The sequence below is a fragment of the Engraulis encrasicolus genome, chromosome 7 (genome assembly GCF_034702125.1).
Source record: "Engraulis encrasicolus isolate BLACKSEA-1 chromosome 7, IST_EnEncr_1.0, whole genome shotgun sequence".
Taxonomy (NCBI): Eukaryota; Metazoa; Chordata; class Actinopteri; order Clupeiformes; family Engraulidae; genus Engraulis; species Engraulis encrasicolus.
The window spans coordinates 16363293-16431993 of NC_085863.1; the positions used below are offsets into that span (position 1 = coordinate 16363293).

The window sequence follows — 68701 nt, forward strand, 5'->3', positions numbered from 1 at the left end:
CTATACTCACATGTAGGCCTACTTGGAGGAAACTTCCCAGTCCAGTCGTCATAATAAAAATGAAGATGCTGTGGTGGGATATCTACACTCAATTTATGACTGATGACGGGGGGCTCAAAAAGCCACTCTCCGCTGCTTGATAAATGGGTAAATCTTTTTTATTAACACTGAGGTACAAGTGTTTGGGTACAAGTGTTTGGGTACAAAGATGTGAGGAAGTAGGATGATTTGCACCCAAGGATTTCTCAATATAATACTACACGTTTACATGGAGGTGTGATTCAACAAAAAAGGACATGATATACTGTAGGCCTACCTCTTTAGATTTACAATCATTTCAGTTTAAAGAACTGTTTGAGTACTAATAATAGTGGTATTTAAATTGTGCCATGTGGCAGAACAGCTTTTTATACGTATGAAACATACGTGCACAAGTACACATACTCACCCATGCACGCACACACACACACACGCACACACACACACACGCACACACACACACACACACACACACACACACACACACACACACACACACACACACAGTTTACTTCTTTATTTGGATTGACAGATATACAATTATCATGGCACAATCCAAATTTGGTTTAAAAGGAGTCCAATACAGCACTAGAATCTTCTATTCATAATGTCCTAAGGATAAAGGTGGCACCTGCGTTTCCATATGAAGAGGCTCCCAATGATGCAAGATATTGAGCAAAATTTTGTGAATTGCTTGGCCCTTCTTTTTGTCAGTCCACAGATCTGAAGACCACGCAAACATAGTTTATGCACATGGCCCAGACTACCAAAAATGAGCACAATTACTTTACATGAGTAATTGCAATTATTTAAAGCAGTACACAGTGGTTGGTATTTCAGAAGCTTCGTTGAGTAGCATATATCCATATATGAATCAAATGAACATCCAATTTCTACAATTATTACTTGTCTATTACTTGTCTTGTCACACACACACATACACATACAAACAAAATATAATAAGAAGAAATGCATTTTCTTGTCTTCCAAAGTCTTTGTGCTATTGATTTCTACATCGCTGAACTACTACATCTGAGTTTATGGCACTGAACAGCCTAAATAAAGATGCAAGCATGCACACAGACACAGACACAGACACACACACACACACACACACACACACACACACACACACACACACACACACAGAGAGAGAGAGAGAGAGAGAGAGAGAGAGAGAGAGAGAGAGAGAGAGAATATAATAAGAAGAAATGAATTTTTTGTCTTCCAAAGTCTTTGTGCTATTGATTCCTACATCGCTGAACTACTACATCTGAGTTTATGGCACTGAACAGCCTAAATAAAGTTGCCCATGCAGCAAAAAACTGTAGCCTGTTGATAATAGCATGTGAGACAGGCCATTAGCCTATCATTATCTGGGTATTTTGTACTGCTTTTATTTTCATCTTCCTTGTCACTTGTAAGTGTATTAAATTCTTCTTTTGCACATGTGATATCGTTTGTGTTAGTTTAAACTGTCCTGCTGCAGGGAAAAGTTTACATTTACATCCATAAATTACCCCATATTTATTACCAGGAAAGCAGACAAACTATTCTGCTCTCCGGAAAAGAACATAGGCGATGTATTAGGACATGAAGTTTAGTAGGATATATTGAGATGACTGACTTGACTTGTGCCTGAAGTCAATAAACCCAGGCACGTCACATCAGCTGTCACCCAGCTCACCAATGCTACGTAATAATACAACAGTGTGCGTCATCGATTGCACAGAGGTCGTATTCCAGTTGAAGGAACAGCCATTCTTTCTTGGATGCTGAAGGCATGGGTGACTCTGGCCTCGGAGATGGGGAGCGGGTCTCGCGAAACCGCCACAAAGCACCAGGTAAAAAGCGCAGAATGTGCCCGCAGCAGAGAGCCCGATACATGGCCTATCAGGAACCTCCCAAAGAGGTGCAGAATGAGGTAGCTGCGGCGAGACAGCGGGTGTATGCTCGATTAGCCACGCTAAAAAAGCGCGAAGGCGCTGGTAGAAACGCACGTGAGGTGGTGGGGTACGAGCAGGACGCCATCACCGCTCAACTGAGAGCAGCGGAGGCTCAGATCAGAATGCGGTTGTTGAGACACCGACAGCAACAAGCAATGGTAGTGGGCGACTTTACACTTCCAATGTGGTCACAATTCATCCAAGTTCAGTCTAATCACTATCAACAATGCATTCTTCATTTGTGACGACGACTATAGGCACAAGACCTCGATCAGCTGGTCTGTTATCAGCCAACGGCATGGAAAGCCAGACGCTTACAGAGTCTCCTACCGCTCACAAGGACCAACACAAGCTCCAAATCGACTCTCAGCAAACCTCAGGTCTAGCCTCTTAAGGGCCAAAACATACCAAGGTGGAACGGAACGGTCGCAGGACGGACGCGGTCTTTCTGCTTAGTTTTGGCCGGCGTGCTTTTCTCTGCCTTGCACACTGACAGCGTCGGCGTGCGCGGCCAGTCCTATTCAAAACCCTAGCCACAGCCAAAGCTAGCATGCTACTTTGCCATTCATTTGAATGAGACACCGCCGGTCGCCGGCGTGAAAAATACGCTCGAGTTCTATTTTCCAAATCCAGCGCGGCGCGGAGCCGGCTCCCGCGCCGCTGACGCCCGACTACCGCCGGTTGGTGTGTAAGGACAGATAGGTTTCAATGTATTTTCACTGACGCCGGTAAAAACCGCGGCCGTTCCGCGCCGCTTTACCGCCTTGGTGTGTCAGACCCCTAATGATGTGCCATTCATGTGGCGCTTGTTGTCAACAATTATGAAACGATAGCCTATCGCTGATACAGAATTTTCTTCTAAAACTTCTCTTATTTCTTACTCTTATTCTTACATTTCAGATGCATAGGGTGGAAGAGCTTTTAGACGACGCCAAGTGGGAGTCATTGCTAAGGCACTAGTGGAAGTCGTAAAAGCCATTCTTTCCGAATAAACAAACAACAAAAACGTTGAGGTAATTCCGTGGGAAATCTATTACGCGATTAAACAAACCATCGCACTAGCACCATGGACAGAGGCAGCTGTCAACCAGGGCCCAGATGTTTTGCTCGTTAAAACGGCTACAGATATCGAATGTTATCAAAGAAATACAGTGTAGTTTGTTTTCGATCAGTTCACATTAACAACCACATGGTGGAAACAGTAGGCCTAGGCATACGCATAACACATAACACTGTTTTTTCCCCCTCATTACTGTAAAGCTAATTGGGAAGCCAAGCTCTGCAGAATACTTTTGTGAATCTAAAGTTTGTCTGAATTTCTGAATCACATAGCCTACCATGTTCAGTTTTGGTTCATGAAAAGGGCCCAACTAGCTCCATTCAAATGAAAAGCAAAAATATCTTCTTATAGCTGTGTAGGCCTATCCTAGGATATAGTGCTGATGTGAATCCAATCCGGACGGTGATAAATCACTCAGCACATGTTTTTGCAGTTTCCTAATTGTTAATTACGTGTAGGCTAATTCAAACAATCCTTCTTCAGTGACCATTTTATATTGGGTTGCCAATGTCCCATTACAGGCGTGCAAACTTAGGGGAAAGCAGAGAGAGAGAGAGAGAGAGAGAGAGAGAGAGAGAGAGAGAGAGAGAGAGAGAGAAAAAAAAGTGTTTAATTCCATTATGGATTTTCTGAAGGTGCTGTTAGTATAATGATATGTAAGGGCTGCAACATATCACACATCTTATTATATTTCATTATTTTTAGAGATGCACCGGATCCGGTTCCGGTTCCGGATCCGGCAGGATAATAGTTTTTTTCACAGGATCCGGGTCCGGCAGGATCTTAAGCAGTGGATCCGGTATCCGGCATGTTACCTAAAATTCAGGGTCTGGTGCATCTCTAGCCTAGGCTTTTCAGTCAGTCTTTCACAACCCCAATCACTGCATGGAGTGAAAGCCCTTTGGAAGCGGCCGTTGCCAGTGTGGCAATAAGCCAATGAGTCTAAAAAATAGTTTGAGCCAATGTAGTAAAAAGGGCCCACGTGTGCGAGTAGACTATATGTTTCAACCCTTTTGTAGGATCCGGTATCCGGTTCCGGATCCGGCAGGATCTTAAGCAGTGGATCCGCTAAAAATCAGGATCCGGTGCATCTCTAATTATTTTATATTTTAATTTTACACTTTTTTTGGCCTGGGCCCATGTGGGGCAACCGTCACCTAATGGTTAGGGAGTTGGTCTTAAATATTTGCAGGTTCGAAACCCGCCCTGGCCAATATAATAGGACAAATGTGTATCCCTACACCTCCTTCCATGGCTGAAGTGCTATTGAGCAAAAGCACGTAACCAACCCCACAATGCTCCAGGTGCTCAAATTCATCCTGTGTCATAACTGTTTCTGGCTTTAAACAAAAGCACCGGCCAAGTGTAGTGTAATGGGTGCAATCATAGGCCTACTTCTTATAATGCTGCTCAAAACTTCGCCGAGTTGTGTGTGGCAATGCCATTGCTAGCTTTTATGAGTCAGTCGATTCCAATATGCTGACTTCCGTCCTCCCTTGCTCACTTGCCTGCTTGTGACCTCACGATGATGTCACTGACGACAGAAAATTAATTTAATATCTTTTGTAATTAATTAATATTCAATTCTAATGTCATTTCCTCATTTGCAATCGGGATGGTGAATGAAGTACAGTAGGAAAACTTTGTTGTTTTCCCCACGGAGGCGGGGCGTCAGCAAAACGAGAGGCCACAAGCACAAGTGAAGGGCAGGAGTCTCTCTCTTAGCTGCAGTGATGCTACATTGCCACATGAGGGCGCCCCATACTCGCCACTTACAGGCCATTTAGCCTACATAGCAGACACTTGTAAGCCCACACTCACAGCCGGTTTACATACAGCCTCCCTACTCCCTATTTTACCAATGCCTGCAGTTCCCCTAGGGCCGCTGTCAAGAGAGTGCAGCTCATTCATTCTGAATGGAATCTGCACTCCTCTGTTGGTGCCACTAGAGTGCAGTGGAGTCTCTCCTAATACCCTTACAACCTCTGTGCCTACACTCACAAGTCGGGACTCACTCACGCAATACTTGTACTGTACATCTACAGGTGGACTCAACAGAAATTTACAAGTACTCAACATTTCCCTCAATTCCAGTAACGCATCGTTGAAGAAAACCCAACATGGCCGAAAACGTGGCCAATAGCTGATAGAGAAATGAAGGGGGAAGAAAAGAGAATTATTTGGTAAATATGGCCAACACCAGTCTACATTAGAGAACAAATTGCAAAAAAACAAACAAACAAAACAAAAAACCCTCAAAATAGTAGCAGTAGTGTATTTCAGCTGTGTTCAGGGTTGCCAGATGAGAGTGATGATAACCAGCCCAAAAAACTGCATAAAACCCGTCTGGAAGCACTAAATCCCGCCCAATATGCACTAAAGTCTATTGATTTCTATGGCCATACTACATTTGCAGGAAAAACCTGCCATTTTTACCTGCAGACGGCCGTCCCAAACAGCCCAATTGGGCGGGGAAACAGCCCAATCTGGCAACACTGGCTGTGTTTCCAATCCATTCTGTCAAGCAAACTACTACACTTTGCACCAAACTTTTGACTTTTACTACTGCGTGTGTGAAACTTCCAATTCAACCCCTTAGACCCCTCCATTAACATGCCACAGCAAAAGTCATGTTAGGAAGCCATGTTTCCCTTAGTAATTATCTCTGACCACACTTTGTAAATGTGTGGCCAACATTTGGTCTGTCCTATAATGAGTAGCAAGTGCAAACGGGACAGCTGCATCCTAAACTACTTAGCCTTCTCCAAACAGTGACATTTAGAAGCTGTGTACACGTATAGGGCTATGGATATTTTTCAAAACGCGTTAGTTTTGACCTCGCATTTTCAGGTACGGTAAAGTGTTAGAAAGTGCACTTCATAAAATCTGGGTTTGCTTATCCCATTTAGGGGGCTAAAACTCACATTTACACATTAACTGAAAAAATATCTGCATTTAAAAATATACGGATACGTGTAACGAGCACCTCAAACTCTCCAGAAGAACCTTCATTGTGCCACAATGGAACTTAAACCCCTAAACATTCTCTGCGGAACCAAAATGTTCTCAGTGGAACCTTTTGTACATAACTGTATAACGATGCAAATATACAACTAATACCTGTACTTACCATAGAATAACCCTGCTGCAATGCTACAGCATATTAAAATAATGCCTTTGCAAGCAACAGCAAAGCATCCCATGGGCAGAATCGTGCACTAAGACATTACGGCATACAACATATTTTGTTGTTGCTGTGTCAGTACAAACATCCCATAAAGACAATTGAAGGAGGCACAGAAAGTTTAATGATAGCGAGAGTATCTGAAATACATACAATACACACAGTGGACATCATGTTGGAAGAGGAGGTGGTGCACTGTTCCCACAACGTTGGGAGAATGGAATTGTCCAAAAATGCTCCCAACATTATGGTAACGGTTTGGAGCGTGCCTCTTCCTCTTCCAACATGACTGTGCACCAGTGCACAAAGCAAGGTCCAGAACCTTGCCCAATCCTAACCTGAACCCAATGGAACACGTTTGGGATGATTTAACCATTGATGCCTAAAGCACATGCAAAAAACGCCTGCTGAATGCCTAAGCCCTTGTTTGGAAAGTTGCCCTCAGCCTACAAAAACCTAAATATCTTAGCCTCTGATGCACATAAAAACAAGAAATAAGTTGCATTTAAACTAGAGATGCACCGGATCCAAGATCCGGTTGCAGATCCAGCCGGATAGTTGGGTTTTCACAGGGTCCGGGTCCGGCAGGACCCAGTGCTCCGAACCGGACCGGATCCTACATTTGTGAGCGTAAAGTGAACGTGCTTTGCACTGATCATCCACGATGGCAGTGAGTCAAAGCTGTGTTGAGTGGCAGTTGCCTACTTACACCACATGTTTTCCCTCTTCACCTGTTCTGTTGAGTTTTTACGCAGCCTAGGCTTTTCAGTCAGTCTTTCACAACCCCAATCGCCGCGTGGAGTTTAAGTCCTTTGGAAGCGGCCGGTGCAGGCGGTGTGGCAGTAAGCCAATGATTCTAAAAAATAGTTTGAGCCAAAGTAATAAAAAGGGCCCACGTGTGGTGGGGCAGCCGTGGCCTAGTGGTTAGAGAGTTGGTCTTTCAATCTAGGGGTTGTCGGTTTGAATCCCCACTGACAACTCCCTACATCTCCATCCATGGCTGAAATGCCCTTGAGCAAGGCACCTAACCCCACATTGCTCCAGGGACTGCAACCAATACCCTGAAAAATAATAGTTGTAAGTCGCTTTGAATAAATGAAAGCGTCAGCTAAGAGCAATATAATAATGTAATGTAATGTGTGCGAGTAGGCTATGAGTTTCAACCCTTTCGTAGGATCCGGTATCCGGTTCCGGATCCGGCAGGATCTTAAGCAGTGGATCCGGTATCCGGCAGGATCCTAAAAATCAGGATCCGTTGCATCTCTAATTTAAACCCTAAGACCCTAAGATGAATGAATGAATGAATTCTTATGTACCACTATGTGTATGTGTATGTAATGAGAAAAATGACATTTAATGCACGGAAATGCACAACTGAACGAATGACATTTGCTACCTTCAATTGGACATACAGTAGTTAACATAGGCCTACAGGTTGGCTGGCTGACAGATAAACAAACTGTACAGCAATATAGGATCGCAAAACATATAGTATTTTCCACGCGACTTGTGAAAAGTGTGTAATCTGTGTAATAGAAAACAATGAGCGGAAGGAGGAAGCCGCTCTGAGTCTGCACAGGTTATAATTGTAACAAAAAATATTTCCCCTCCCCTTCTTCCCCTTCGCCTTTGAAGTCCGAAAAACTCTAATCTGCTCCTGTCCAACGGGGCTCTCCAGAGCCTGATTTATGGACGGCTTACAAAGACACCCAAATTATACCCTGCGAGGCGCTGAGTGTCAGCTCATGGATTCCCATACTGAGAAGGCAAGGCAGAGGTGCGTTTCTCCAAAGTGTAGTTGTCAGCCAGTTAGCAACTTCGATAGCTGTCAATGGGGAATTGCATCGCAAACAACAAAGTAGCTAATGTAGTTAGCGACTATGGTTTTGAGAAATGCACCACAGCCTTGTTGTATCTGTGTGTGAACAAATAGGAGTAATGAAGGGGGTTTCAACACTACCACCAGCACCACCATTTGCGGAGCGAGAGAGAGGAAATGTAGTAAAACACTGGTTGTCTGATAGAATGAGTAATTTGTCTTGAGCAGCCCGAGACAAATAAGCGTGCTGCTTACTTTCAACGGCGTAATGATTAATGTGCGAGAGGATTCTCATCATTCAGGTCATGGTTGTCAAATAGCAGAGCGAAGTTGTTGTAGGCCCAAGCAACCAGAATTGTTAACAGTATATTATATTACATTACACTTTTATCCAAAGCAGTTTTCAGTTATGTACAGGTTATTGGTTATAGTTCATGCACAGGGCCGGATTAACGCACAGGCTAGATAGGGCTGCAGCCTAGGGGCCCCACCTGCCAGGGGGCACCTGATTGCCCAAAAGTGAAGAATTGAGATTTTTTTGTGACAAGACGCAATATTGAAAAAAACATCCACCATGTTCAGTACAGTGTTATCCTGAATTTCTTGCTCATAATTATGACACTGTGTACGTACATTTTCACGAAATTTGCCATCTGCGGGGCCCCACAGCAACCTGTAGCCTAGGGGCCCCAGGCCATCTTAATCCGGCCCTGTCCATGGAGCAGTATGGGGGTTAGGTACCTTGCTCAAGGGCACCTCAGCCATGGAATGTGGTAGTGAGAGGAAGGGAGAGATTCGAACCTGCAACTCTCTGATTTAAAGCCCACGTCCTTAACCATTAGGCCACATCAAGCCCAGGACTTCTTTCTTCTTGAGCTTCAAGCAAACTCCAGAGAAGGCACGATTCAATTCACAACGACATAGTTCTGAAGTTCAGGAAAAAGAAGCGCAGTTGCTTAGTAACACTTAGTTCTGGTGGCCGTAATGATTGCTTACTCCTAAAGGCTGCTCTGCCGGCAGCACATCTGAAAGTAAAATGACATCAGGCAGAGGATAATTTGGAAGGCTGTCAAGTCTAATTTACATAATTTCCTGAAGGGCTCGACGATTGCCGAGCTTTGCACAGTGTTGAGGTTAAAGAAATTTCTGTTGTTTGTGTGGTTGGAAGCTATCAACACGCTTGTGTGTCAGAGGTGTACAAAGTAGAAGAAGCAAGTACAGCACGATATATTACATGGTTCTTACATCAGTTGTTTCGCGATACCTAATGAGTACCTAATGAAGGCATTTACTTTTCTTTTGCTTTTACTTCTACTTTAATTTTAAATTCCGCTGTTATCTTCTTCTTGTGAATGTCGTCAGCCGTGCTACTGCGTGACTACTACTCCTGTGTAGTTACAGGTAAGAGTGGGTGTGTCTGGGTAGGCTAGCAGCACATGCGTTTGGCCCCAGGCCTCCCATAAACATAGTGGAGCGCCTCTTCCCCCATATGTCATTTTGTCATGTGACCGACCGAGGAGGAACTGCTTTAAAAATGCCTTCACTGCCTCTTGTCTGTAGCAGTTGAGAAAGGTAAGCCACTCAACAGGCAGCGTTCACACTGTGGACAGCATTTCACTGGGGGCGAAAACATTTTGTTTCGCAAACTAAACTTAAGTATCAGTGTCCAAGAGATGCAAGACAACTGAACACTGATCTCTGAAGTTTGGCCGAGTTGAATTGAACAACTACACAACTCAACAAGCAAAAAGAGAAGAGACGAGACGAGACCAGACAAGTGATGGATCACCTACTACTGAGCGGAGACGAGAGCAGCAGCGAAGGCGGCAGCGTTAACGGCCACCCCTACGCCTCCGGCAGCGACAGCCCTAGCCCCAGCCCCAGCTCCAGCTCCAACGCAGGCAGCCCCAGCAACGTAGACGCAGACGCCGACGGCAAGCAGCAGAAGCGAGGTCGGCCCGTGCGCTCCAAGGCCCGACGGGCGGCGGCCAACGTGCGCGAGCGCAAACGCATCCTGGACTACAACCAGGCCTTCAACGCGCTGCGCCTGGCCCTCAACCACGACCTGGGCGGCAAACGCCTGTCCAAGATAGCCACCCTGCAGAGGGCCATCAACCACATCTCCGCACTCTCCGTCTTCCTGAATGCAGCCAACAACAACAACAACATCTCCAACGCCGCCAGCATACTCTCACGGACGGCTACTCTCTCAGAGCGCTACCAGCCTCCTGTTACGACTACACGTCATGGGCATGCAGGAGGGGGTCGTCTGAACCCTGTGGAAGTCGCACAGGAGTTGCTGGATATCTGCTCATCAGATTCAACGGCGACCACCACCAGCAGCAGAAACATGTCTTGGCATCAACCGCTGACGCGCGCTCCAATCCAGCCACGGCCACAACCACAGCCGCAGACCCAGACTCAGACTCAGAACTCGTTACACAGACTGGCCACCGAGAACCAGAACCAGAACCTGTACATGGACTACCTAAGGGTCCCGGCCCCAGACGCCTGCTCAATCTCCCCGCCTTTCCCCTGCTACAACACACAGCAGGAGTCCCTGCTCTGCAGCAACCGAGGAGGAGGAGGAGGTGGAGGAGGAGGAGGAGGAGGGCTTGGAGATGACTATGACAGCATGCTCGGACAGTCGGCTGGCCCTCTCAGGTATTCTGGTTTGAGTGACAGCTGTCAGTCAACTGCGTGGTCTCTGAGTGGGCAAAGCTACACAGACCCCTACACAGAACCCTACCCATTCTCTGAACTACCTACGTCTTGGCAAAGGAGCCTCCTCACCGAGCAGACACTGCCACACTATGTACCCATGCTATGAATAATGTTACGTGTGTGTGTGTGTGTGTGTGTGTGTGTGTGTGTGTGTGTGTGTGTGTGTGTGTGTGTGTGTGTGTGTGTGTGTGTGCGCATGCGTGTGTCTGTGTGTGTGTGTGTGTGTGTGTGTGTGTGTGTGTGTGTGTGTGTGTGTGTGTGTGTGTGTGTGTGTGTGTGTGTCCATCAAAGACAGAATGTTGTTGTAGTCCTGTATTGTGATAACAGTATCAGACAGTGAAATCTCATCATATCACATTGTATGTGTGGCTTACAGACTCAGGACAATTCAAACCTTTCATGTGAGGTTAAAACACAATACTGTAGAAACATGTGGAAAATGTGATTATAAATTATTTTATGAAAAAAATAAATATATTATCTTTGCAACACACATGATTAATTTGACTGGCATCTTTCTCTTGTGAACAGGCTTTTAGGCATACTAGGCCTGTATGAAAGAAAACAAATATCTCACTGTTGTGTACTGAAATCCCATTATAACAGACATAGACACTGTTTATATTTGCAATCTCTGAATGTCATAAATGGCATTAGAGTAGTGGGATTACACATGCTGGTTGTGTTGTTATTATAAATGGATTCACATGCGTCATTTATTTAAAATGATGGCCATGAAAAGGGTGACCATGAAAACGTATTCATTTATGTGAATTGCTTGTGAATGGAAAATATGAAACTCAAACCAGATGAAAGTGTTATTTGTGAAGTCTTTCATTAATGTAATAATAGCTGTATATCAATGAGGCCTTTGTCATACTTTTGCATTTACTACTCTGGATATAACTAGACCTTTCTGTCCACAACAACAACAACACAAAAAACAAGTTGTGAGTATTGTATGTCCTGTATGCTATGTAGCTATGAAACAATGAAAAAGGTAAATGAAAAGCTTTGTTGCAAAAGGACGTTGTATATCCATTTCGGAACATTTTGGGAAATTTACATTTTTGTATTGGGGATTCCATTGCATTGCATTGCATTGCAAAATGCATTTTATAGGTTTGTTCTCAAAATATTTGAATGGCAAGAATTCACACATCGATGATAGGACTTCTCAACAGTCATTTTCAATAGTAATATGCAAACGCCAAAAATGGCGGATGCGTCTTTTTGCAATGAAACTCTTCAGTGTTGTGAAGTTGTTGTTATTCTCTGGCGGTAATGACAGTTCTCTTTTATCACCTCCCTCTGGATGTGGGCTGCCTGTTCAAGCTTGACCTCCATGATCAGAAACACAAATCTGTTTCCATGCCATCGCACACGCTTGACAAACCATAAAAACGTCCTTGGAGAAGTTGCTGCTCGCTCATTCCTGTGTTCAATCCAACGCCAATAAATATTCAGAGCAAAAGGAAAGGAAGGCAACAGCACATGATGAATGTGTGTAAGTTTTAAAGGCTGCTGCTGCTGCGAAGTAGATTCCTTGAAAGAGATCCTTCACAGCACAACTAATCACAGAAGTGTAAACAACAAAGGCCAACAAGGGCAAAAATTGTAATAGTTCAAAAGCAAAGTACCGACAGTAGGGTGATGCAAAAGGAAATAAAATGTGATATCATAAGAGATCATATGGGCATATTAAATTTGATGTAATTCCATGTAGGTTAATATACAGTACATAGAAGTAATATTATCTACATTACTTTCTTCATAATAATCTCTCTCTGTAGGACACGTGGGGGGGTTTGTTTATCAGAGGTGAGTCTCTTGAACAGTGGTCATGGCCGTAACTACCACTGAGGACCCAGAGATCATGTCCTTTGTATTTATTTTTTTCAGTAATGTGAAATGTATCTATGATGAAAATCGATAGGCCTATATGATCAACAATGATAAATTCAGTCTGTATACACCACCCCATTTATCTTTCAGGCAGTGGTTAATGAAAACAAACGTATGAGTTTGAAGCATTCTAAATGTACAGTATCGCAGTACAGCACGCAGTATTTCACCCCGATATTTGAAAATGTCTGGTTACGGCCCTGCCAGTGGTGATCATCACAGGTAGAGATCACAGGCCAGGACTGCACCTGCTGCTGACACATTTCCTGTAAACATTGGTAGTGGTTGTGGTTTGAGGTTTGGGGCGTGTGTGTGTGTGTGTGTGTGTGTGTGTGTGTGTGTGTGTGTGTGCGTGTGTGCGTGCGTGCGTGCGTGTGCATTTGTGTGTGTGTGTGTGTGTGTGTGTGTGTGTGTGTGTGTGTGTGTGTGTGTGTTTGTAGTATGAAGGGGGGTGCAGGGGGGCTGTGGCATGGTAAACCCCCACCCCCCTCTATCAATTACACCCCACTCCTGCCTCTTCCTATTCCCTCCCAAACCCAAACCCCCACGATAACCCCACTCCATCCACTACACTCCTCTCCCACCTGGCTAAACCCCCACTCCATCCTCACTACACACCTCATATCCAACGCCCCCCTATACCTCCCACTCCATCCCCATGCTCCCGTCCCTTCCAGCCTCTTCCCTCTTGTATAAACCCCATCACCCCCACTACACTCCTCCCCCGCCGGTCGATATCCCCACTCCATCCCCAATACACCTTTCATACCCCAACAGCCCCCCACACACACACACACACACACACACACACACACACTATAACCCCACTACACCCACCCCCTCCACCGCCTCTTCTCTCTTGTGTAAACCCTATCACCCCCACCTCCATACGCCTCTCCCTCACTGCACTGACATGATTCATGGAAATCCCTGACTCACGCAGGAGCGCGTTGAAAGACAAATGAAAGTGACGGCACGTCTCCACTCATGTGTCTGCCCTGGCAAGAAGCGAGGAGCTACAAAACAACAACTGGCAAAAGTGGCGGTTGTTAGTCCTGTTCCGTGTCCTGTCATGATTCAAATCCTGTAACCGCAGACAGGGAAGCCGACAAGGGGGTGGGGGTGGGGGACAAAGGGGTCAGTTGTCCTGGGCCCAGGGAGTTGGGGTGTGTGTGTTTGTGTGTGGGGGGGGGGGGCATAATTGGGTCCTCATTACATTGAATGTATTGGGTAGGGGGCCCTTTCAGATGACTTTGTCCTGGGACAAAGGGGTCAGCTGTCCTGGGCCCAGGGAGTTGGGGGGGGGGGGGGGGCATAATTGGGTCCTCATTACATTGAATGTAGGTAGGTAGGGGGCCCTTTCAGATGACTTTGTCCTGGGACAAAAGGGTCAGCTGTCATGGGCCAAGGGAGTTGGGGGCGGGGGGGGGGGGGGGGGGGGGGGGGGAGGGGGGGCATAATTGGGTCCTCATTACATTGAATGTAGGTAGGTAGGGGGCCCTTTCAGATGACTTTGTCCTGGGACAAAAGGGTAAGCTGTGTGGGGGGCCCATAATTGGGTCCTCATGACATTGAATGTATTATGTAGGGGGCCCTTTCAGATGACTTGGTCCTGGGCCCAGCCAAAAGGAGAAAGAGAGTGATGAAAGTTTTCAGCGTGCTACTCTGGTGTCGGAAAACAAATGACATGTCGTGTAACAAATGACTAATCCGCTGCAATTGTCAGTGTTGTAATTTATCGCTATTGCTCAAGCATAATGTGGTGTCATAAACAAATAACATCCTCAACTGGAATTGTTCGCATTGAGATTTATGATTTATTATCATTAGTGGATACAAGCAGCCCATAATCCACTTGAGGGAAGCTGATGACGCACTATGTGAAAGGCGTTAAGTCTGAATAAAACTGAAAATAAAATTAGAAACGTCTTCCTTTTACTACAATAGGTGGGCTAAATGTTCAACACGAGGCCAATATGAGCTGTACATGTAAGCCTATATAGATTTGAATCTCTAAGTTCCTCATTATCTTCCTGTTTTGTTTAGTTTATTGTATACAACGCTCCACAACAAAGGTTTTGAACTTTGTCTGAAAAACATAATTCTCTACATCCATCTTTAACCAGTGAGTAGGGGGACCGCACGCTATTCCGACATACCACTATTCCGACATACCGCTATTCAGACATCCGATATGCTGCTATTTGTTTCGGGTTAGGGTAGGGTTAGGGTTACTCTCTCTAAACGGATAAAAAAAATGAGCAACGTAGCACAAACCACAGACATGGCATATCTAAGGTGAGAAACGTGCCGGTATTCAGACAATAGACATTAATGTCAGAATTAGTGCTATGTAACCGAGTAGAGGTGTGAAGAAAGAAGAGACATGCCTTTGAAGACTCTCATGCACCCATAATCTTGGCCAAATGAGTTTTGTTGAATGCAACTGGGCTTCTTTTTTGAAAACTGTTCAGTCTCTTCAGTCCAGTCGCTTACAACCAAACTTTTGAGAAAGTATAGACTGTCCATCAGGGGGAAAAAAAATATACTAAATAAAACTATAATATGGTATGGACCATTCAGAGATGTATAGTAACGAAGTAAAAGTAACGAAGTACTGTACTTAAGTACTAAACTGCAGTATCTGTACTTTTTTGAGTAATATTTTTTTCCTCATACTTGTACTTTTACTGCACTACATTTTTCTGATGAAATTAATACTTTTACTCCGATATATTTTTCATGTGCTGCTTTCGTTACTCGTTACTTGTTTCTATGCCCGAGCGCTAGATGGCTCTGTCATCACCAGATATGATGGAACGTGTTCACGGTCAGTGGGCGATGCAATGGTAGGGAAATAAAAGCAGATCGCATTCTCGCGCATGTCTTTTGGCGCAAAGCCCGGAAAAGGTTTTTTTAATAAAAAAATTTATTTGATGTTTTTATTTGATATTTTAATTTATTTGATTATTTTTTTATGTGCACTTCTGACTTTTTTTTTTTTTAATAATACTTGAAGCACAACGAGCTGGTTGGAAGCACTGTTTTAAGCAGTAAAACTACTGCCCTACGTTTTCTTAAAAACTGAACTTGTGTTACAAAGCTGTTTTAATAACAAACCATAATGGTATTTGCACTTCATAAGAGACTTATTGTACAGAGCTCTAATAAACCAAATGGTATTCAAACTTTTGACTGACTTTTTTTTTCCCCATTTTTTTTTAATGCAGTACTTTTACTTCTACTTCTACTTTTTACTCAAGTAGCAAAACTTGCAATACTTCTACTTGCTTTAATTAAGTACAACACATTTTGAATACTTTTGTCCTTCTACTTGAGTAAGGTAAGGAAATGTTACTTTTGACTTTTACTCAAGTCATTTGAGAAGATGATACTGGTACTTCTACTCTTCTACTTTTCTCCAGTACTTTATACATCTCTGGGAGCATACGACACACGCTATAAAAGTGGCCCATTCTTACAAATTAGGCTGACAATACTCATTATTTACAATAGACCCAGATCCATGTTTATGTTTGTTAAATGATGACGGCACCGTCTTGCATTTTAAAATAATTTACAGGAGGATCCTTTTTTGTGTATTTACAGCAGCTAAAAACAATGTGAGTTACTGGCATGATAAGAGCTTGAATTTAGTCAGCAACTGGATGATAAATGTCAGATAAATGGCTAACTTAGAACTCGGCAGCTCCAGCCCATCGGCAAAGCCAGAAACTGTGGCTGCATGGGGACATTTTGTGTGTGAACTATCTGAACTGCTTAGAGCAGGGGTCCCCAAACTTTTTCTCTGGTGGCCACATTATCGTTCCTGACAGTGATCAGGGGCTGGGATTAATCATGTGGGATGTATACGTACTAGGCCACTGCCTGTTATAGCCATAATTTCCAGCACAAAATAGTTCAGCATTACAAGTGATTTGCAAAAGAAGTGAGTACTTCACATATTTTTCAATTTGAAATACCACAGGTGTTCATTTTAATTTCTAATAACCATGTAAAAATAGCAAGGACAGGTTAGAAAAATATGGTGATTGACAGTTTATAAGTGATACAATAGAAATGGTAGGCCTATTTATATTACAGTGAGATGAGAAACTTTCAAGACAAGATAGGATTGCTTCTTTGGGCCAGTTCAAATGGTTAGGTGCAGAGAGGTGGAGGGCTGGGCCTTAGTTTGGGGACCCCTGGCTTCGAGACCCTTGAGTTATGTCTGCACCCCTCCTTGAACAATTTTAAATTTTCTTGGGTTACTGCCCCACTAGATAAACCCCTCCTGTGCACTATTCCCTGACTTCATGTTATGAAGATGAGGGTTTTCTTTGTTTGTTTTTTGTTTTGTTTTTGTGCTTACTAAAAACCTAATCAAAAGTTAATCACAAAAATGTTTTTTTTTTTTAATTAGGCAGACGCACTATACCAGTTCTGTATACCGCAATGCATAAACATGGAATGTGTATGTTTAACCAAGGTCATCTATAGGCTACAGTATGCCACTTGGGGCTCAAACTCGTAACCTACAGTCAACGCTGTACGACAGGGGTGTCAAACTCAAATTCACAGAAAATCCCAGCAGATGTAGTTCAAATGTGCCTGCTGCACAGTCTGTTGTAAATGAGTGGAAGACATCACTGATGCACTTGTATGAGCCACGTGACTCCCATAATGTCATGTTCAAGTCATATTAAAATGCGTTAATGTGTAGGGGGGTAACTGTAATGCACACTTACGGGATCTCGCGGGCCTAATAAAATTAATCCGCGGGTCAAATGTGGCCCCCGGGCCTGAGTTTGACATCCCTGCTCTGCGTAGTTCGGCATGGGAGGCACAGCACAATACTGCTGGGCTAAAGGTCCAGACCACTAGCTCAGCCTTGCCAATACTATGATGTTTTGGGAGGGAGGTTTACTAACGTTCTAATGCCAAACTCTAGTTGGCAAAGGTTGCATATGAGTGCTTACTTATATGGCACACACTATGTAACATTGTAAGCAAGATTTTATAAAACATGTAATATTGGCATGTAAAATAATCTTTGTCATATGGCTATCAAATATTTTACTTGTGACACAGATTCTGAGTATTTGGTCTACCCGTCTTGAACTGGTTCCATTAAAGTTATAGTAGCGGGGTTTTTACTTTTTGAACCCAAGACTTTTTCACCAGTCCAAGACCCAAAAACACTTTCACCACTGTGGTATTAGACTACAGTAATTTACACACTGCTATAACTGAGATAACAGCATACAACTAAAATGTCATGACTCGCAACTTTTTCAAAAAGACGCTTTTGCACACCTCTGTAGTTAGGCAGGTGCGTAAGATATTATCCCAGTGGGGTTGTCATTTCAGTGTAAAGAAATCCCGCACACTGTCCATTCCACCAACAAACTTTAATACAACGTGGTATTAAAGTCTGTTGGTGGAATGGACACTGTGCAGGATTTCTTTACACTTGAATGACTCGCAACCTTGCCATTCACAACGGGCCGCCCGCGAGGATTGGAACGGCTGCACCACATACAGTATTGCACCACACCACAGCTCCATAGGAATGTGCAGTAAACGTAAGTGACGAGCGGAGCGTTGTTGACATGAGTCACCTCAGCCATTCTGATCTGTGCCAGAGCCTCACGCAGCACTCACGCCCATCAGATCAGCGCTAGGAAGCTGACAGCTCAGCACGCCCCTTTGACGTCTTTCACACGAGAAGAGAAGCGGCAGAGGTAGAGGAGGAGTGGAATGGAGGGAATGATCTGTGTGTGTGTGTGTGTGTGTGTGTGTGTGTGTGTGTGTGTGTGTGTACGTGTGCGTATGCATGTGCGCGCATGCGTGTGTGTGCACGCAGGTGTGTGTGTGTGTGTGTGTGTGTGTACGTGTGCGTATGCATGTGCGCGCATGCGTGTGTGTGCACCAGTGTGTGTGTGTGTGTGTGTGTGTACAGACGTGTGTGTGTGTGTGTGTGTGTGTATCTGTGTGTGTGTGTGCGTATGTGTGTATGTACATGTGCGTGTGTGTGAGAGAGTATGAGTGTGTGTAGTAGCAGTAATTCATAAAGAGTGGGGCACGGTAGCCAGCCAGCGTGCCACCATGAGTCAAGCTGCCAGCTACTGCTCCTATGACGTTAGCGTCTACTCCACACAGTGACCGAACACTTGTGATTCAGAAGCCAGTGTTCAGACCTGCGCCTTGAATCAAACATTCTTTCCACAAGCCGTCCAGACTGACTGCTGGATCATATATGCTGTATAGGTATTCACTCCACTGAGAGGATGTCTGGTGTCTCTTTTTCTTTTTTCCTCTTGATCTTCCATGTCTATTGTATTTTTTATTATTATCTCTCTACTTTCAGTGTGTGTCTTCACTGTCTGAAAGGGTGTCTGCTTTGCCTTACATTGTTATTCTTTCTTCCAGTTCCATACATCCATACTCATGTCTTTTGTCTACTGATATATTGTGCATTTCTTATGCTTTCAATTTCGAATGACTTATTTTTCAATTCAGCGATGCGCTACTTTGCAAAGTGCACACAATTACACATAATTACACAACAATTCATTTGAATTAACAAGGACGTTTTTGTCCCTTTTAAGCCTTTTGCGCAGAGCCTCTATTATGACCTAGGTCAGGCGTGGGCAAACTCAGGCCCGGGGGCCACATGCAGCCCCCTGAGCCATTTCATTTGACCCCCAGAGCCTTTACAAGAAAAGACAACTTTTAAATCCAAATTCAAAAGGTTACTCAACATTCTTAAAATGCTAACTAAAACAATTGTCTTGCAAAATTAAGATTAGCCAAAGACACAGTAGGCTTCATTTAAATATGTGCAGGGATGTCATTGCTGCCAAGCTATGTCAGCGTGCTATACACTAAGTTTTATTTTTGACAAGGGCAAGTTGTCTATGGCATCCGGCCCTTCGGTCAGTATTCTAAACCCAATGCGGCCCTCGGTCCAAAATAATTGCCCACCCCTGACCTAGGTAATTGATCAAGTCTTTATCTGTTAGTTAAGGCTCTAAATGTCATAGCCATGTCGTTGGGATGTGGTTGAGGTTAGTTTTTTTTTTCAGTAAAGAGTGAACAAGCCTGCTAGCATGCACATCTGCACGAAGAGGCTACAGACGTAATAGAGGTTTATGGGGGGGATAGCTGTCCTGGGTCCCCATAAGGAGTCCCAGAATTGGGTCCTCATTACATTATATAGGTGGGGGGCCCTTTCAGATGACTTTGTCCCAGGCTGCACTCTCAGAAATAAAGGTAAAGAATTTGTGGCTGTGGCAGTACCCTCAAGGGGAGTACCATTGCGTCGCTTGGGTGGTAACTCAAAAAGAGGTGAAAGATGCCCATTGGTCGACGTTGCAAGAAACTAAATGCACCTCTTTTTTGGGGGTACCAAACAAGCGATGCAATGGTACTCCCCTCCACGGTGCTGCCACAGCGACAAGTTCAGTACCTTTATTTCTAAGAGTGTGTGTGTGTGTGTGTGTGTGTGTGTGTGTGTGTGTGTGTGTGTGTGTGTGTGTGTGTGTGTGTGTGGTGGTAGTGCTTCAGACCAACAAACGTGCGTGAGTGCAGTCTGGCTGGCCACTCACGGGCAGACATGTGGTGGAGTGCGATCGTTAACTCTCACTTGACGTCACGCCTCTCAGGAGCGCCCCAGGGTGCGTCACACACTCACTTGGCTGTTTGTGCCAGCGATGAGCACAAACAACATGGCAGTCTAACATGCAGCCACCACCTCCGATACCTCCTCCTCAAACAAAATGGCAGTCTAACATGCAGCCAGCACCTCCTGATCCCTGCTCCTCCCTACAAGATATTGTGCAATATTTTGAGGGCAAACTGAAAATAGATAATCAAAATCTCAGATAATCAAAATCTCAAAATGAAGCTCAAAAAGTAGTCTCAGCCTGAGGGGACCAAACCAAGCAAAAAACAACAACAACAACAACAACAACAACAACAACAACAACAACAAAACAACAGCCTCAGCAACAACAGCCTCAGCAACAACCCCCTTCAGAGTGATATATAATAGGTGTGTAGGCTCAACACCTCAATCAGTATAGTACTAGGCAGTGTTATTATTGGATTCAAATATCTGAAGAGCACGGCCTTTATTGTAAGACTTAAGTGGAGTGCTAGTGGTTGTGGTTGTGCTATTGAACGTGTTTCAACACTGCCTCCTTCTGGAGAGTAGGCTACTTAATATGTATGCTTTCACCCTAAGGCACCTGCAAAAAAACGCCTGCTGAATGCCCAAGCCCGTTTTGGGAAAATATGACCTCTGGCTGTTAAACATAAAATTAAAATATGTTGCATTTAAAAGCTAGGACCTTCATTTTGCACCAGAATGTGTTCATTCATCTATAAGATAGGCCTACCCACATTTTTAACAAAAAACCTCAATGCAGCATATATGTCGCTCCAGGCGCCAAAGGTCAAACAACGTATACACAGCCAAAAGGGTAGTTCCTCACGCTTCTGCTTTATCATCTGGTGCATCGACGGGAGAGAGGCAGGAAATTGGGCTTCCATGGACTCTGATGAAAATGGTCTAACCATCGAAACGTTAGTCATGTTGTGCACTTGAATAAAAAACACAAAGAATTACATCTGTGCTGCTCCGGTGTTGTTCCTCAAGTAACGTATACACAGCATCAGGCTAAAATGGACTAAATGGCATGTTGTGTGGTAGGCCTACATAAAATATGAATAACAAAGCAGTGTTTCTCTTTTTGAGCACTCAAATGAAACAGACAGTGAGAGTCATTGTCTACATTTTCATGTCAGCGTAATTAGTTTGGTCGAGGTGGTGCAATGACACTAAAACGACCTCCAGCGCTCCCCTTGATGCGGGTTTGTCTTTCTCTGATGAATTGCTCTCGAGTGTATTGTATTGGCCTTTTATCTCAGATTTGCTTTCTTAATGGTTTATGGCTGATGTGCCCGAACTTTGCTGAGCTTTTAGGAAAATTACGGTCATAAACAAAAGATGTCTGCTCCTCTCTGAGCCACGCACACTGGCGTTGGCTTGGCTTTGGGAGAGGACAGGAGACACCGTGTGCCTCTGAGGAAATAGATTGGGAGGTGATGCATCCATGAATCACGAGCTCTGACAATCACAAAACTAGGTAAGACATTTTGTCAAAGCAAAGGACAAAGTGTGTTGCTAGGAGCGTACGTCCTCAAGAGTAATTTTCTGCAGGTGCCAAATCAGAAGAGGTATGGATGACGGAGTGAGCCTGATGAGAACATGCTGATCCCAATCACCTATGGCAGGGGTGTCAAACTCAAATTGATTGAGGGCCAAAATCAAAATCTGGAACAAAGTCGCGACCCGAAACCAACATTTGTTTTAAAAATTGGACTAAATTATGCATACATGCTCATAGTTAAATTTAACTCACACTCTTTCCCATCAGATATGGTAGTTCAAATGTCTCTGCACATCCTGTGACAAACCAAATTCCATGTTCAAGTCTTGTTACACTATATATTAATGATGTATGTGGGCCAACTCTAATACACATTTGAAATGATCTCGCGGGCCGAATAAAATGGCTCCGCGGGCCAAATTTGGCCCCTGGGCCTGAGCTTGACATCCCTGACCTATGGGCTTCCCTGGCAGTCTTGTTTTACCTGTGAATGATGCCAAAGGAAGACTGTTGAATTGAAACATCGCTCTTCTTTTTTATATTACATTAATAAATGTAGTCTTTTGAAAAGGAGTGTGCACATCTCTTCCTTTCATCTCAAAGCTAAAGGCAGCCTTGACCTCATAGTTCACCTCGTAAGAAACAAGGGGCCAAAACATGCAGAATATACTAAGCCTTCTACATTGAGAAATAAAAAAAATAAATTACAGGTACAGTAATTAATTCAGTGACAACCAAAGCTTTTACACAGCTATACATTGGAATGATTAAAGTAGCCACTCTGCGTCTCCTCACACCAAGTGACTTAATTTAAATATTTCATATACTAATAATAGTAGCAGCTTAAAGGTGCACCATGTAATATCTGTAGTTGTTCTTTTCCAGAATTCATGCTGGCCATTCACAGATGTTACCTTTTTCATGAATACCTACCATGATGACCTTCAAACTATTCATTATGACTGGGAAAATGGCACTTTTCATACATGAGCTTTGTAAATATTCATGAAAAGATACAATTTGACAATAGGCAGCACAGTTTCAATGAGCAGCATAGTTGCAATACCTACTCTGGACAACATCTTACACAGTGCACCTTTAAAAGTATTCCCATGTTGCCTCTGTGGGCATGTAAATGTTGAGAGTAAAAGTGTTTTTGAACAAGGATTTTTTGCTCCCATGGATCACTGGATCACTGGATGGGCCAATAAAATAAAAAGAAAATGAGAGCAAACAAAAAAAAATCTTGGTTGAAGCAGATGTTTTTCTTTTGTTATTTATCCCCCTGTGGCCATGCCTACTGCAGTAGCCCACATTAGGAAGTGGAAGCATGGGCCCTGCTCTGGCCAACCGGTAGAGCACTCAGCTACCATGCGGCTGACCCGGGTTAGATTCCCGGCCCGGGTCCTTTCACGACCCCTCCCTCTCTCTCCCCATTTGCTTCCTGTCCACCTCTCACACTGTCCTGTTAAATTAAGTGGAAAAAGACCAAAAAAAAAGAAAGTGGTAACATGGTGTGAGAGCCGTGGAGATGAGATGAGAAGCCAGGCCAGCGTGTGCCTGCCTGCCTGCCTGCCGCTTGCTCCTCTGTTGTCTGCCCTGCCCTGTCAACCGGTAGAGCGAAGGCTTTGCCTATAATCCTTTTTATCCCGGAGAGGAGACAAAGATGGCGGAGAGGCTCTTAATTTGGTGATTGTTCCCTGACCTTGACAGTAACTGGAACAGTCTTTGTGATGGCAGTCAGTGAGGTGTGCAGTGCGGGAGGCGAGCTTATGATCGGTTGGCTGTTAACAAATGCAAGAGGACACGGCGTGTAAAGAGACTATCCCTGCCTGTCACTGGCCATCAAGCTGTTGCCGTGCAGCGCTGCGGAGGGCCAAACATGGCAGATCTACGGTAGAGGGAGTCAAGAGCAGCCGGGAGGAGGGAGCATCACGTTTACATTACATTACATTACATTACATTATATTACACTACATTACATCACATTACATTCAACAGTATGGTCATTACATTAATGCTGGGCAACTAAATGATCTTAACCAAAGTCAAAGTCAAAGTCAAAGTAAACTTTATTATCCCAAAAACTGAAATGCAAGTGGTCAGGGTGCTATACAAAGGTACACAGGAATTAAAAACAAAATAAATACATAAAATGACAGATAAAAATATACAACCCCCTCCCCCATGCCTCTCTGACTCCTCCCAAACAGCTGAATGCTGCAATACATATCTCTCTCTCTCACACACACACACACACACACACACACACACACACACACACACACACACACACACACACACACACACACACACACACACACACACACACACACACACACACACACACACACACACACACCAGTGTCAAGTCCCTTGCTGGGAACTGTGTCTTTCATTAACAATTCTGATTGCAGAGGGAACAAATGACTTGCTGAACCTGGCTGTTCTTATTTTCCTTTGCAGCAGTCTCCCGTTACCGCGTTGGCTAAACTGAAATTTGTTATGTAAAGGGTGGGTAGTGTCTCCCAGGATACTTTCAGCCTTGTGTAGTATGATGTCTTCAAAAAGCTGAGCAGCTGATGTTTGATGGCATCCAATTATTCTACTGGCTGTTTGAACAATGCGTTGCAGTTTATGCTGATCTTGTTTACGCATACTACCCATAGACACAGACCAGACCAAAGGAAAAGACACTGAAGTACAGACTTATAAAATAACTCTAAAATGTGAGAATCAACATTAAAACTGCACAATTTTCTCAAGAAAAACATTCTTTGTTGAAGTTTCTTCACCTTAGAAGCAGCACATTTATCAAATTTAAACTGATCATCAATTTCGACCCCTAAATACTTGTAGGTGTTTACTCTCTCAATCAATGTGTTATCGACAACAGTGTATGGTAGGCCTACTGCTTGTGCACTACGTCTAAAATCAATCACCATTTCTTTTGCTTTGCTTGCGTTAACATTACGAAAGTTGTCACTGCACCATTTAATGAAACTCTCTGGTCATTGACAGCTCCCCTGCTTTCAAGAACCCCACCAGGGTGGTGTCGTCAGCATACTTGAAATAGGAGTGTGTAGTCGCAAGAGCGCGACACTCGTTGGTATAGAGTGTGTAGAGTATGGGGGACAACACACATCCTTGGGGAGCACCCGTGTTAATGACCTTGGAGGATGAGATAGCCTGATTAAATCTAACCTGCTGAGTACGATTTAACAGGAAGTTGTTAATCCATGTAATGAGCCTTGGATTAACACCTAATTTGACCAATTTGTCTACCATCACAAGTTAATTTAAACCCTAATGGTGTCAGTTCTAGTACTCTCTGCGTGTTGAGTTAAGACTGTAGAATTTACTGTGTACAAGCTGTAAAAAGAGTGCAATATATATCGCACATGATACAATAACATACAATGAATAACACACTATACATAGTACAGTGCTGTATTTTACGGTGTACGGGTGAATGAAAATAACCTGATATTTGGATGATACATTCCATCCCATTCTATTCCATTCCAGTTTACAGTCTCATCCAGAGGGGATTACAGTTCTGTTATTTAAGCACAGACTAGAGTCTCTGGAGCAGTGTGGGGTCAGAGGCAGCAGTGCTCACAGGTCCTTTACTGTAGACAGCTAGGGATGAATTATTTATTTCCCCACACACCCACAGTAGTTTCCCCTCTGGTATATGGAATCCAAACCTGCAGTCCTCCCATCCCATCGCAAGACCTACTCCCTGGCAGGGCTGCACTGGCCACCTGGCATAGCGGGCATTTTCCGCACCCTTGTGGGTCCCACACCCTCGTGGGACCCTATTTTCAGAAATGTGAAGAAAAAAAAACTTTTTTTAAACATTTCTGAAAATAAGGGCCCACAAGGGTGCGGGGCCCACCAGTGAGTCAGCTCTGCGCCATTAATTATGAGGGGCCCCTGTAAAAAAGTGCCAAAAGTGCCTGGGCCCTATTTCTCCCCCAGTCATGCCCTGCTCCCTAGCCATTAGTCTTCTACAGCCCTCGAATATGTCATAGCCTTACAGTTGGGTCACATCGGGGACATGTAAGAAGAGAGAAAAAAAAACATTCCCTCATTTATTCTCTACACATCATGCCAACACTGTCTGTTCCTATGGACAAATCCAGGCTAGTACTTTACGGTGGATGAATTCGTAACTGCGCCTCCTAGTCTTTATTTTAACTTGCCATCTGTGCTTGATATTTTTTCTGAACGTGTTCTGTCTATTGAATCGCTCTGCATGTATTCAGAGCCCAATTTTTTAAAAGGCTCATTCAAAGTACTCCTCAACAAGGTCTCACAGTATTCACCCCATTCAGTGTAGCAGGGCACTCTAAAAAAAGAAGAAAAAAATAAACAAAACTAGAAATGCATTCTCACAGAAAATGCTGGAAGCGGGCTTGCCTTTTGGGGCAGAGATGAAACAAAGTACTATTGAGAAAACAAAGCTAAAAGAAATCTTGGGAAAAACTCCATCCACCCAGTCAGAAGTTATGGGCCAAACAATTCAGCCATCTTGGATTCAGCCATCTTGAAAGTGTTGTAGCTCTGCGTTTTGGGGATATACTAAATGACATACATGGTATTTTAAGTCGGCTAAGGAACACTGCATATGATATCATTTTGAAAATCAACATGGCTTCGACTGGGGTTCGAACCTCCAACCTCCATATCCCTAATTCAGCACATTTGCCATGCATACTAAATGACATACATGGCATTTTAAGTTGGCCAAGGAACACTGCATATGATATAATTTTGAAAATCAACATGGCTTCGAGCGGGATTCGAACTCACAACCTCCATATCTGTAATCCAACCCCTTTGCCATTGATATTAAATGACATACAATACATGATATTTGAAGTTGGCTAAGGAACACTGCATATGATATCATTTTGAAGATCAACATTGGCTTCGACTGGGGTTCGAACCTCCAACCCCCATATCCCTAATTCAGCACATTTGCCATTCATACTAAATGGACATACATGGCATTTTAAGTTGGCCAAGGAACGCTGCATAAGATATAATTTAGAAAATCAACATGGCTTTGACTGGGATTCGAACCCCCAACCTCCATATCTGTAATCCAGCACATTTGCCATGCATACTAAATGACATACATGGGCATTTTAAGTTGGCCAAGGAACACTGCATATGATATAATTTTTGAAAATCAACATCGCTTTGACTGGGCTTCGAAACCCCCAACCTCCATATCTGTAATCCAGCACATTTGCCATGCATACTAAATGACATACATGGCATTTTAAGTTGGCCAAGGAACACTGCATATGATATAATTTTGAAAATCAACATCGCTTTGACTGGGCTTCGAACCCCCAACCTGAATATCTGTAATTCAGCACATTTGCCATCCATACTAATTGACATACATGGCATTTTAAGTTGGCCAAGGAACACTGCATATGATATAATTTTGAAAATCAACATGGCTTCAACTGGGGTTCGAACCCCCAAACTCCATATCTGTAATTCAGCACATTTGCCATTCATACTAAATGACATACATGGCATTTTAAGTCGGCCAAGGAACGCTGCATATGATATAATTTTGAAAATCAACATGGCTTTGACTGGGGTTTGAACCCCCAACCTCCATATCTGTAATTCAGCACATTTGCCATCGATACTTAATGACATACATGGTATTTTAACCTGGCTAAGGAACACTGCATATGATATAATTTTGAAAATCAGCATCGCTTCAAGTGGGATTCGAACTCTCAACCTCCATATCTCTTATCCAGCACATTTGCCATTGATAATAAATGACATACATGGCATTTTAAGTTGGCCAAGGAACAGTGCATATGATATAATTTTGAAAATCAACACGGCTTCAGGTGGGCTTCAAACCCTCAACCTCCATATCTCTAATGCAGCAGCATGCATTACCACTAAGCCAAGCAGCTAGCTGTCATGCACAGTCCAGCAAGACTATATTACATTGCAATGCAGAGCTGAACTTCTAGAATGGTTCCTCGCACCTGCTCGTTAAGAATAGAATCTTGAGACAGTGACAGTTGAAATGGAACACTTCACTGGCTGCACCTGTTGTGATTGACTGAAAGACACTTAGTATTGAGCTCTAAACTGGGGAGAAAATGAGAATGAGTTTTTTGTCCTTTACCACATCGTTGTAAAAAAACTAAAAGGAGTTGGCACGTGTCCTTTTCACAGATCGGAGTCATGCTTGTGATCTCTCTAACAGTCTTTGAATGAAGTTTATAGGTTAAATTTTTCAGGCACAAATGGACCTCCGTGTGGGACATGCGCTGATCTCTTGAAAAATGCACTTTTCGAAAGAATGGGATTCTCCATAGAGCCAGGCCTGTTTTTTTTACAAACCTGCCATTTAAAAAGTATTGGGAGTTGGGAGATGAAACTTTCACAATTTGGAGACATCCCATAGAGCTCGCTAACAACGCGTCAACTAAACTTCTAGGTGAAAGTGTTGATGTTTTATGACCGAAAAAGCCTCCTACACTCTAATCTCTAGAGTGGCGGAATTTTGGTTCATGGAGGTTCCACCACTATTTTCAATGGGGACCCAGGCTTTCACAAAATCGCCAAAAACGGGAAAACGACAAGAGACACGGAAAAGCCTATTAATATACGCGATCTCCAAGCCGAGCCGGTCGTTTTAGTGTTTGAACGGTGTCTCTATCTCGAAAGGTCTAGGAGGAGATCCCTGCACAAGACCAATAATAATAATGAAAGAAACAGGACTTAGAGATTACTATAAACGGGCCTTGCTCTGCAAGGGCCATGCTCTGCATGGTCCTTGCTCCGCAAGCCCGCTTAAAAATATCTTTGAAAATGTGTGCGTACTGTATGTGCAAGCGTGGGGTGCTGCTACAGTGTGCATTGCAATCATGGTTACGACCCTGCGCCTCACTCCCCCTCAAAACCCACCCACCCACTCTCTCTCTCTCATCTCATCTCTGGGGGGGGTTGCCTGGATTGCCTGGGGGCCATGCAGTATTTATACAGACAGGCTCAGCCATAGCCATCTCAGCCTCCTCTCTCTGCTGCTCACAATGTCCTCCTCATCCTCTACATCTACACCTCCTCATCTTTTCCCTTTTCATCATCATCATCATCATCATCATCATCATCTGCTCCTCATCCTCTCATCCTCTCCACCTCCTCATACTTTCCTTCTCCCTCTCCTCACCCTCCTCCTCCTCTTCCTCCTCCTCCTCCTCCTCCACCTGTTCTCCTCAGCCTTGGACTCCTCCTCTTCCTCCACCCGTTCTCCTCCTCCTCCTCCTCCTCCTCCTCCTCCTTCACATGTGCTCCACCACCTCCTCCTCTATCCCCTCCTCCTCGTATTCCTCCACCTGTTCTCCTCCTCCTATTCCTCCACCTATTCTCCTCCTCCTGTTCACCTATTCCTCCATTGGCCTCCTCCTCCTCCTCCTCCTCCACCTGTTCTCCTCCTCCTCCTCATGTTCTCCTCAGCCTTGGACTCCTCCTTGGGTGTGTGGGTGCTTATAAAATGAGGCAAACAGGACTGTTCCTGCAGGGAGCATAAAAAGGAATCAGACACTTTTGTTCGCCCACCTCTAAATACTGGGCCCATCTCTAAAAATATGTTTTTATAAGCCAACAGCATTGACCCCTGACGACTGCTGGCCCACTGGATAATGCCCTGTACATAGGTAGGTGCCGCGAGGGGCCCACTGGATAATGCCCTGTACATAGGTAGGTGCCGCGAGGGGGGCAAAGGTGTTAAAGATTCTAAGGACCCCACAGCACTGCAGGGCCCCTGTAAGGATGCTGATAATAACACAATTTGTCAGTTTGGGGGCACAAAATTTGAATCTTTCATGGGGCCCAACATTTTTAGTGCAGCCCCTGACCCTGTATGTCAGATTATGAAAGCGTGAAAGTGAAAGTGAAAGCCCAACTCCCATTGTCATTGTGACACAGCACTCCACAGCACACAAGTGAACACTGCACACAATGAAATTGCATTTATGCCTCACCTGTGCAAGGGGGTTGCTCTCAATGGTGCCCCAAGGGAGCAGTGCAGCGGGATGGTACCATGCTCAGGGGGCTACCTCAGTCATGGAGGAGGATGGGCGAAAGTACTGGTTAATTACTCCCACCACCAACCTGGCGGGTCACGAGTCGAACCGGCAACCTTCGGGATACAAATCTGATGCCCTCACCGCTTACCCATGACTAGTGGTGTCAACAATGATCGATTCGGCGATCCGAATTGATGCGGGGCATGGACGATCCAGAATCGATCCGGCAAGTTCCAGAATCGATCCGGCAATTTTTTTTAAGTTTCAATTACTTCCATGGATATTTCGGGAGCAAATGAATGTTAAATTAAATAAAAGCACTTCAAAACATTGCAAGACTGATACAGACTGATACAGAAAACAGCCAATAAATTGTTGCTCAGTATCTGACTACTTGTATTGTCTCATCATGGCTGATTAAACATTTGCTTGGGGTTCAGTAGAAATGTAATGCATTGCAATGCATTGTAGAATTGAATCGGATCGGATCGGATCAGATTGGATCTAATAGAATCAAATCGAATCGGATCTACTACCTCCCGAATCGTGATTGAATCGGATCGTGAGGGCAGTGCCGATCCACACCACTACCCATGACTGCCCTTATCTTCAGTCCAGTCCTGTAGGCAAATAACAAAAAGCCAGGCTTGTTGGTATAGCATTAGGAGAACAACCACAACCCTGCGACCTTCTCTTCATCATGATGACTATGGGTTTCTTTTTCACAACAGATGACATTTTTGAAAAAGGTGAATTTGTAGGCTGCTCAACCTGGTCTCCTTAAAGCAATATTGCCAGTGGGTGGGTGGTTGCGCAAAGACAAACCAGCGCCCTGATGAATGAATAAAGATGTCACTCACTCACTCACTCACCGGCTCGTCTACAGCTCAGATTCATTATCCTGAGAGCAGGCAGCACCATCAGGGGATTTGAAAGCTGTAGCTGTTGTGAACCCAGCACTGGCAGAGACACTAGACACACGGTGCATCAAGTGGTAGGAGACTGGGTTGGAACAGAGATGGAATAACAGGGGATAGACAGGCACAAGCAAAGCCTGTTTAAAGAAAACAAAAACATGCACAATGGGTCAGTAAAATCATATGAAATAACATGACAGCTGGAGTATGATGTTTAACATATTGTGATTGGTATAAGACACTGATTTATTTAATGTAATTTGGAATAACCTATTCCAGAGCATCTATGCTCAGGTGAGACTGTTTAGATTGTTATTGCCATCTGACATATTGTCATATATTGTCATCTCTGACAGTGACTGCATACCTGAGTATCTAAACTGTGCCGTGCGTAAAGTAAAGGGGGAGAACTGCAGCAGAGACACGGATGAATGCTACATGGAAAATACCCCTACCTCCTACATCCACATTCACGCAGTACCTAAGTCGTGCAAAAAGTTGTTTATGGGTTTTTACTGTGCGTGGACAGCGCGTCCCCGGGAAGGAAACATTGATTCCAACGGTAACCCCTTGTTTCCTCTGTCCAAGTCAGCCAAAATCACATGATTCAAAGGAGGAACGCGGAGGTCGGAGGAGGAGTGAGGGAGAAGCGGCGAAAGTGGCGAATTGGCAGCTGTGTTGGTTCGCGAGAGGAGATTGTACCGGAGGCGCAGGCAGCTTTTGGGTATCATTCGGACGAACGAGTGATCCAATTTGAGGACAACCGCGCGTAATAATTCGCGATGTTTTGACCATTTGTCTGCCTCTCTACACCGAAGCCTGCCAACAGCTGACACATATTAAATGAAAGGTAGGCGACAGAAAACTTCCTTCAGATTTCACTGTAGGTTGAATTACAATGTTGGCTATATCGCGAAATTACACATGTGGTCTTCGCGCGTCTTACATGTAGGCTATGATGCTCAAAATTGTTTTGATTTTCACTTTCGTGTGTAGGTTGTGTATGTCAACATATCCCATACTCCTATATAGTAGTTGCTTGTTGGAAACAGTTTGTCGCTTGATGGCAAACGCATGGAATCAATTTAGTTCATTTAGCATTCACTATCGCTGTTGCTGAAACAGGACTAGTATTTTCTCAAATTAAAAAAAAATATGGTTAACCAGTGATATTCAAGCGGATCATTGAAGAAAGTAGTGGAAGAAAGTAGATACAGTAGGCTAAATACTGTTTTTCGACTGTCTGTTAATATACCCCTTCCTTTCTGAAATTGACTACTGAAATGTGTTTAAGATGTTGCCGCATGTTTCAACGCGATAGTTAACAGTCATCTTGTTGGGTTTTTTTCTAGTTGGCATCCTGAGCGTATAGAGAACCCAATATTGGATTATTCTTTTAAATAGCCAGTGCAACAATTCACATCACAAGGAATACACCTGTGCAGACTCCGGAGCAACAGGTGCGCTGGGCTGCAGCAGTGCTCTAACGATGGGAATTACCCGCGCTCCAGTTATCCATACTCACGGTACTCTTGAACCGTGAGGCAGCAATACATCGGGTGACGTAGTGATGTGACAAGTGGGACTGAGCTACATGTCTGGGCTCCAATTAGGCTATTAGGCAGAACGGCCCCCAACGAGTTTGGAATTGTATGTTATTTTTCATGTGTAGGCTAATGTTGTGTTGTAATTGAGTGGGGAAGGCCATGTGATCTGCTTGTGCAAAAAGAGCCCACTTTGGTGCTGAAACTTTTGGAAGCCGAAAGGAGGGGACAAAGGGGACAAAGGGGTCAGTTGTCCTGGACTCAGGGAGAAAGGGTGGCCCCAGAACTAGGTCATTCGGCCACTTTTAGTTGATTTTGTCCCGGCTGGGCCTGGTCAAAGTTGACAGCGGCCCTCGACATCAAACATGGCCAAAACCCTGTACAGACTCCGGCGGCTGCTGAGGAAGGCTCAGCTCCTCTTCCTCCTCCTCAGCGTGGTGTACATCATGGGGGGTAGCATCCTGCTGCTGCAGCGCTCCCCCAGCATCCCCATCTCCGCATCACCAGATGCCAGAAACAGCCACCATCACCAGCAGCAGCGCCCACTCATCCCCAGCGAGGGCTCTCCTGCTCGGGCACACCACCGCTGGCTGCTGCAGGGTGGCTCTGGGTCCCGGGGGCCTTCGGATGCGGATGTTTCCGATAGGTCTGGTAGCAACGCGCATGCGGGGAAGCAGCAGCAGGCGCTCGGGAGGGTGATGGTTCGGAACCTGAACCGTGACAGGAGGGTTCTGAGACGCCACATGTTCCAGTCAGGTGGTCAGGTCACGCAGAGTAAACCTTCGCCACTGAGCAGTCCCTCGCATGCCTCAGGACGCCATAAAGGTAATTTAGTCGTAAACTCATGATATTATAAAAAAGAAAAGCGCGCACATCCGTCTCAAAAAGATTGGGTGCAGGACTAGCAAAATCACATGAGAACTGAAAGTTAAGTCCGCAACACCAAGCTCCAGTTTCTCTTATTTTAATGTGACGTTTCGGGCAGCATGCCCTTCATGCTGCCCGAAACGTCACATTAAAATGAGAGAAACGGGAGCTTGGTATCGCAGAGTTTACAAACTTGTAATAGAAGACAGTACACTTGACTGTGAGTTTGAAATGTAATCTACAGTAAGTAGTACATATAAGCCCCTCTACTTGTTTTATGTTCACACAACCCTACAAGTAAGTGTGAAATACAGGGGTTGGACAATGAAACACCTGTCATTTTAGTGTGGGAAGTTGGCTAAATTGGACCAGCCTGGTGGACAAAGTTCAATAATTGCAAAGTGCACCAGTAAGAGCAGAGTGTGAAAGCTCAATTAGCAAGCTAAGAGCACAGTATTGCTCCAAATATTGCAATGCTCTGCACACAACATTGTGGGTGACATTTCAGAGTTCAAAAGAGGACAAATTGTTGGTGCCCGTCTTGCAGGCACATCTGTGACCAAGACAACAAGTCTTTGTGATGTACAAAGTAACAACAGCCATGGTATCCAGGGTAATGTCAGTATACCAACAAAAAGGACAAACCACATCCAACAGGATTAACTCTGGATGCAAGAGGAAGCTGTCTGAAAGGGATGTTTAGTTGCTAACCCAGACTGTATCAAAACAAACATAAAACCATAGCTGCCCAAATCACGGCAGAAATAAATGTGCACCCCAAACCTGTCACAAACCAGGTGTTTCAGTTTCATTCTATAGACACTTGGTGTGAGGACAAATGGGGACCAAATGTCATTCAAGAGTGCTACATTGCAAACAGATGGATGTGTGGGGCAGCTAGCTCAATGGTTAGAGTGATCTTAAGTTCAGAGTGTTGCAGGTTCAAATCCCACCATTATCAGCACCTTCATCCATGGCTGGAGTGCCCTTGAACAAGGCACCTTACCCCACATTGCTTCAGGGTCTGTAACCAATACCCTGTGCCTAAAATATCTGTTAGTCGCTTTGGATAAAAAAGCGTCAGTGTAATGTTATGTGTTTTAGACTTTCAATCAAGACATTCCACCTTTCGTCCAAAATGCTTCTTCGGTTCTGACAAGCTCCTTTCACTACCTTGATTACGGATGAATGAGATGAATATTCACAGACAACAGACAGAGTCTTTATCACAGATTGCATTCACACGGTTCATTTGTCTCTGTGCATTGGGTCCAGGGAGCTACATGGGCTGCTTCGTAGATGACGCCCAAACACACGCGCTGGGGGGCACCGTGCTCTACGACTTCCGCAAAATGACCCCCGCCCTGTGCCAAGACACCTGCTCTGAGAGGTATGCCTACACTGCCAAGGGGAGAAAATAGAAGAGGGAGAGATAGAGAGAGAGAGAGAGAGAGAGAGGGAGAGAGAGAGAGGTATGCCTACATTGCTAAGGGGAGAAAATAGAAGCGCACATGCAGAGAGAGAGAGAGAGAGATGGAGAGAGAGATAGAGAGAGATAGAAGAAGAGAGAGAAAGAGAGAGGAGTAGAAGAAGAAGGAGAGACTAGAGAGAGTGAGAGAAAGAGAAGAAGAGAGGATTTGTGTGTGAAGTGAAGTCTGACAGAAAAGCAAGTGTCTTCTCCGGTCGGGCATAAGCTGAGCTCTGTTTGCCTGGGAAGGCAGGTGGTGGATTCTGGACTCTGGGCAGGCAGCTTTGGACGCCGCTCAAGTCCAGCACAGAGCAGCCAGGCGGACAGACACAGACGGGAAGGGATGGGAAGAGACGAGAAGCGAAGAGAGGGGAAGGGAAGGGGAGGGGAGGGAAGAGAAGGGAAAGGACAAGAGGGGTAGGGTAGGGAAGAGATGGGTAGGGAAGGGAAGGGGAGGGGAGGGAGGAGAATGAAGGGAAGGACAGGGAAGGAAGGGAAGGGAAGGGAAGGGAAGGGAAGGGAAAGAGAAGTGAAGAGAGGGGTAGGGAAGGAAAGGGGAGGGAAGGGAAGGGAAGGGAAGGGGAAGAGAAGTGAAGAGAGGGGTAGGGAAGGGGAGGGAAGAGAAGGGGAAGAGAAGCGAAGAGAGGGGTAGGGAAGGAAAGGGGAGGGAAGGGTAGGGAAGAGAAGGGGAAGAGAAGTGAAGAGAGGGGCAGGGAGGGGAGGGAAAGGGAGAGAAGGGGAGGGAAGGGAAGGGAAGAGAAGTGAAGAGAGGGGTAGGGAAGGGGAGGGAAGAGAAGGGGAAGAGAAGCGAAGAGAGGGGCAGGGAGGGGAGGGAAAGGGAGAGAAGGGGAGGGAAGGGAAGGGAAGGGAAGGGGAGGGAAGGGAAGGGAAGGGAAGGGAGGAAGACATTTGTTTAGGATATGTCAGAAGGATTATTTCTGCACACTCTCGTGGTATGGATAGGTGTTTTACGTAAGCAGGTAAGACACTTCAAAATGACACAAATAACGCACATTGTGCCTTTAAGAAAAGGGAAGAGAAGCACAGCGAAGGGGAGGAAAGAGAGGGGTAGGCCTGTCACGATAACAATTTTTGCCAGACGATAACGATAACAAGAAATTATGGCGATAATCGATAATATTGTCTCTCTCGCCATTTTCAAAAAATATAATGTGCAATAAAAAACACATTCAATGTTTCAAGAAGGAGGCCGCACCTTGCATAGCAGTAACATTTGGGCCAGCAGACTCAGAGGTTTAAATAATTAAGATTGACGCCTGCTCCAAGAAGAAATGTGTCAAACAATATAATGACGTAAAAATGCAATAAAAATGTGACTACACCCCTTCACATTTTTAAAGCATCACGGCGGGGGATATATGTTTTTAAATACATCCTCATGGAGCACAATAGGCTCTAAATAGGCTTTTTTGTATTTATTATTAAGGTAAGTTATATAGTCTTTCTTTAACATTTTCTGTTATTTATCTTTCTCAAGCACACTGAATGGCTTATAGGCCTATCCATGGTGTGATGTAAAATAACCTACTGGTGGGGTATTGCTAATTCACAAATTATTACTTAGACAGCTTTTTTCAAACAAATGCACGTTGCTAATTGTCAGTCAAAACCCAAATCAGCCCTGTTAAAGTCATTTCAACATCAGCAAAAAGCAAAAGAGCATGAACAGATGCACAAGTTCCATCTCTCTCTCTCTCTCTCTCTCTCTCTCTCTCTCTCTCTCGACTCTACCCTCGACTGGAACAAGTTGCAATTCTGCGCACTTTAAAGTCCTCTATGAACGCCCATACATTGATTCTTATGAGTTATGAGTCGCCATGCCTCTGTTTCCCCTGTAGCGCGCTCAACCGTTCACATTCTCCTGGTGTGACAGATTTAAATCCACAAATATTATCTTCATGATTTGCTTGCGGACTGCCTACTCAAATTGTTAGGTCTAAATAAACAAGAAATATAGCGAAAATCACAAAAAGAACAGACAACGAACGTCGGGGCAGGAGGCGCATTGAAATAATAGTGGAAACTGGTCGAGGTTTAAAATAACAGCCTCAGAGCAAGTTTGTCGCGACGGCACCACTATTTCATGTTTGCACAAACACGTCTTCGTCGTGGATATTGGGTTGCTGCGCATGTTTCAAAATGAACATTTGCCTCCGTGTTGGAGCTGTTCATTCCCCTCTCTGAGGAATGTTGCAGATGCGCTGACTGAGACTGGAAGAATATTGCGCTCCTAGTCTCTAGCGCTGATTCTTTGTCGAGGCTTATAAGCGACGCGCGGGAACACCAGCGTTCTATTTCAGAGACGCAAGTAGCCTGATCAATGCACTTTTTTCCCAACCAGAACTGCACTGAAACTTAAAATTACACCAACATTTAAGCGTCATTGCGCTGCGTTGGCCTATAACGCGCCATCAGTAGTCATACGGCAGAGAAATGGAGCGAGGGAAAACAAAACATCACGCAAATAACTTATCGTTACTTATCGGGGCCAGAAAAGTGATCGTCCTTGTAAAAAGTTATCGTCCGATTTATTGACTTATCGTATATCGTGACAGGCTTAGAGAGGGGCAAGGAAGGGAAGAGAAGAGAAGGGAAGAGAGGGGCAAGGAAGGGAAGGAGAGGGAAGAGAGGGGCAGGCAATGGAAGGGCAGGGTAGGGTTTTCATCCAGCGGGAAAGAAATGAGCAGTGAAGTGCAAGCTCTGAATGCCATGGCTGACTCTTTCAACCTCAAATCGGGTGGTGCTACAGAGTGCCTGTCCTGTATACTGAGGAAGGCTTGGTTCTGCTGTCCTGTATTCTGAGGAAGGCTTGGCTCGGCAGACGACCATCACTTGACACTGAATGAAACCCCACTTCTTCTCTCACACATAAACACATTAGGGCTGTAACGGTTACCGGTTTTCACGGTAACCGCGCTTAAATATGATGACGGTGAAGATAACCGTCTGAATTTTAAAATACGGTGTTATCTCGGTGGGTTACCTTACCGCACACCGTTACACCGGGATATCTTTCATCCCTGACACTCCTAAATAGTTTGACGGTGACGAGACGTGAGTGACAATTATTTCCATAACTCACTTAACCGTACAGAATGTTAACAGTGGAATCCGCTTATAGTGGTCATTGTCCGAGCCAATTTGAACACTGTAAGCGGTTGATTACTAAAACCGAATTTGTATTATTTCACCTCTTTTTTGTCTCTACCTGTCTGCCAAAAATGAGCGCTGAGAAAGACGAGGCTTATATGCATTTCGAAGCATAGACCACGCACGGGTCGTCATCTCTTATGATGTCAAATAAGTTTGTAAAGTTCCCATTCGACAAACGTCTTCTGGCGAGTTTCTGCACAGTGTGATTCAGGTTATGCATGCAAAACGCGGCTAGACTGGGCACTTGAAATTGCTACACCGATAAATAACACTGTTGCATAGCCTGCTGTACAGTATAGCCTAGCCTACAACGTGTTTTTGACACAGTTTTAAAAAGCCACTATAAGAACTGCTTGGAATTGGGAAAGTCGCGCTGGGCTTGCTGGCATAGGAGAGATGAGAAGGACGAGGGGGAGTGGGAGGGACTCGTGGGGAGACGCAGCCTGGAGCAGTTTAAACTAAGGTAGCATCTCGTTGGCTCGTTTTTTGGTAATTTTTCATACGTCTCGAAGAGCCTATGTTTTTCATTCCCAGAATATGAGAGCCATGATTCACGTGCTTGCTGCCCGGTGTCAACTCGTTAGGCTACGTTGGCTAGCGAGACAGAGGCATGTGTGCACAGCCTCATCACTAGAGAGGTTCTGTGTAAACAGGTTGCGTTGCGTCCCCACTCACTAGTCGAGCCATGCCTGCAGTTCACTGCGGTGCTGTCGGGAGAGCGCAACCCATTCACTGTATGGAGTTTGCACAGCCCGCATATCTGAAGTTACCGTGACCATCTGTTTTCTTATTTCGGGGAAAAACACATATCTAGTTTCTGTACATGGCGCATGGCCATATGTGTTTACTAACTGTAAAGGGGTCACGTGAAAAGGCGTTGGTCATATGGAGGTAGTCCATTCGAAAATGCAAAAGCACCAGGGGAGGAAAAAAAATCTGCGATCGTACAGTAACACAGTAAACTGGTTTAGTTGGTTTAGTTAGTCTAGTGATGGTTGCACATGTGGTTGAAATACAGTGAAAAAACTATGCTCTTACCCCATGGATGCTAGAGGAGCATTTTGACACCATGCATGCTAGGATTTATCCACGTTTTCGATGTCTACTCGTAGAAAGGTATGGAGACGCCGTGAAAGTGGGGGCTTGGGGTGAAATTTGAAACGTGACATTTTGTAATAAATTAACAACAATAACGCACAAACAATATGTTCAAATATCTGTAAAGTAGTGCTAAAACATTCTTCAGGGTCTAAGCTTTCAAATAGCCTACTGTTCCTGTGTTTATTAGGCTACACGTGGATTAGGCTATAAATGATGGCGCAATGTAAGGTTTTTGTTCGAGGTTTGCGGTACCATGACGCCTTTAGTGTTGGCATTTTTAAAAAAAAAAACCGCGATAATACCGTAAACCGTGGTAATTTTGGCCACAATAACCGTGAACCTAAAATTTCACACCGTTACAGCCCTAAAACACATACAAACATAAATACGGACACACCTACGCACACACATATACGCACATGCAGGCACGCACACAAACACACACACGCGCGCGTGCACGCGCACACACACAAACACACACAGATACACACACACACACACACACACACACACACACACACACACACACGTGCGCGCACGCGCACACACACACGAACACACACACAGATATGCACAAACACACACACACACACACACACACACACACACACACACACACACACACACACACACACACACACACACACGTTTCACTGTGTCAATATTGCAGCATGTGGCCATTATCGCATCAGTCTTCAAAAAAGCGCTGTTGGGGCACTTTATGCATAATGGCCAACCGTCGGATGGAAGGAAGTGCTGTAAACAGCGGTATTGATTGAGTGAATGTATTCCGCCACTGAAGTGAAGGGGGTCAATGGAATAGCCCCTCTCCCTCCCGTGGCGGGGTACATGGTTGCCAGATGAGGCTGATGATTTCCAGCCCAAAAAATGCTCAAAACCCTCCAGAAAGTACTAAATCCCACCCAATTCTATTGATTTCTATGGCCAAAAATTTGGCCGGTTTTCCTGCAAAATGCCATTTTGACCCACAGATGGCCATCCTAAGCAGCCCAATTGGGAGGGAAACCGCCTAATCTGGCAACATTGGCGGGGTCCCTCTCTCTCTCTCCCTCTATGGCCCCCTCCACTGAGGCTGCTTGGCATGAGTTGCTCTTCTCCGCAGGGGTGACGGTCTGCCGAGAGCTAGATTAGCTGGAGAATGGGAGAGTAGTGGGATTTATTGTAGTCAGCGGATTTTTTTGTTGTTTATTTCCAGAATTCATGCTTCCTATTCACAGATGTTACCTTTTTCGTGAATACTTACCCACCACCATCAAATTCTAAGTATTCATTATGACTGGGGAAATTGCATTTTCCATAGATGAAAAGGGGGATCTTCTCGATTGTCCGCCATTTTGAATTTCCTGAAATACACATTTTTAGCTGCTAAACTGACTGTGGTTTGCTCATACTAGTAAATATTACAGCTAGACAGCCATCCGTACCCAAAATATGACATATGCTATGGCTAGGCATTACAAAGAGGTCAACCACGGTTCCCCTGCTTCATTGAAATTTTGGGGGATAGAAAAGATCATACCATACCAACATGGTGATATTATTAAAAAACTCCTATGCAGGGAAGCTTTCTGGATATACACATTGGGTACTTTGGAACCTCAAGGTCTAAATGAGGAATTAAGTTTCTCTTGTTTTTTGTAATGCTGTAAACATTTTTGAGCTGATGTGTTTGTTTTACATATATGATGCTTATAGGCCTACCTGCTAATTTTGTACTTGTTAGGGGCCAAGCAGCGAAGCTGGCGAAGGCCCCTATAGAGTTAGTAGGTTTTCTTCATTAGGGGCCAAGCAGCGAAGCTGGCGAAGGCCCCTAGTGTTTTAGTTCCCTCATTGACTCCAGTCAAAATTCTTCTCCCTCTGCAAGTCTATGGCAGCCCATAGAACCGTACATAGGAAAGTTATGAAAATTGGCACACATATTCGAGGCAGCATCAACATTACCCGCAGCGATTTATAGGTCCCCAGCCCCAATGCTCTAGCGCCACCAGCAGGTCAAAGTTGCAGGTACATTTCTGCTTGTAACTTTTGAACCGCTGGTCCAATTTTCAAAAACTTCGTATCCCTGGAATCCTTGGCCCAGGACAAATCCGAGAACTAGTGATGATATTGTACCCTGCGTGTATAGTTTTCCCGCAAATTAGAATTTTGTGAAATTCAATAAAAATGCTATTTTTCCCGCAATGTTTGACCAATTCGCCCGAAACTTGGTATATAGTATCTTTGGGTTGAGCTTCACATGGGGTCTCAAGGAATATTGGATATCCTTTATCGTTTAGCTGTGACAGCCAATCACAATTGTCGTAAAAGTGGCAATACAGGAAGTGAGGTCATATCTCAGCAACCGTTTGTCGAATTAGGCTGGGGTTTTTTACACACATAGTAGTCCATCCCATGACCTACCACAAAAAAATGCAGGCTCCCAGCTCAACCCCTCTAGCGCCACCAGCAGGTCAAAGTGTTTGCTCCATATCTGCCTGTAGCTTTTGAACCGTATGCCGGATTTTCTAAATATTGGGACACAGGTCATCTTCAGACTATGATGCATCCAGATAATGATTTTCATGGCGATTGACAAAACTATCTGCTCACAGCAGCCATTCAAATTTGTGTTGTTCATGGAGGAACATTTTGGAATGTCTCATACCCCATCCTCTGGCCTGACGCGGGGTCACAGAAGGGTCAGTTAGTGACACACACTTAAGCATGTGTGCTTAGCACACATACACAGAGGGGACACACGCGCGGGGTGTCATGTTACGTGTGTGTGCTAACCCACAGACAGAGCAGCAAACACACACACACACACACACACACACACACACACACACACACACACACACACACACACACACACACACACACACACACACACACACACACACACACATAGGGAGGAAGAAGCACTACTGTGAGAGAGAACAATAGCAGTGTAGCAGTAGGTAGCAAGTAGCACTACTGTCTCCGTCTGTCTGTCTGTCTGTCTGTCTGTCTGTCTCTCTCTCTCTCTCTCTCTCTCTCTAATTTTGTCAGTTCCTCCTATTGACTATGTATATAATTAAATGAATATTTCTGTGTTTACTGTAAAATAACCATTACATGTGGTTTGTAGCAGCCCACAACTGGGGGAAAAGCAGTATAGAAAGTAAACTTAAGTTTAAGTTTACAAGCATCATTTCTGTATACAAATAGTAAAAGCACAATTACATATGAGAAACACATTATTATTAATAAGAAGTCAATTGTGATTTCTCTCTCTCTCTCTCTCTCTCTCTCTCTCTCTCTCTCTCTCTCTCTCTCTCTCTCTCTCTCTCTCTCTCTCTCTCTCTCTCTCTCTCTCTCTCTGTAGAGATAATGGTGTTTAGATAAGGGGCTTTGGTCAATCTGTCATGGTGGTAAGAATTTTCAGGTGGTAATGATCAGGGTTATGGGGGGTGATGTTGGGAATGCGGAAGGAGAGTTTTTTCCTTTTATGGTGAATGAATTGAAGGATCAACATGCATGTAATGTAGAGTACACTTATGGTTCACAATAAAGGACTGTTGAAGGTCTCTTTGTAGAGTAGAGTAACTTAACTTACAGTAACTTTATTAATCCAAAGAGGGAAATTAAGGTCAAGCATATTTTTATCTATACTCATAAGGCCCACATGAACATTCCAAAACACATGGTATATACAACAGGCATTAACACAGGTTGAAGTTGAGAGAGAGAGAGAGAGAGAGAGAGAGAGAGAGAGAGAGAGAGAGAGAGAGAGAGAGACTATACTGCACTTTTACACTAGGTTACCTCCCTGAATCTTTGCGTTCTGCAGTCTAGACTGTGACGTAGTACTCCGGCTTGTGAGTTGAACTGTGGAATTCTGGCTACGTTCAAAAAGCACCTGAAATCACATTCATTCACTGAGGCATATGGTCCTTAACCACCCTGTCCCACAACTACGCTTCTACCCCCTCCTCTCTTCTCCCATCTATTCCCTAGCCCAGTGGTTCTCAAGCTTTTTGAACAAACGCCCCCTTAACCTTATCTTAAATCTCCCAACGCCGCCTTCACCTCACCATAAGCCTAACAACATCCCCTTTAACATTAAAAAATAAAATAAACTGATGGCCACCCAATTGCAAATAAAGCATTACCCCCTCTCAGCTGTATTCTTCTCAACAACTCCACAGGGCTTCCTAACACCCCCTGGGAGGATGTAGAGCCCCCGTTGAGAAACACAGTAATAGTATAGGAGTGATTCTCTAATTCGCCTACACTTTTAAGTCAGTGGATTTTATTTGGCAATTCCACTAACTATTAACTGCATCCAATGATGTTTTGGACATTAGAAAACATTTATCTTTCATATAATACAGAAAGTATAGACATAGCATTATTTCCCTCAGCAAGAATGAATATTTAATACTGGTTTTGGGCGTTTTCATGCCGTCCTGTTTTCCAAATGTCAGATTCAGTCTTCATATTAGCATGTAAAGAAACTTGTTTTGCCCAAGACGATTGCAAATGTTGATTCACAGTAATCATCACAATATGACAAAACTGTCAGAAAGACCACTGTCCTTTCCATTATACATGAAATTTGCCATTTTGTGTGTGTCCACGAAAACTGTGTTAACCGTGTCACGGTCTGAAACCTCCTCCATAAATCAGTAATGGTTTGGTCTTAGGCCATACGAATAACATCACGTGATGTCATAACCTCTTTGGCAGGATACGGGAAGACTTTTTGGTAAATTTTGAGCTCCATCCTTCCATAATTTAATCCATTCTTTTTCATGTTCTCATAGCGGGAAAATTGCCTGTCAACTGCGTTATCAACATATTCATAAGAATCTGAATTAGAAATCACATGTAGAAAAACACAGATAAAGCATACAGATACATGAATTGATTAAGGTGTTGTGGTGGAACTTCTGAGGTCCTCAGTTAGCACAACACCATAAAAATGGCTGAAATGTCAACGGTGTTACCGTCAATGGTGTTACAATTAAGTATGACAGTCAGGGTTGCCAGATGAGGCTGATGATTTCCAACCCAAAAAATGATCAAAATCCGCCCTAAAAATCCGCCCAATTCTATTGATTTATATGGCAGTGGGAAGGTTTTTCTGATAGATGCCATTTTTACCCGCACACGGCCATCCTAAGCAGCCCAATTGGGCGGGAACCAGCCCAATCTGGCAACACTGATGACAGTTGAGGAGGAGTATGTTTTTGCCAATTTATATCCATATTGACAGACAAACAAACAAAATAATTTGTGTTCTAGGGAGATGGGTTTGTCTGCTCTTTTTTTTTTCGCCTAAAAAAGTGCCAAATTGTTCCCCTGGCCTGCACTATTGACCATAGTTGAGTAACACAGTTGACTGTTTTGAAAGTGTTTTTGCGCTATTGATCCCTTATGTGTTGGAAAAATCCTATGAACATACACTAGGGATTATCTCTGGAGAAGGAAGTCTTGTGTAAGGAGGGTGACTATATTCAAATCAGACGTTACAGGGATTTATGATGAAAAATGTGTCAGTCTGTATCACAGTGACTCATAAAATCCTACTTATGAAGCTCAACAATCACATTTTCTATATCAGTTGCACAGATTAATGACAACATTACTGCAAAGGGACATAAGCACTTTCAAACATATATTGTTTCAACTCTGTAGTATTTTTATATATGTTTGAAATGACACAGTATTTGTCCATAACACTGTTGACAAAATAATTAAGCAAATGTTCGCTTTCATTAGAGTATTTATCAAATGATTTAAGATTAAGCTTGGCAATTTGTTTGTTTGGAAACTTAAATATATACACTATGTAAACATCTAGGTCATTTAGTTGAAAAAAAATACTGATAATTGACATTTTGCTTTTGCCAAAAGCGTAGGGGATTCGTAGAATCACTCATAAAGTTAGATTGTAGATCACAAGGTTTCAATCCCACCCTTATCAATCCTTTTACCCCTCCATGGCGTCAGTGCTTATGAGCACTTCAATTGTTCAATTGAATTCAATTTATTCTGAGTATCAGACCTCTTATCTGTTGATGTGCTGCGTATTAATTATTGAGGGTGTTGAGATTTCTTAAGCTGACTCAATATAAACTGAGGGCAGCCTTCTGCTATTTGTCATGTAAGTAGAAAAGCAAATAGCTCAGTGTAATATAGTACAAAATAAAGGAAAGTGGTTATAGGTAAGTAGAATATGTACAGATAAGTAGAGTACGCAATTGGCTTAGGTACAATAGTTATGAATGCACAGGTAGGGCAATGGTAAGTAGAGTGGGGGCAAATTATCAATGTAATTTGTAATTTGTAGGCAGTCGTGGAGTAATGGTGAGGAAATGAATATCACAGATTCCATTCAACCAGTACCAATTCCTGCCTCTTCCCTCAATGGCTGCAGTGCCCTTGAGCAAGGCATCTCGTCACACTTATGCAGGGACTGCAATGCCCTGCAATATAGGCAAGTTGTTTTGGATGAAAGTGTCAACTAGTGTAATGTAATTGGTCAGTTCTCTTGGCATGGCAAGTTAGGCTGATTAACTGCTTGGCCCCGCATTGCTGCTTGCAGCTATATTTATTATTAGGGGCCAAGCAGCGAAGCTGGCGAAGGCCCCTATAGAGTTAGTAGGTTTTCTTCATTGTTATTATTATTATCTAGTCACCATTCTTCTCCGACTGTAAGTCTATGGCAGCCTATAGAACCGTAGGTAGGAAAATGCTGTAAATTGGCACACACATTCGGGGCAGACTCAGCATCACCCACAGCGATTTATAGGTCCCAAGCCCCAACACTCTAGCGCCACCAGCAGGTCAAAGTTGCAGGTACATTTCTGCTTGTAACTTTTGAACCGCTTGGCCAATTTTCATAAACTTGGTATCACTGGAATCCTTGGGCCAAGACAAATCCAACGCACCCTATGACGTCATTTTCCGCCAGGATAGTTTTTCCGCCATTTTGAATTTTATGAAATTCAATAAAAATGCTACTACTCCCACAATTTTCGACCAATTCACCCGAAACTCGGTATATAGTATCTCGGGACTGAGCTACACATGGGGTCTCAAGGAATATTCGATAACTTTTATCGTTTAGCCGTGACAGCCAATCAAAATTGTCGTAAAAGTGGCAAAACAGGAAGTGAGGTCATATCTCAGCAACCGTTTGTCAAACTAGGCTGGGTTTTTGTACACACATAGTAGTCCATCCCAGGACCTACCACAACAAAAATCATATCCCCAGCTCAAACTCTGTAGCGCCACCAGCAGGTCAAAATTTTTGCTACATTTTTGCCTGTAGCTTTTGAACTGTACTCCCAATTTTCAAAATATTGGTACACAGGTCATCCTCACACCATGTTGCACCCAGGTATGGATTTTCGTAACGATTGAAAAAACTATCAGCTCACAGCAGCCATTCAAAATTGTGGAAAGAATGGAGGGATTTTTTCTCATCTCTCTGTCTCCTCTGCTCCCCTTGCGCACGTTCACTGACACCATTCTCGGCAGGGGGTCAAGCCCCACTGCCCCAGCCCCTGCACCCCACCCCCCACCCCCTCCTCACACACACACAGACAGACAGAGGGAGAGGGAGAGGTGGGGGGGGAGAGGGAGAGGTAGAGGGAGAGGGAGAGGGACAGAGAGGGAAGAAGGGAGGGAGGGAGGGAGAGGGAGGGGGGAGAGGAAAGAATTTTGAAAACCTCTTGTTGTTTGCCGGTGACAGCCAATCAAAATTGTCATAAAGGTGGCAAAACAGGAAGTGAGGTCATATCTCAGCAACCGTTAGTCAATTTCTGTTAGGATTTTTTGCACACATTCTAGTCCATCCCATGACCTCCCACAAAAAAATCCAGACCCCAAGCTCTCTAGCGCCACCAACAGGTAACAGGAAGTGAGCTCATATCTCGACAACTCTTCAACGGATTCAAACTAAACTTGGTTTACGTGATCACACTCTCGTCCAAGGAATGCACACCAACATTGGCGAGATTTGGACCAAAGGGGGCGCTGCAGTTCCTTCTGTTGCCGTGGCGGCTCTGGCAAGTTTACTGCTTGGCCCCGCATTGCTGCTTGCAGCTATATTTATTAGGGGCCAAGCAGCGAAGCTGGCGAAGGCCCCTATAGAGTTAGTAGGTTTTCTTCATTATTATTATTATTATTCTCTAGTCACCATTCCTATCCCTCTGCAAGTCTATGGCAGCCCATAGAACCGTAGGCAGGAAAATGCTGTAAATTGGCAAACACATTCGGGGCAGTCTCAGCATTACCCACAGCAATTTATAGGACCCCAGCCCCAACGCTCTAGCGCCACCAGCAGGTCAAAGTTGCAGGTACATTTCTGCTTGTAACTTTTGAACCGCTGGGCCAATTTTCATAAACTTGGTATCCCTGGAATCCTTGAGTCAAGACGAATCCAACGCACCCTATGACGTCATTTTCCGCCAGGATAGTTTTCCCGCCATTTTGAATTTTGTAAAATTCAATAAAAATGTTAATTTTCCCGTAATTTTTGACCAATTCGCCCAAAACTCGGTATATAGTATCTCTGGACTGAGCTACACATGGGGTCTTCATGAATATTGGATATCTTTTATCGTTTAGCCGTGAGAGCCAATCAAAATTGTCGTAAATGTGGCGAAACAGGAAGTGAGGTCATATCTCAGCAACCGTTTGTCGAATTGGGCAGGGATTCTGTACACACATAGTAGTCCATCCCATGACCTACCACAAAAAAAATCAGATCCCCAGCTCAAACTCTGTAGCGCCACCAGCAGGTCAAAATTTTAGCTACATTTTTGCCTGTAGCTTTTGAACCGTACTCCCAATTTTCAAAATATTGGTACACAGATCATCTTCACACTATGCTGCACCCAGGTATGGATTTTCGTAACGATTGAAAAAACTATCAGCTCTCAGCAGCCATTCAAAATTGTGGAAAGAATGGAGGGATTTTTCTCATCTCTCTGTCCCTTTTGCCAACGGCACCTGCGCACGTTCACTGACACCATTCTCGGCAGGGGGTCTCTGGACACACAAGAGACGAGAGCTTAGGTGTGTGCGTAGTCTGCTATTGCTCTAGTGTCAACCAAAGCCCCACTGCCCCAGCCCCTGCACATACCCCCCCACCTCCACCCCACACACACAGACAGCGGGAGAGGGAGAGGGAGGGGGAGAGGGAGAGAGAGGGAAGGAGGGAGGGAGAGAGAGAGAGAGAGAGACCATTGTTGTTCTCTCGGTTCCTCTGTCTCTCACATACACACACACACACACACACACACACACACACACACACACACACACACACACACACACACACACACACACACTTACTTCTATATACACCAATTCCTCAGACCAGTCTCTCAAAAGGCTGGCCAACATTACATTGCAGCCTATAGGATTCTTATGTTTAGGATTTCAAGGACATATCTATTTTCAGTAGGCTCCCGATTCTTTTCCATAATATTGTATGTCATATAAACAATTTTACTAAATAGAATGATCACAGAGGATTATAATTGCTGTCCAAAAAGCAAGCCTCTCAAGTATAGAAATGACTTGCTGATATTTTATAGACTAATTTGAGAGGGAATGGAAATGTGTTACTCAATATAAATCAAGGGCAGCACAGGCCCTGCCATGGCCAACCGGTAGGGCACTCGTCTATCATGCGGCTGACCCGGGTTTGATTCCCAGCCCAGGTCCTTTGCCTACCCTCCCCGTCTCTCTCCCCATTTTCCCCTCCAAGGAATGCACCCCAACATTGGCGAGATTTGGGCCAAAGGGGGCGCTGCAAATCCTTCTGTTGCCATTGCAACTTTGGCAAGTTTACTGCTTGGCCCCGCATTGCTGCTTGCAGCTATATTTATTATTATTATTCTCTAGTCACCATTCCTATCCCTCTGCAAGTCTATGGCAGCCCATAGAACCGTAGGCAGGAAAATGCTGTAAATTGGCACACACATTCGGGGCAGTCTCAGCATTACCCACAGCAATTTATAGGACCCCCGCCCCAACGCTCTAGCGCCACCAGCAGGTCAAAGTTGCAGGTACATTTCTGCTTGTAACTTTTGAACCGCTGGGCCAATTTTCATAAACTTGGTATCCCTGGAATCCTTGAGTCAAGACGAATCCAACGCACCATATGACGTCATTTTCCGCCAGGATAGTTTTCCCGCCATTTTGAATTTTGTAAAATTCAATAAAGATGTTAATTTTCCCGCAATTTTTGACCAATTCACCCGAAATTCGGTATATAGTATCTCTGGACTGAGCTACACATGGGGTCTTCAGGAATATTGGATATCTTATATCGTTTAGCCGTGAGAGCCAATCAAAATTGACGTAAACGTGGCGAAACAGGAAGTGAGGTCATATCTCAGCAACCGTTTGTCGAATTAGACTGGGATTTTGTACACACATAGTAGTCTAGCCCATGACCTACCACAAAAAAAATCAGATCCCCAGCTCAAACTCTGTAGCGCCACCAACAGGTCAAAATTTTAGCTACATTTTTGCCTGTAGCTTTTGAACTGTACTCCCAATTTTCAAAATATTGGTACACAGGTCATCCTCACACCATGTTGCACCCAGGTATGGATTTTCGTAACGATTGAAAAAACTATCAGCTCACAGCAGCCATTCAAAAATGTGGAAAGAATGGAGGGATTTTTTCTCATCTCTCTGTCTCCTCTGCTCCCCCTGCGCACGTTCACTGACACCATTCTCGGCAGGGGGTCAAGCCCCACTGCCCCAGCCCCTGCACCCCACCCCCCACCCCCTCCTCACACACACACAGACAGACAGAGGGAGAGGGAGAGGGAGAGGGAGGGGGGAGAGGGAGAGGGAGAGGTAGAGGTAGAGGGAGAGGGACAGAGAGGTAAGAAGGGAGGGAGGGAGGGAGAGGTAGGGGGAGAGGAAAGAATTTTGAACACCTCTTGTTGTTTGCCGGTGACAGCCAATCAAAATTGTCATAAAGGTGGCAAAACAGGAAGTGAGGTCATATCTCAGCAACCGTTAGTCAATTTCTGTTAGGATTTTTTGCACACATTCTAGTCCATCCCATGACCTCCCACAAAAAATCCAGACCCCAAGCTCTCTAGCGCCACCAATAGGTAACAGGAAGTGAGCTCATATCTCGACAGCTCTTCAACGGATTCAAACTAAACTTGGTTTACGTGATCACACTCTCGTCCAAGGAATGCACACCAACATTGGCGAGATTTGGACCAAAGGGGGCGTTGCAGTTCCTTCTGTTGCCGTGGCGGCTCTGGCAAGTTTACTGCTTGGCCCCGCATTGCTGCTTGCAGCTATATTTGATTTTTGTACTTGATGAATTTCCATGGTTGCTTGTAACTTTTTCTTTTTTAACTTTTAATCCACTTTTTCTAATGACTAATGTATTTTGAGTACGGCACACCAGTGATTTGGTTTGCGCTACAGGAAATACCCACGCCCCCTTACGCACACCTGCTGTGGATCTCCAATTTATTTGGGCGTTGGCAAACCATTTCTCTGAGGACTCTGATGAAGACGCATGTCGAAACGTTAGTCTCACTGCACTAAAAAATAAATTACAGAAAATAGACATCCGTGTGGCACCAGATTTATTTCCCTTTTTGCCTATGTTTTGGTCCTGCTCTGGTTGCACCGGATTGTTAATTTAGAAGCGCGGAGTGCGTATCTCCTTTGTTTTACTAGTAAATATTAGTTCACTATAGTGAATTGTAGCAGGATGAAATGCCGGCTTAATTGCTGCGTGCACGCCATTGGCTACGTAAGCGTCACAGCTCAGTCTGTGACAGAATAATCATGAAAAGGTCAAATTTGGCAGTAGAGACAGCACAGTTTCAAAGAGCAGCTAGTTGCAATTCCTACTCTGTCCACCATCCTACTCAGTGCACCTTTAAATGTGCCCTGCTGAAGCTGCTGGAACCATTCAGTGTGCCTTCATGGCTTCAGTAGGTAGTGATGTGATGGGCAAAATTGATTCATTAGATTCATTACAATCCAGTGACGCATATTCCAAATGACCTGGTTTTGACCAGTCCAATTCAACCAGGTGATCATTCAACCAGCCAATCACCTGGCTGAATTGGACAGGTAAACCAAGTAATTTGGACTGTGTGACGCTGGATTGTAACTAATGTATCCATTCTACCCATCAGTGCCAGTGGGTGAGACACAATACAAGACAACCTCAGACTGCATTATTGAGCAAAAAACACGAGTCAGTTGGCCTCAACTGTCGTTTAATTTTTAACTGTTTAAACTATGAATGTAGTCTACTGAATGTAAGAAACTGCCAAGTCAGACTCTTGGCATGCTATGTTTGCGGCCGATTTGGAGTGATTATTGACACTTTTGTGAAAAAAAATGCTGCATGAGGCTCAACTGTCATGATACATAGGGGAACTTTTTTTAACAATGTTGCCCGGTCAACAGCATCATTAGCGCCTATATTTCAGAGGGAATGTTGTTTTTTAAAGTTGTTGCTGATGCAAATTCTCTTGACAAAGGTGTTATAGTGATAAACCATGATATAGTAATACACATCTTGGTAACACTTTATTTTAGGGATACATCTATTAATCTATCTACTAATTTAGGGATACATCTATTAATCTATCTACTAATACATACAATGTCCCTGTATAAGTAACTTGTAAGGCATGTACTAAGCAAAATAAAACATTTGTTAGGCATGTATTAGCATATGTCTTGTTCATGTACAATAAGGGATTTATTACCAATTTAACCTTAGTAAGGACCTAGTAGGCCTTAGCGTTTGCTTAGTACATGCCTTACAAGTTATGCAGGCATTAACTTTGTATGTATTAGTGCTAATAGATGTATCCCTAAAATAAAGTGTTACCAACATCTTATCGTGTGGTTGCCCAGAAACACTGCACAAAAATCTGCCCCTGCCCTGTCTGTGTGTCATGTTATGAGTGGCGACATGCTGCTGAGTTTGACTGTTGTCATGGTAATGGAAACCCTCCCGTGGGCGCAGTGGGTTCCAGTACGCGGGTCTGGAGTACGGAGCCGAGTGTCACTGTGGCAACAGCATCGCGGGTCCTGAGGCGCGCCTGGAGGAGTGCAACCTGGACTGCAAGGGGGAGAAGGGCGCCCCCTGTGGCGGCATCCAGCGACTGTCCATCTACAAGGTGGATAGGAAGCCTCCAGGTCAACGCAAATGTGAGTGCAAAACAAATTGTGATGGATTTGTTGTTTTTTTGTCCCCAAAACAGAGGATCTGTTATACAAAGCATAATTGCCATGCACAGAATGTCCTCAACATCACACAAGATTCAACACACTGTTTGTTTGCTGATATATTGTTTGTTCTTTTTTTTGGATAGGCCTACTTAGCATTCTTTTGATCCAATGAATCAGTACACAAAAAGCACACAGACAGTCTTACAACAATTTATTTTGTTTATTATGTTTTTTTGTGGACTTGCACCTGAATAATATTTGTATTCTTTGGAGTTGAGTACACACATGCTGTTGGCAACATACTAAGTATTTTACATACTATATAGTATTCAACATACTGTACTTTTTTCCCTTTTCAGACAGCAGTCTGCACTACCGGGGTTGCTTTCAGAAGCCATACGATGCTCGTGCCTCTTTGCATCACATAATTGAGTCTTATTCAACTCTGGAAGGCTGCATTGAAGGCTGCACTGAAATGGTTAGTCTGGAGTAGGGCTTGACATTCACTTTTTTGCTTACTGGCCACTGTGGCTAGTTTTTTACCCACACATTTTATATTGTTTTTTTCTTTCTTTGTCATGATCTTGTACATCTAACCTCAGAAGATGAGGTGCTAAAGTAAGAAGTCGAGTGCACAGCTTTCTACATGGAAATAAATCAAACAAATAGAAATTGAGTATCTGAGCTTTTTCTTGAACTTAACAGTAAATACTAGCAATGATATTGATACACAAAGGGCAAACTGCAGAATAAAGTCATACCATGGCATACCATAGAATAAGTTACCTGCCAAATTGGCTAGTGAGACTGCAAGTATTACTAGCCACAGCCAAGTTTTACCAGCATTTGGCCGGTTATAAACAGACTATAGTCTGTACCTCTCTGCTCGTTTAACAACTCATGCAATATATTCTTTCCATCTTTCCAACACTGGATGAAATATTGCAAAAGGAAAGAATATCGAGCACTCTATAGTCGTTTCTCCAGGTTGAAGGGGTGCATCTGGTTATTCCTTTTAGGACTTGACAGACTTATGAACTGTATCCAAAGCCTCCTTTGAGTCAAGGTGGTAGTTGAAGTATTAAAAACCCTTTATTTATTTCCTCTAACCACGCCCTGATGAAGGCCAGACGGCTGAAACCGGTCTGCGTTTTTAACATGTTTACCCCGATGTAAGATAAAGGGTTTTTAATACTTCAACTACCTTGACTCAAAGAAGAGTGCTTTGGATACAGTTCATAAGACTGGATGAAATATCTCCGACACCAATGGCATACTGAGATGAATCCTTGTCGACCCATTTTCAGCCAGAGGGAGGAAGAACTGGCCATGTTTATTTTAGGTCCCATAGTCTTGAAATGAGGATTAAACAAGTCTGTCATAAAATATGGAGGCAAACAAGTGTTATACACCCACATCAATATAAGCATACAGTGTACCAAATACAAAGAGTGAGCTCAGTTGAGTTGAGTAGTTTATTTGTCACATGCAAAGCCATAACCAAGATTACAACATGTCGTGAAATTACAGGTGCCATTGTGATAAGATGCCATTGTCATAAGATGCCGTTGTGTGGTTGGTTATTATACTTTATGCCACTGTTTTTTGCAATACATTTTACATTTTATCTATGCTAGAATGCACATTTTTTTAAAACCAAAATATAGGTCTGCACAGCACAGTGAAAAAAACACAGTATACAGCATATTGAGAATGTTAAGCTCTACCAACCACTGTAATCCTATTTTCTTTATAACGATCCACTGGCATCTAAACATTTTCTTAACTGCTATTAAATTCCTTTTGCACTTTATTGATCCCGACCTTGATCGCAGCTGCTTGTGTCCAAACAGGAGTACCCTCTAGTTGCAATAAGGGGAGCTTCAGTGAGGGGCCGTGGCCAGGGGCCCTCCTGTGTGTGTATGCACGCCTCAGACGCCGTGACCCTGCACAACCGAGTGGCAGAGAGCTGGTGTCACCCTGGCAACCACACTAGCAACGTCAACACCAGCAGCAACCCTCCCCTGGAGCCCTACCAGGTCTACCACACTCCAGCCTTAGGTCAGTACTGCCAGGTCTACCACACTCCAGACTTAGGTCAGTACTGCCAGGTCTACCACACTCCAGCCTTAGGTCAGTACTGCCAGGTCTACCACACTCCAGACTTAGGTCAGTACTGCCAGGTCTACCACACTCCAGCCTTAGGTCAGTCCTACCAGGTCTACCACACGCCAGCCTTAGGTCAGTACTGCCAGGTCTACCACACGCCAGCCTTAGGTCAGTACTGCCAGGTCTACCACACGCCAGCCGTCAGTCCTATCAGGTCTACCACACGCCAGCCTTAGGTCAGTACTGCCAGGTCTACCACAGTCCCACCTTAGGTCAGTACTGCCAGGTCTACCACATGCCAGCCTTAGGTCAGTACTGCATTTAAATCATCAGCCTCCATGTTATGTCAAGTAAACAAAGCTAATAATATAATGTAGAGGAGGATAATTAGCTGTCATGTCGCATAAACTCAGATTGGTGAGGGAAGTGCAGTGACACTCCTCTACCCCAAAGACACACACACACACACACACACACACACACACACACACACACACACACACACACACACACACACACACACACACACACACACACACACACACACACACACACACACACACACACACACACACACACACACACACACATGAACGCGTGCACGCACACACACACACACACATCCCTCATACACAATTAAGATACACACACACACACACACACACTCTCTCACACACACTCTCTCTCTCTCTCTCTCTCTCTCTCTCTCTCTCTCTCTCTCTCTCTGTTTGTCTCTCTGTCTGTCTCTTTTGCTGTCTCTCTCGCTGTCTCTCTCAGTCTCTCAGTGTCAGTCTCTGTCTCTCTCCCTCCCTCTCTCTCTCTCTCTCTCTCTCCCTCTCTCTCTCTCTCTCTCTCTCTCTCTCTCCCTCTTTATTTATTTATTATGTTTCCTGTGGACACATATGCCCTGTGTATTTTGGTCTGTTCAGATGCCAGGTGCAGAGAGCGGACGTTTCTGTCTGAGTCGTCTGCTCCGCTGGTGGCGCTGGCTAGCTTCCCCGGGGCGGGCAACACGTGGGTGCGGCACCTCATCGAGCTCAGCACCGGATACTACACAGGAAGCTTCTACTTCGATGGAGCACTCTTCAACGGAGGTGAGATATGATATGATAGGCAGGCTTACATTGACGGGTGCTCATGGCCGTAGCCAGGAGTTTGAAATAAGGGAGGTCCACAGTGCGTGCGGAGCGCCAACATCTTTTTAAAGGTGCACTGTGTAGGATGGCTGAAAATATCTATTTCTGTAAAATTAAATGGAAAAGATCCCCTTTGTCATGTATAAAAACTGCAATTTTCCCAGTCATAATGAACACTTAAAATTTGATGGTGGTGGTAAGTATCATCAATTCTGGAAATAAACTACTAAATACATGCAAAAAAAATATGTATGCAAAAACAGATTGAAAAAATACATTATTTTCTCTAAAAATTAGGGAGGTCCGGACCTCCCTTACCTCATATGTGGCTACGGCCATGCTGGTGCTTCCTCTCAAATGTCTAAATACTCCACCAACTACAGTGGAATTAGCTTTACAAAGTGAATGTGGCTGATATATCACGCTACCACTTTGTACTCATCAGTGAAACTTACACTATAACTGACTCAATGAAGGTGTGATATACAGTTCACCTTTTGACCTCCAAAAGTTAATCAATTTGTGTACTTTGTATACTGTGTACAGTACTAGAGGACTGAATATCTTGTCCTTTGCTATTTTGCTGACTGTGAGGTTATAGGTTCTGCACAATTTTTTCCTGAATTTCCCCCTGGGGATCAATAAAGTTACTCAACTCTACTCTACTACTACTCTACAAAGGGGTACATGAAGTGAGGGGAACTGAACTGAAGTATGGGATTAGCTGTTGAAAACACTGGGTCTTTCTCAAAACCTAGGCCAGTGTCCTTCCAAGTGTATCAGCCTAATTAGTCACGCCCAGTGATTGGATACTCTTTATTAGTCACACCCAGTGATTGGATATTCTGTAGAATTCACCAAAAAGTATCCAATCAATTAGACTGATACACTTGGAAGGACACAGTCCTAGGTTTTGAGAAAGACTATCTATCTCTGTATCTGAAAGTCAAGGATCCTGGCCTTGCTAGGACATGAAACGCCCAGTGATTGGATACTCTGGTGAACTCCGCTGAGTATCCAATCACTGGGCGTTTCACGTCCTAGCAAGGCCAAGATCCTTGACTGATTTCAGATACAGACATTGTGTGCTTGCACTCCTACTAGGCTTCAAAGGGGAGAAGGACTACTGGAAGAAAGGAAGGACCATCTGTGTGAAGACCCACGAGAGCGGGCAGCGGGACATCGAGATGTTTGACGCCGGCATCCTGATCCTGCGGAACCCCTACCGCTCCCTGGTGGCCGAGTTCAACAGGAAGTGTGGCGGCCATGTTGGCTACGCCACAGAGAGACACTGGCGCAGCAAAGGTCAGATTCGTGAGCTGCTGTTATTACCAGAGAGAGTAGAGAGAGAGAGGTTCCATTGGCCCATTGTTTCCTGGTTCTATTATGGCCCCCCTTAGGCAGACCTAGGCAGACCTAAGGACTGTTCTATTCATTGTAGGAGCATTATGACACGGCTCTTTAGGCAGACCGGAACCTGGTCGCGTTAGGTGCCCATAGAAACCTATTATGTTGGCATATCTCTATATAAAGAATCTCTGTTATTACTGTTGGCATAATGCCATTAGTGGTACCAGAGATTCTTTAAGTATATAGAGATATGCCAATGTAATAGGTTGCTATGGGCACCTAACATGACCAGGTTCCGGTCTGCCTAAAGGGGCGTGTCATAATACTCCTAGCATTGAATAGAACAGTCCTTAGGTCTGCCTAGGTCTGCCTAAAGGGGGATTTCCCCCCCTCCCCCTTGCAATAATAGAACCCGGAAACAATGGGCCAATGGAACCTCTCTCTCTCTACTCCCTCTGGTGATACTGCTACTACTACTATTACTATTACGACTACTACTACTACTTACCATTATTAGTAATGCTATTAGTAGTAGTAGTACTGTATTACTAATAGTCCTATTATTAGCCTACTAATACTACCATTACTACTACTACTACTACAACTAGGCATTAGTCATGCTGTTACTTCTACTACTACTACTGCTGCTACTACCAAAGATTCTTTTCATTCTAACGTCTTCATAATAGACCGTCTCTGCTACTGCTACTACTACTACTACTACTACGACTTCGACTACTAATGCTACTGCTACTAGCGACACTGGGGCTGCAAAGTTTTGCTGCCTGATCTTAGACACCCTGGAAATATTTGTAATTCTGATAGTAATTAGAGCTCGATACTGTTTAGAGTTTGATACTTGTGCTGATGATGATGATAATATTTCCATTTATTTATTTATATATTTAACCTTTTTTTTTCAGGAAATTAGACCAGTTGAGATTAAAAACACTTTTATAAGGGCAACCTGGCCAAGTGGCAGCACAAGTTACAAAATTAAAACAATCAGTTGCATTAAAATAATAAATTAAATACAATAACAAATCAATTAAAACAATCACAAATGAGGGACTCAGTCTCAAGTGTTCCCACCCTGCCCTGGAATTAAAATCGCTCAATGAAATGAGTTCCGTTAATTTCAAGTCCTTTTGTAATTCCATGAGGTGGGAGCAGAAAAAACAAAGACCCTTTGCCCTTGTTCTGTAGGAAAGCAAGGAGCAGAGTAACAAATGGTCATTGGAATGCAGACTATAAGAATCAACGTAAATATCTTCCCTTCACATCAGATTGGCTACAGTTTGCGGAGACCCACATAGTTAGTTACTACTACTACGATTACTGCTACTCATGCTATTGCTATACGACAGAAAGCGACAAAAGGTACCGTACATGAAGCCCAGCGGTGACAGTTTGAGGTACCCCTGTGAAAAAAAACAAATCCAAACCGTCTTATCGAGCCGAAAGTTTCGGTATTTGAACAGATTTTCTATCTTGAGTGGTTCTTCAAAACGAATGGATCGTAGAAATAGATGAAAATGAATAAAAAGAAACGGGGGAATAACAATAGTACGCTTGCCGCACTAATAATAATAAGAAACGGGGGAATAACAATAGTATGCTTGCTGCTTGATGCAAGGTGTGTTCCCCTTTTAATAACATTATCTTCCCTCCTCTTCAGATTGGCCTGAGTTTGTGGAGAGCCATGCGTCGTGGTGGGCGTCCCATGCGTTGTCGTGGCTGCGGTGGGGCCGGCGTCTGCTGGTGGTGCACTTTGAGGATCTGCAGAGCGACATCCTGCCCCAGTTGCGCCTCATCACCTCCTTCCTCAACGCCAGCATCAGCACCACCGTCGCCCTCGGCGACCGCCTCCCAATCACCCCTGACGACCGCCTCCTCTGCGCCGAGAGCGGCAGTTCCGACGGACAATTCAAGCGCTCGGGGCCCCGCAAGCCGACCTTCGACCCCTACACACCGGCCATGAGGGAGATGGTTGACAGGTACATACGCACGGTGGACCAGGCGCTCAGAAACAGGAACTTCAGAGGCCTGCCCCAGGAGTACGTGCCCATATGAACACTGTTGAGAATATAATGTATATATTTGAGGATTTAGCACATATAGCTTGATGAGGACAACAGGAAAAGCAGTGCTATAGACTGTACACATACACATACACATACTGTACACACACACACACACACACACACACACACACACACACACACACATACACATAGACATACACACACACACACACACACACACACACACACACACACACACACACACACACACACACACACACACACACACACACACACACACACACACACACACACACACACACACACACACACACACCAAGTGCAAAACACTATTGGAGCAGCCCAAGGAGCAGGATTGGTGATCAGATAATTGGTGAAATCATCTGTGTTGCACAGTAAGATGTGTTGTCCCAGCACACATAATGTGTGTTATTTCTGACTTCTTTTAAAGTATAGTTTTGATACAGAAGAAGGAATTTGTAGTACATTTCCTAGTGAGCCTGGTTGCCCCTGTCTCCCCTCAATTTCACTTCACTGCAGAAAACAGTTCAAGACGTGAAAGTGGTTGATGCATCAGACTACTATAAATAATCAGTGCTCTCCTACGTCTTCATCCGTGGCTGAGGTTCCCATGAGCAAGGCATCTAACCCCCTATTGCCCTAGAAGAGCTCTTCTTTTACCCCAAATAACTGATGGAAGCCTCCCTGGATACAAGGCTGTCACGCAATGATGTGTTTAATTTGCCTCAGAAGAGAAGAGCTAGTTGACTCATTTGTTGTTAGCAACAACAACAACAACAACAACAAACACATTTTACTGTAGGCAGTAGAACCACTTCAGAAATGACGCACTGTACTGCTCATTATAACAGCACCGTAGCAACCTTCATGAGCAGATATCAAAGTGGACCAGGAAAGTGGACCTTTTCCACTGTCAAAACATACTTTTTTGGAAATGTCAGAAATCCATTAACGCGCATTGGTGAACCAGAAGACATTTTATTCTTTTCCATGACTATTATTACGTCCGGCTTCCATTCCCGCTGTTCAGCCATATATTTGAAGAGAGAGGTTGAACCAGGTCATATCACCAGAAGAAAAACAACATAAATGGCCAAGTATTCAAGTGGCAAGTTAGAATAAAATGGTTTCTGTGGAATTAAATTGCTGTGTTTGGTGTGCATATCAGGGTTTTTTTATGTCTGTATACTCTTCAAACATGAATGATTTAAAAACAATGAGACCTAGAAGTGCCTAGATATCATACATCACAAGCTGTTACTTTAGAAGACTAATAATGTGGCCTTTTAAAAACTAGACAAAAGAATGGAAGCGATTACCGGTAACTACTCCCATGAGGCATCTGTGATGGATTTGTGACGTTTGTGGCTTTGTTCATTATGTCTTAACAATTATTCTCACGTTATTTCTCGCTTTCTCTCTCGTTCTCTCTCTTTCTCTCTCTCTTAACTGCACATTATTGTTTACAACTGACTTATTGAAGAGAAAGAATAGCCTACAAGAAAAACACTATTTCAATACAATGTATGACAAAATAATGGATGCTTCATGGGGAGTATTTTTAAGTGAAATTATTGAGTGCTACCAAGTTTTCTTAAGCAGTATACTGCCAAACACTAGTCTGTGACCTTGTTTGCATTGCAAACCAGTACCATGCTTCATTTTCGTCTTAATAATTACAGGAAAATCATTTTAAATGTGTTGTTTTAAATGTTTGTAGAAGATAGTAGGTATTTTGTTGTCCTTGTGAGGTTTGTACTAAATATGTACAGTATAAAATATATTGAAAACACTGCTCGATTTGGTCTCTTTTAATCTTGCATGATGTTGCATCATACACTAGGTGTTGAATTACCATATCACATCAATACGGAAGTGTCATATCCATCAAGAGATGCCCCGACTGGAGCATAATGACATACACTAACATTTAAGCAGAGACTGCTACTTCAGGGAATGTTTTAAAGACACAGAAGAGGATTCGTGGCGATCAATAATAACAGATGATCATGAGTGATTGCTGTATTTGGATGGTTAGTGAACAAGGTCACGGGCAAACAGGGGCGTAACAGCAAATTGAGGGCCCTACGTACAATCAGCTCCAATGGACCCCCTAATTTCTCCCCATATATCCACATGAATCAGTTTGGGCCCCCCATATACATGGGGCCCTGTTGACTCAGTCACACTTTACCCCCCTGTACAACACTACTGCCTGAAACCCCACTAAAAAGCAAACCGTGTGTCAGACGCTGCTTGTTTGATATACAGTACCTGTCTGCTTCACTTGTCTAATGCCAGCAAGTAGCAATTTCCCCATGAGGACAAATAAAGTTCTAACTAACTAACAAATCAGCCAACATAGTGGCATATTGAGTCACAGTACTGTAGCCTGCTGTACTAAAAAAAGAATAGTATATTGAAGTCAAAGATTGCTCATTGTTCAGTCCTAGAAAATGATTAGTAGCTAACTTAAAAAAGACACTTTTGTGCAGTGTGCAGTTTGGCAATGGTGCTTTTGACCACATCAGCAATAGACCTCAAAAAACAGACCACATCAGCAGTAGATCAAAGGGGCTGTCCTCCTACATCTTTGCCTGGGTGCAGCAGGGCAAAAAAATATCCATTCAAGATCTTCGGACAGACAAATTATATATCTTTTGGTCATATGTTGGGGAGGTTAGAAATTAAAAGAGCAAAGCAAAGAGCAACGAGCTTAGTGTGACAACAGACAAGTGTGGAGATTTTGCCATGTGCTGGGGATGCACTGTTGCTAATTTTTTCTTTTCAAGAACTGTCGTCAACACAAACAGCATGTTTCAAAGCAGAAGTGCCTCCCAGTTTCATTTGTGACAACAGTCCCGACCAACGAAAGCAGCAATAAGGACATCCATCTGCTGCGAGTGTGTGTGTGTGTGTGTGTGTGTCGCACCCCAACTTATTTCAGAGACGACTTTGTACAAATTATGAGACTCGTTTTCCCATTCTTAATGAATGCATTGTTGAAATTGAAACTTTTTTGTGCAACTTGAGATTAAAAAGTGAAAAGTGATTAAAAAGTTGAATCAGCATGTAAAGAACCATGAAAAAATAAATTAAATTAGTATTATGCAAAATATCCAACAGGACGTAGCACAATGTACTGTAGGGCCTTCATGTAAGTCCCCCACTCATAATGCAGCGCTGTCTTGATGCAGTAAGTTTCATTGACCGTGGTAATGCAAAATTGATTCAGCACATTTAATTGGAACATTTTCATATTGATTAAAAAAACTGCATTTCAAAGGACATACACTTGTATAATTCAGCCCAGATGTCCAAGTTTACATTTGAAGGAAAAAAAGATATTCTTCAAAATTGAAATTTGTTAAATGCATAGGCCTAATATATCTTCTAATCTCAAGCAGTTCTTGGTAAAAAGCATATGGTATGAAGACTGATGAAGAGAAAGTACACTGGAATTAGAAAGTACCGGTAATTAAAAATGAGCCCACGCACTGTTTGTTAAAGCCACTTCATGTAAGGGCAGACTTCATACTCTTTTGCCCCCAGACCACATTGCCACACCGCCAGTCAGTCCAATGGATTGTCACTTAATTAGCTGATGGCAGGCCACCGTGCAGTGAAAACAAACCATTAAACGCAGTCATCCCCAAGGACACCAGCCTACTCCCTCATTAGCGCCCTAACCCTGTCTGGGCCTTTAGCCACCATGCTAACGTTATACAGGGCTTTAATGTGTGATTTGGCGGCGTCAGCCATCTGCAGTTACTTAAGGTGAGGGGGCAGAATGGCTTTGGCTGTGACAGTGATAGCAGTGCGGCAATGTCCTCAAGACACAGTAACACACATTGCTTATGTGGGTAATAGAGAGATGCTAACAGCTCTGAGTTTGAGTCTTTCGGGGGACATAGGCCTATAGCTCTGCCCTGCAAAGCCAAAAGGCATGAACTGCATTGTTGCTGTGTACTCTTGAGTTATTATGATTAATTATGATGATGACTTACATGTCAAAATATAATGTAAAATAAATATGATTGATCAGCAGAGAATGTGGTAATATAAAGTAACAAAACAGTCACATGTCGATAATCTACCAAAAACAATTTGGCTGGATCATTGGAACAGGATGATTTTAAAGTCAGTTCAGAGCTTGAGGTAGTTACTGCGTGTTTTGCATCATTGGGCATCAGTAGGCCTAGCCTGGTAATGAACATCCCATAATACTTCAACTTCTCTCATATTCATGAATACTAAAATAATTTTAAATATTATGGGATGGTCATTATAGGCTAGAGTAGGCCTACAGGGACAAGAAAATACTCTGGGCTGAGTAGTTAAGGTGGAATCATTATGGAAATTCTTTGGTTATCAGTGAGTGAGAGGCCGTATGCTTGCATAAAGTTTGTGGAAATTATTTGGTTATAAGGGTTTGAAAGCCTGCTTGCATAAAGTTTGTTGAAATGATTTGGTAATAACTGTGTGAAAGCCTGTATGCTTGCATAAAGTTTGCCTTTCTTCAGAGCTATGCAGCGAGTTAGCAGAGCCGCTCACAATATTGACAAAATGACACCGGTCATCTCTTGAAAGCCCAGACCTGACTGGACCTCTGTAAAAAAATGTCTGGCAGGAGATTGATCAGACATCCACGAGAACACAAACAAAGTTAGCTATGCGGATTCTATTTAATTTATAGAATGATCTGGTGCTTTTTGAACACATATCTTTGTCGAGAGTTGATCTAAAGGAAAAGGAAGCTAAAAAGTTTCTAGATTTCTTAGATTTTTTTCTCCCCTTTCAGTCTTTCTTTGCTCCAGACTGTTTAGACAGCTTAGCCCTCCCGTCAGACCCCCCTGATGGGCCCAGATGTCTTGCTGTGCTGGGGTGGCCACGGGGGAAAGCTTGCTACAGTCAGTCATAGAATCCCGGGACAGCTGGGTTTCGATCCCTATGAAGAAAGGTTGAGAAATGTCAGGCATGCACTCAAACACGCACGCTCGCGCGCACGTACGCACGCACGCACGTTCACACACACATACACACACATGCACGCGCGCGCACACACGCACATGCATGCGCGCGCGTGCACACACACACACACACACACACACACACACAGTCACACACACACACACACATACGTACACACGTGCACACACACACACACATACGTACACACGTGCACACACACACACACATACGTACACACGTGCACACACACACACATACGCACGCACGTTCACACACATACACACGTCACGCACACAAATGCACACGCACACACGCACATGCATGCGGGCGCGTACGCACACACACACACACACACACACACACACACACACACACACACACACACACACACACACACACACACACACACACACACACACACACACACACACACGCACGCACGCACGCACACACTGTGTGGTACTGTTTCATTGGGTTACTGGCAAATATTTTGCAAACAAAAGCAGACAGCTGAATTGCAGTCATTCTCTTCCACCGCACATACTGCACAGTCCGCCTACTCACCCATTTCTTCCAAGTAATTCTCCAGCAATTCCCAAGACCCACATGCCACTTTCATAATCAAGTTATGTTATGCTTTTAGCACCTCTGTTGAAATCTCTAGGATATTACAGCTACTGAAATGTTGGCAGGTAATTTGGGCCCTTCTCAAAGAGGCATGGTCCCCCTGTCCTCAATCACTGTCACCTCAACCTGACCCACTCCACATTAGGAGGAGAGCGATTTCTAAAATATGGGCCCATGTTAGCTATTTTTTTTAATTATTATTTGTATAGCCTAATTCTATTTGATCAGTGTCAAAAATAATAAATGGTGGGACTGAACTGACACAGCTCTGCTCTGAATATTTGACTGGGGTTTGGAAGGAGCAGAGTACAGAATAATTCTGATGTACAACTGCAAAACCAGACTAATCTCTCCCTCTCTCTCTCTCTCTCTCTCTCTCTCTCTCTCTCTCTCTCTCTCTCTCTCTCTCTCTCTCTCTCTCTCTCTCTCTCTCTCTCTCTCTCTCTCTCTCTCTCTCTCGCTCCCTCTCTCTGTGTGTGAGTGTGTGTGTGTGTGTGTGTGTGTGTGTGTGTGTGTGTGTGTGTGTGTGTGTGTGTGTGTGTGTGTGTGTGTGTGTGTGTGTGTGTGTGTGTGTGTGTGTGTGTGTTGAGGCCACTGCAGCTGATTCTTATGCAGAGCAGAAGACACAGGCCTCCACAATTTAGGATAATCAGAGCGCTGAAAGTGGCTAGAATGCATCTTTGTGGCCCATTTCAATATAAATATGTTTTTCTCCCCCACATGAATGAGAATGAGGCAGCCAATCAATGGAGGCGGCTGTATATGAAGATGGGGTCATATGGGGTGTCTGGAGGCTGACTGGCATTCATAAGGAAGGAGATAGAGGTGGAGGGAGATAGGCTACTTATACTACTGGCATTCATAAGGAAGACGATAGGCTACTGGCATTCATAAGAGATAGGCTACTTATACTACTGGCATTCATAAGGAAGGAAATATACTTAGACTACTGGCATTCATAAGGAAGGAAATATACTTAGACTACTGGCATTCATAAGGAATGAGATAGGCTACTAAGGCATTCATAAGGAAGGAGATAGAGGTGGAGGGAGATAGGCTATTTTGACTACTGGCATTCATAAGGAGGGAGAGCAGACAGGCTACTGGCATTCATAAGGAAGGAGATAGGCTACTTGGACTACTGGCATTCATAAGAAGGGAGATAGGCTACTTGGACTACTGGCATTCATAAGGAAGGAGATAGGCCACTTGGACTACTGGCATTCATAAGGAGGGAGATAGGACACTTGGACTACTGTCATTCATAAGGAGGGAGATAGGGACTACTAACTTTCATAAGGAAGGAGAGGAGATAGGCTACTTATACTACTGGCATTCATAAGAAGGGAGATAGACTACTTGGACTACTGGCATTCATAAGGAAGGAGATAGGCTACTTATGCCTCTTTTCCAGAGCAAGTTTTCTGGTAGGCCTACAGCTCGACACAGCATGATTCAGCCGCCACTGTTTTGGTTTACGATTGAGCTGTGTCGTGCCTATTCAAAAAGCAAATAGTGGTGGCCGAGTCACGCTGTGTGGAGCTGTAGGCCTACCAGAAAACCGGCAGTGGAAAAGAGGCATTAGACTACTGGCATTCATAGGAGGGAGATAGGCTACTTGGACTACTGGCATTCACAAGGAAGGAGATACGATAGGCTACTGGCATTCATAAGGAAGGAGATACGATAGGCTACTGGCATTCATAAGGAAGGAGATAGGCTACTTGGACTACTGGCATTCATAAGGAAGGAGATAGGCTACTTGGACTACTGGCATTCATAAGGAAGGAGATAGGCTACTTGGACTACTGGCATTCATAAGGGGCTAAAAGTTGCCTGGGCATTTTGGGCATATACTGTACCAGCCCCTCACACAGCCCTCTGTTTTTCTGCTATACTATGTTTAGCTTCGCTCAGTCTACTGTCTGATTTTAAGACAGGCCAATGGGTCGCCCCATCTAAATACAACAGAAGGCCAGTCTCTATAAAAAAATGTAAAAAAACATACAAAAAACAACAGCCAATAACGGCCCCTGAGGACTGTCGGCCCACCGGGAAAATGCCCTGTATGCCATATTACCAGTCCAGCCCTGATAAGGAGGGAGATGGGCTACTTGGACTTGGGACAGGAAGGAGGTCCTGGCGGCTCAGGCTGAGAAGCCCTTTACCGCACATATACACCTACCGCGACAAGAGCGAGGCGAGCGACGGAAGTAATTGACTTTGTATTGGGTCGCGCAACAAAAGCAATTCTGGAGACTAGAGCGATTCGCACCCCGAGAGCGACAGTTTGAAGTTGAAATCCTTTCAACTTTCTATGACGCGGTTCGGCGACCAGCCGCGACAGCCAATGACAGTATAGAGGTCAGTGACCACAGCCGATGGGGATGTTTGAATGCCTGGACATACGCTAGTCGCTTCAATCGCTCGAATCGCTCTTGCTGCACAGAAGCGATTCTCTGCCGCTTGAATCAAGTCGCGGTTGGTCTATTTGTCCGGTTACCCTGTTTTGGTCTATACTATCCAGGGGTCACATCTGATCGCCCACATTTAGTGTGACTATCTATCACTTATCCTGGACCCAACCACTGTGGACCTTATGCCTCTACAATCTCTATATATGTCTAGACTCTACAATCTCTATCTATGTCTTCTTCTGTTGTCTTCTTGCTATTCTCTCTTGTCTCTGTCTCTCCTTTCTACTTCTCCTTTTAACTCCATCTTTAACATTGATGTTTTACCAATTTGTTAAGCACTCTGAGCTGCATGCCTTGTATGATATAGTGCTATACAAATACAGTTATTATTATTATTATTATTATTATTATTATTATTATTATTATTATTATTATTATTATTATTATTATTATTATTATTATTATTATTATTATTAATAAGACATGACCAGCTGCATGCATTCCTGTACTGTTACACTATAGTATAACATTATTTTGTCGTCCCTCTCACATCATGAATTAAAGTGTAATAATTTTTTTTAAGAAGATGGCACACTGGCGTACAATAGTAGTTTACTGTACAAAGAGGATTCCAAAAAAGTTGGGACACTTTGTATTTTGTGAATAAAATCAAAATGCTGGCATTTTCAAAACATCTAATATGTTAATAATGTAGAGCATTATGTACAGACAACATATCAGTTGTTAAAGTCGAGCAGAATTATTGTTTTGAGGTAATTATGTGATCATTTAAAATTTGACCCATGCAACAAATCTCAAAAAAGTTGGGACAGAGCCAAAACATGTTGTAATAGTTGGATAATTCTAAAAATAACACAAGGAAGAATAATTTAAAAAGAACTATATTGACTGCCAACATTAATGCACAACTAAAATACCATCACAGAAAGGCTGTGGCACTCAGCAGCGAAGATTTTGAGGGACTAATTACTTATCTATTACACAGAAAGATTGAATTATCAAAATTGCAGGCATATAAGGCCTATTTCCGTAATATAGAGTTCTGTGTAATCATTGCATGAGTTATGAGATCATGACATACTCATGGTCAATAAGCAAACTATGACACTCCAACAATGACAGCTCTCGAAAAAATGACCATAAACACAACACTTGATTAATGCACATGATGCACACATTAAACAGTGTTGCATGCGGAAAAGCTCATTCTATGAACCTAGGAGACATGTGGAACTGTCCTCTGATTACAAGATGGAAAATATTTAATCCTTTTTGAAAATTATGGAGTCATGCACCCTCCAGGTTATATAGAAAATGAATACTTCAGCTTGATTTAGTGGTCAGTCTGAAAGACAGCATATACGATGGTAAGGGGGTGCAGAGGTGACTTGGTTAGGGTCTTCTTACTCATGTAGAGCTTTAAAATGAATGTTGAAGGATACATACAGACTTTAAACAGCAAACATGGCTACCAAGGCATTATATTTTGGAGCACCGCCTTTAGATATTGTCCCCTAATGGTGGCAAATTTAAACCTCTTCTATGTTCCAATAGTGTGGTTCCATCATAAGAGTAAACAGGTCACAAAATTGTTTTCTTGCAGTCAGGATATGCCACATATTCAGCATAATAAAAGGTAAGCAAGTTGAAGAACATACCTATCAGTTGAGCTGCTGAAATCATGTCTCGCACATCAAAATATCTAATTTTTGAATAAAATTATGCCATCAGTCAAAGTATTTAACTGTTCAGGCTCA

At 43.8% G+C, this 68701-nt stretch overlaps 2 protein-coding genes across 2 annotated transcripts; both read left to right on the forward strand.

The window, feature by feature from the left end:
- The first annotated feature begins 9621 nt into the window (after positions 1 to 9621).
- LOC134451724 (class A basic helix-loop-helix protein 9-like) lies at positions 9622 to 10878 on the forward strand. The gene has a single exon (XM_063202127.1). The coding sequence runs from the start codon at positions 9829 to 9831 to the stop codon at positions 10876 to 10878; it is 1050 nt and encodes a 349-aa protein (XP_063058197.1). The 5' UTR covers positions 9622 to 9828.
- A 21885-nt stretch (positions 10879 to 32763) lies between these two features.
- On the forward strand, positions 32764 to 58915 carry LOC134451726 (sialate:O-sulfotransferase 1-like). Its single transcript, XM_063202128.1, has 8 exons — positions 32764 to 33223; positions 34541 to 34655; positions 52042 to 52226; positions 52607 to 52725; positions 54101 to 54308; positions 55286 to 55450; positions 56597 to 56797; positions 58521 to 58915. The coding sequence occupies exons 1-8, from the start codon at positions 32764 to 32766 to the stop codon at positions 58913 to 58915; spliced, it is 1848 nt and encodes a 615-aa protein (XP_063058198.1).
- The last annotated feature ends 9786 nt before the right edge of the window (positions 58916 to 68701 follow it).

Coding starts and splice junctions, on each gene's coding strand:
- LOC134451724 (XM_063202127.1), top strand. CDS start 9,829: ATGGATCACCTACTACTGAGCGGAGACGAGAGCAGCAGCGAAGGCGGC.
- LOC134451726 (XM_063202128.1), top strand. CDS start 32,764: ATGGCCAAAACCCTGTACAGACTCCGGCGGCTGCTGAGGAAGGCTCAG. Junction 52,227..52,606: donor GCCTCCAGGTCAACGCAAAT/GTGAGTGCAAAA, acceptor TTCCCTTTTCAG/ACAGCAGTCTGCACTACCGG. Junction 56,798..58,520: donor GAGACACTGGCGCAGCAAAG/GTCAGATTCGTG, acceptor CCTCCTCTTCAG/ATTGGCCTGAGTTTGTGGAG.